The sequence below is a fragment of the Rhinoderma darwinii genome, chromosome 10, assembly GCF_050947455.1.
Source record: "Rhinoderma darwinii isolate aRhiDar2 chromosome 10, aRhiDar2.hap1, whole genome shotgun sequence".
Lineage (NCBI taxonomy): Eukaryota > Metazoa > Chordata > Amphibia > Anura > Rhinodermatidae > Rhinoderma > Rhinoderma darwinii.
In genome coordinates this window covers 17,968,997-18,029,324 of record NC_134696.1, presented here as the reverse complement: position 1 = coordinate 18,029,324, position 60,328 = coordinate 17,968,997, and the positions used below count along the sequence as shown (strand labels likewise).

Sequence of the window (60,328 nt, the reverse complement as noted above, 5' to 3'; positions counted from 1 at the left end):
GTAAATGGTGGTGTATTGCTGTGTTTTCACCGGACTATGTGAATATACACAAGTTGCTCATCTTGTCTCCCTGCTAGTAGATCTAGAAGGGTATGTTCGGAAGCCCCATGTAAGAACCTGTTCCTGGTTTTATGGGACTGTAGAATCTAAAGTGATGACTAATCTACGTTCTTATATAACTCGTCTTCTACACTTGGCAGTAAATGCTGTGAACTCCACGTGTCTCCTGCTCATCGCTCAACAACCAGAAAATAAAACTGCTCTCAAAGACGTACGTATGTTTACTGAGGAGCCGGGACTTGTCTTGTCGTTCTTTGCATCCTTTCAGGTTTATTGATATTCTTACTGAGGACAATGGCAATAATCTGCGCAGATCCATCTATTCAGCTGAGAATCCCAGTCACCCTGTAACTTTCCACTCGACCGCTTCATCGGAAGCTTAAAAACAGGAGGTTCAGAGATTAACAGAATTAGATATATATATGTATCTAGCTCTGTCGCTCCCTCTCTTTCTGTCTTGCTCGCTCTATCTGGCCCTAAACAGTCTAATTACAATTTTGTGATGTAATTCTGAATGAAGAAACACAAGGAGATGGAATTATTAGAAAATAACTTGGTCCGATGAAGTCAACTTCAAACTTTCAGATTCTGTTAATAGGCACAACTGTGTATATTACTCAGAAAACACCCCCTCCCCCCCCCCCAAACAATTGAAGAACAGTTGAGTCACCCTGGGGTTACGGATTGGGCGGCCCTCTCATGTAAAGGGGTATTTAGACCCGTCTTCTACAATACAACAGTCTCCTCAGACCTGTAACATGATCCAAGAAAATGTAATACCACAATTGTAGTTGGAGGCTGAAAATGCAGACGATCTTCAGCAAGATGGAGCCCTCCTCACTTTGCTTTAGCGGTGCGTCATTCTCTTGACAATAAATGACCCAATGGGTGGCAAGGTAGATGAGGCCCGGGTTGAATGGCTGCAACAATCACCAGACTGTACCCCGATGGACTTTTTAGTTTGGGGAGTTATCAAAGATCAGGTATATTCAAAAAAACTGTGCAGGGTTGATAACAAGAGTGAGTTCATAAAAGAAGCAGCTAAAATGAATGCCAATAAAGAAAGCTGGGAAATGTCCTGCTAGACGCTGCGCTGACTCTGGACTTGATATAACACAGTGACCAACACCAGCAGATGACACGGCCCCCAAACCATCACTGACTGAGGAAACTTCACACTGGACCACAAGACACTTGGATTGACGCCTCTCCACTCTCCTTTCCAGACTCCGGGACCGAGATTTCCCAATGAAATGCAAAATTTACTTTAATCTGAAAACAGGACTGTGGACACTGAGCAAGAGTGTTGGTCCACTGTGTTATATCAAGTCCAGAGTCAGCGCAGCGTCTAGCAGGACATTTCCCAGCACTTCATGCTTCCCTCTGCTGACAAGCTTTATGGAGAGGCTGATTTCATTTTCCAGCAGGACTTGGCACCTGCCCACACTGCCAAAACTACCAATACCTGTTAAGGTATCAAAAAAAATGAAACATTGATACAGAAGTGATAAATGACACAACGAAAAAATCAATAAGTGATAAGTGTAACAGAAAAACATGCTAAAAACATAATTATGATAATTGAATATTCAAAAAGCTGTGTTGCGAATTAAGGCTGCACCACTCACCAATCAGAAGCATGATGTTTAATTTGTATATTAAATATTCACTTGATGTTCTGCTGGTATACATATATATATATATATATATATACACTACCGGTCAAACGTTTGGGGTCACCCAGACTCACACGTATATTTATCAAATGAGTTGCAAAATGACTAGAAAATATAGTCAAGACATTGACAAGGTTAGAAATAATGATTTTTATTTTAAATAATAATTTTCTCCTTCAGACTTTGCTTTCATCAAAGAATGCTCCATTTGCAGCAATTACAGCATTGCAGACCTTTGCCATTCTAGCTGTTAATTTGCTGAGGTAATCGGGAGAAATTTCACCCCATGCTTCCAGAAGCCCCTCCAACAAGTTGGATTGGCTTGATGGGCACTTTTTGCGTACCATACGGTCAAGCTGCTCCCACAACAGCTCTATGGGGTTGAGATCTGGTGACTGCGCTGGCCACTCCATTACAGATAGAATACCAGCTGCCTGCTTCTTCCCTAAATAGTTCTTGCATAATTTGGAGGAGTGCTTTGGGTCATTGTCCTGTTGTAGGATGAAATTGGCTCCAATCAAGCGCTGTCCACAGGGTATGGCATGGCGTTGCAAAATGGAGTGATAGCCTTCCTTATTCAAAATCCCTTTTACCTTGTACAAATCTCCCACTTTACCAGCACCAAAGCAACCCCAGACCATCACATGACCTCCACCATGCTTGACAGATGGCGTCAGGCACTCTTCCAGCATCTTTTCAGTTGTTCTGCGTCTCACAAATGTTCTTCTGTGTGATCCAAACACCTCAAACTTCGATTCGTCTGTACATAACACTTTTTTCCAATCTTCCTCTTTCCAATGTCTGTGTGTTTTTGCCCATATTAATCTTTTCCTTTTATTAGCCAGTCTCAGATATGGCTTTTTCTTTGCCACTCTGCCCTGAAGACCAGCATCCCGGAGTCGCCTCTTCACTGTAGACGTTGACACTGACGTTTTGCGGGTTCTATTTAATGAAGCTGCCAGTTGAGGACCTGTGAGGCGTCTATTTCTCAAACTAGAGACTCTAATGTACTTGTCTTGTTGCTCAGTTGTGCAGCGGGGCCTCCCACTTCTCTTTCTACTCTGGTTAGAGCCTGTTTGTGCTGTCCTCTGAAGGGAGTAGTACACACCGTTGTAGGAAATCTTCAGTTTCTTGGCAATTTCTCGCATGGAATAGCCTTCATTTCTAAGAACAAGAATAGACAGTCGAGTTTCACATGAAAGCTCTCTTTTTCTAGCCATTTTGAGAGTTTAATCGAACCCACAAATGTAATGTTCCAGATTCTCAACTAGCTCAAAGGAAGGTCTATGGATTTTTGTATTGATTATCCATGTTCTGTGACATAACTGTAAGATTTTTTTCCTGTGCAGTTTCCCTGTGTGCATTTTCAGGTGGGTAAGTAAAGGGGTGCAGAGGCAGAAGCTAGGAACTGGTTCTGAAGATGGCCAAACAGTTCCCCTGCCAAATCATAAGAAATCAGTCCTGTAAAATGTGTGTGCATTTGGGGGCCCTCTTATAGATTTTGCAGCAGGACCCAGGAGGAACTACAAGTTACACTGCTGACCAGAAGTTCCTTTTTTGCTACCATAGATGGACTAGAGAATCAACAAGCCCCGGGATGCTCTGCTATAGATGGCATTGTGCCATGAACCAGCATTATGAGGAGACATCCTTTAGCTCTTACTATAGGGCCCACTCTCCCCTTTGCCGGCTCCTGCCCAATGTAAAGATGAGGATTTTTTTGTTGTATTTTTTTAAAGGAAATGTTTCTGATAAAGCAGATTTATTGCATATAGAGCTCACTCTTGTATCTAATAACGCACGCAGCTCGCCCTAAAGCTTTATTTAGAAGGCCATATTAGGGATCTTTTCCAATGCCGTATACACAGCCCTAAAAATCAGGATCTGATCCCATCAGGGAAATGCAGGAAAACTTGTGAGAGCTTCACTGAAATCAATGGAGAGCCTGAGGAATTGAAATCTCCATTACATGAGTGTAATAAGTACAATTGACTCCCATGTATGTATATAATAAGTGCTAATGACCCCCCACAATGATTGTACGTATACATGTATGTAATAAGTAAAACTGTCCCCATGTATGTATGATTTTACGTAATTAATGCAACGGTCACCCTATGACCGTATGTATGTATGTATGTATGAATGATTGTATGTATGTATGATTGTATGTATGATTGTATGATTGTATGTATGATTGTATGTATGTAATTAATGCAACTTACCCCATGTATGTATGATTGTATGTATGTATGTATGTATGATTGTATGTATGAATGAATGTATGTTTGTATGATTGTATGTATGTAATTAATGCAACTGACCCCATGTATGTATGAATGATTGTATGTATGTATGTATGTATGTATGTATGTATGTATGATTGTATGTATGATTGTATGTATGATTGTATGTATGTAATTAATGCAACTTACCCCATGTATGTATGATTGTATGTATGTATGTATGTATGATTGTATGTATGTATGTATGTATGTATGAATGAATGTATGTTTGTATGATTGTATGTATGTAATTAATGCAACTGACCCCATGTATGTATGAATGATTGTATGTATGTATGATTGTATGATTGTATGTATGATTGTATGATTGTATGTATGATTGTATGTATGTATGATTGTATGTAATTAATGCAACTGACCCAATGTATGTATGATTGTATGTATGTATGAATGAATGTATGTATGAATGATTGTATGTATGAATGATTGTATGTATGAATGATTGTATGTATGTATGTATGTATGTATGTAATGCAACTGACCCCATGTATGTATGATTGTATGTAATTATTGCAACTAAACCCTCATGTATGAATGTACGTAATAAATAAAACTCACATCCATGTATGTAATAAGTATAACCGACCCCTGATGTATGGAAGATTGTACGTATGTATGCAGTTAATGCAAGTGACCCCCATGTATGTATGATTGTAGGTAAGCCTGTATGTAATAAATGCATCACCCTATGTGTGTATGTATGTATGTCATTTATGCAACTGACTCCTCAAGTAGAAATGTATGTAATAAATACAACTCTAACCCATACCTGTATATATGCAATACATACACCTGACTCTCATGTATGTATGTATCTGACCCCTCATATATGTAATAATCCCCCCAGCGTTAAGTAGTTATTGACTTCATGTTTACTTTGACTTGGAGTTTGTGATTTTACGTCATTGTTAATTTCCAGTTATTATGCCGCCCCGGGTTCTTGTATTTACTCTAATATTCTATGTAAAGTGGAGATTACACATAAGTGGCGCTCGTCCGCTCTTCTATACTTCACAAAGCTGATCTGTGTTTATAATAGAGTGGACATTGCAATCATTGTGCCGGGGGTGTCCTGCTACTATTATAACACCTATCATTGTGTCATTTGGCCGCTCATTTAAATAATGAGTTCCGCTCTTTGATACGTTAAAATAACAAATTTCCCATTCATGAAAGTCTGATGACGCCAGACGGAAAATTGTTAATTCTCTCAGGAAGACTTAATGTTTCATAATAACACATTACAAAGACAATTATACTCAACCTGCCTGACTGTGTCATACTCCCATCCAAATTACATTCTTTTCACTTTGTAAACGACAGTTTTGTAAATCTGAAGTTATATAACAGCGGGAGGGGGATAACATCAGATCTTACTAGAAGTTACTCGTCTGGAAGTTTAGAAATAGACATGAAGTAATAAAATTCAATTTTAGGGTCATTGTGATGTAACATATCGCACTGTGCCCCTGAAGATTCATTTTCCCCGCTGTGTAATTTATATTATCAATTGGCATTGACAATTAACACTGGAAAAGTGGGTCAAAACATGTAACTAAAATTTATATTTGGATCAAACTTAGAACAACATAAACTTAGCAGGAAAAAAACTACTATAATACTGCCCCCTATATACAAGAATATAACTACTATAATACTGCTCCTATATACAAGAATATAACTACTATAATACTGCCCCCTATATACAAGAATATAACTACTATAATACTGCTCCTATATACAAGAATATAACTACTATAATACTGCCTCCTATGTACAAGAATATAACTACTAAAATACTGCCCCCTATATACAAGAATATGACTACTATAATACTGCCCCCTATATACAAGAATATAACTACTACCATACTGCTCCTATATACAAGAATATAGCTACTATAATACTGCCCCTATATACAAGAATATAACTACTATAATACTGCCCCCTATATACAAGAATATAACTACTATAATACTGCTCCTATATACAAGAATATAACTACTATAATACTGCCCCCTATATACAAGAATATAACTACTATAATACTGCCCCCTATATACAAGAATATAACTACTATAATACTGCTCCTATATACAAGAATATAACTACTATAATACTGCCCCTATATACAAGAATATAACTACTATAATACTGCCCCCTATATACAAGAATATAACTACTATAATACTGCCCCCTATATACAAGAATATAACTACTATAATACTGCTCCTGTATACAAGAATATAACTACTATAATACTGCCCCCTATATACAAGAATATAACTACTATAATACTGCCCTCTATATACAGGAATATAACTACTATAATACTGCCGCTATATACAAGAATATAACTACTATAATACTGCCCCTATATACAAGAATATAACTACTATAATACTGCCCCCTATATACAAGAATATAACTACTATAATACTGCTCCTATATACAAGAATATAACTACTATAATACTGCCCCCTATATACAAGAATATAACTACTATAATACTGCTCCTATATACAAGAATATAACTACTATAATACTGCCTCCTATGTACAAGAATATAACTACTATAATACTGCCCCCTATATACAAGAATATAACTACTATAATACTGCCCCCTATATACAAGAATATAACTACTACCATACTGCTCCTATATACAAGAATATAACTACTATAATACTGCCCCTATATACAAGAATATAACTACTATAATACTGCCCCCTATGTACAAGAATATAACTACTATAATACTGCCCCCTATATACAAGAATATAACTACTACCATACTGCTCCTATATACAAGAATATAACTACTATAATACTGCCCCTATGTACAAGAATATAACTACTATAATACTTCCCCCTATATACAAGAATATAACTACTATAATACTGCCCCCTATATACAAGAATATAACTACTATAATACTGCCCCTATATACAAGAATATTACTACTATAATACTGCCCCTATATACAAGAATATAACTACTATAATACTGCCCCCTATATACAAGAATATAACTACTATAATACTGCCCCCTATATACAAGAATATAACTACTATAATACTGCTCCTATGTACAAGAATATAACTACTATAATACTGCCCCCTATATACAAGAATATAACTACTATAATACTGCCCCCTATATACAAGAATATAACTACTATAATACTGCCCCTATATACAAGAATATTACTACTATAATACTGCCCCTATATACAAGAATATAACTACTATAATACTGCCCCCTATATACAAGAATATAACTACTATAATACTGCCCCCTATATACAAGAATATAACTACTATAATACTGCTCCTATGTACAAGAATATAACTACTATAATACTGCCCCCTATGTACAAGAATATAACAACTATAATACTGCCCCTATATACAAGAATATAACTACTATAATACTGCCCCTATATACAAGAATATATCTACTATAATACTGCCCCCTATATACAAGAATATAACTACTATAATACTGCTCCTATATACAGGAATATAACTACTATAATACTGCTCCTATATACAAGAATATAACTACTATAATACTGCCCCCTATATACAAGAATATAACTACTATAATACTGCTCCTATATACAAGAATATAACTACTATAATACTGCCGCTATATACAAGAATATAACTACTATAATACTGCTCCTATATACAAGAATATAACTACTATAATACTGCCCCCTATATACAAGAATATAACTACTATAATACTGCTCCTATATACAAGAATATAACTACTATAATACTGCTCCTATGTACAAGAATATAACTACTATAATACTGCTCCTATATACAAGAATATAACTACTATAATACTGCCCCCTATATACAAGAATATAACTACTATAATACTGCTCCTATATACAAGAATATAACTACTATAATACTGCCGCTATATACAAGAATATAACTACTATAATACTGCCCTCTATGTACAAGAATATAACTACTATAATACTGCTCCTATATACAGGAATATAACTACTATAAGGCTATGTTCACACGGAGTATTTTGGGGGAGGAATATCTGCCTCAAAATTCCGTTTGGAACTTTGAGGCAGATATTCCTCTCCCTGCACGCCGATTTTCGCGGCAATTATCGCGCCGTTTTTCGCCCGCGGCCATTGAGCGCCAAGGGCATAAAACAGCGAGAAATACGCTTTCTCCTGCCTCCCATTGAAGTCAATGGGAGGTCGGAGGCGGAAGCGCCCGAAGATCGGGCATGTCGCTTCTTTTTCCCGCGAGGCAGTTTTACTGCTCGCGGGAAAAAGACGCCGACGCCTCCCATTGAAATCAATGGGAGGTGTTCTCGGGCCGTTTCTGCCGAGTTTTGCGACGCGGTTTCCGCGTCAAAAAACTCGGCAAAATACCCCGTGTGAACATAACCTAATACTGCTCCTATGTACAAGAATATAACTACTATAATACTGCCCCTATATACAAGAATATAACTACTATAATACTGCCGCTATATACAAGAATATAACTACTATAATACTGCTCCTATATACAAGAATATAACTAGTATAATACTGTAGTAGGAAACAAAGGGAGAAATCCTCCAGCTCACCTGACACAGAGATTTGAGTGTCGCTGTCAGCGCCTGGATCTTTTTCGTGTCGGCACACGATACAGGAACAGAGGTAGCAGAAAAAATGGTCCAGCGCTCTGGTAGTAGTAAAATAGAAAAAATATTTTTCCACGTTTAATAGAATTGCGTTAAAAAGTCCATTGTAGTATGGTCTCGGTGTGTGGATGGAAGGAAAGAATGATCCTGTTAGCCTACGCGTTTCGGACGAGGCAACGTCCTTAGACTTGGCTGTAGTGTAGTTTGAAATTGGCGCTCTGGCGGATTTATACTGTGTCCAGGGTGACAGCTGAGTCCTAATTGTGTTTCACGACTCTGTGTCAAATGGACCGCAACCCGGAAGTGGAATGATGCCAGCGTTTGGTGCGCCCATGTTAGTGTTACGTAAGTTGACTTGTCATGTTGGGCAACTTGCCCTATGAAACAATATATGTTTCTTTGTTGGACTATGTTATGGATTATGGGTTATGTCTAGCATGTATCACTAAAGTATTTAAGGACGCTTATAAAATGGATCTTAAACTTGGTCATGTGTGCGTTCCAGGTCATGTGACTACGTGGAACGCAAACATGTAAGACGGATCAGCGGCATGCAAGCTGGATGAACGTGAGTCATCCTAATTCAATTACTTATGGTACGTAAATATTTGATTCCTATGGGATTAGCAAAACTTGTACTTGAAAAGTACTTGGGAAGGAAATGTCAAAGTTTGATGTCTGTACCTATGGGCATAATTGATTACCGTTCGGGTCACAATATATTTGGTGTTAATGTAACGAAGAGCGGCCAGATTAAAGACATGTTTGCGCATCTAAAATTCAAATTTTTACTAATTGAAGATGATTGGATCATAAGTGCACGGGTAAGGAAAGTGAAGTGAAAGAAAAAATTAAATTGTGAAAATGTAATGCATGACAATCAGCATATGTTATGCATGCACCACGGGGGGTGATTGGTTAAAATCATGATTATATGGAGAGGTTCCTGTGAAGACAAGATGTCAAAGTGTGTTATATTATGAATTCATGGGACTGTGTATGAGGAGGTGGTACGATGTTAAATAGTTTTATTTATCAATATTGGAACATGAGTTCTTTTTTCAAATTTAAGCCGTCTGGAAATCTTGTTTTTAGTCTATAAATCCAGAAGGCTTCTCTTAGGTGAGTTTTGTTTTTTATGTCACCTCCTCTTTTCGGCATGTGAATTTTTTCGATAGCGTAGCAGCGGAAAGTTTTAGTTGTCCTATTGTGTTTGTGTATGAAGTGTTTTGATGCGTTGGAAATGTTCACAATATTTGGATTTCTGACATAACTCAGATGTTCCAGTATTCTGGTTTTTAATTTCCTGTTAGTGCATCCCACATATTTTAAACGACACTCTGTGCATTCAATAATATAGACAACCGATTCCGTGTTACAATTTATATAATTTTGAATGGTAAATGTGTCCGTTTGAGTAGAGTTACTGAAATTTTTAGTAGGGTATGCATAAGAACAAACTTTGCAGGGGTGTTGGCCACACCTGTAAAAGCCTTTTGTTTCTAACCATGTGGTATTTGTTTTATCATGTGAACTGAAATAGGACGGGGATAGGACGCTGCCTAGGGATGGTGCTTTGCGGGCTACTATCCTGATTCCTCCTGCCAAGATGGTGCGCAAACTGTCATCCTCCATGAGAATTGGTAAGTATCGATTTACTAGATTTTTGATTTGTGAGAATTGATTACTCTGTTGAAGAATTAATGTAGGCTGACTGCTGGTATTTTGCTTAATGGTGTTTTTATTGTGGTACTCAAGTAGTTGTGTTCTAGGTTTTTTAGACATGATGTCACTTGCTCTATTCAGTGTCCATTGTGGATATCCTCTTTTGGAGAGTCTTGATTTAATCTGTTCTTCTTCTAGTAAGAAACGATTATGTGAACTGCAGTTCCGTTTCGCTCGGTGCATCTCTCCTACTGGTATGGCCCGAATGGTTTGTTCAGAGTGATTACTTTTGGCATGAAGTATGTTGTTAGATGCTGTTGGTTTGCGCTGTGTTTCGGTGCATATTGTCTGGCCCACTTTGCCGCTTAGTTTTAGGTCTAGGAAGATAATCTCAGTAGTGTTGTGGTTATGAGTAAATTTAAGATTACAGTTATTACGGTTTAGACTCTCGACAAAAGCTGGGATGATATTAATGTCTCCTTTCCAGATAAGTAAAATGTCATCAATGTATCTACCGTACCATTCAATACAATTGCCATATATGTTGTTACTGGAAAAAATGTGGGACTGCTCCCACCACGACATGACCAAATTTGCCACTGAGGGGGAAAATTTTGCCCCCATAGATACACCCCTTAATTGAAGATAATATTTTCCATCGAATAGGAAATAATTGTTTGTCATTAGAAACACCAGAACCTCCAGTATATAAATTTGGAAATTCTTGTCGTAACTACTGTGTGTAGAAATGTGTTCTTCCAAGGCAGTGTAAGCTATTTGGTGGGGAATTGAGGTATATAGTGAGACCACATCACAAGTGAGCCATGTGTAATTTTCTTGCCACCGTAGATTGCTTAGTGAATTTAGGACATTTTTAGTGTCACTTAGGAAGCCAGGTGTTCTTTGTACTAGAGGTTGCAGCAAAGTGTCAAGCCATTCTGATAGTCTCTCAAGTATTGAACCAATACCTGAGACTATGGGTCTCATTGGTGGAGGGAAAAAGCAAATTCAAACGAGACACTAAGGACTATGCACTAAATGAAATTTACACCTGGAACAAGAGAGAAAGAAACTATAACAGACCAAGACCCATCCTAAAAAAACGGAATTATCAACATAAACAATATAAGGATCTACCCAACAGAGTAAGCTTCAGCTCCACTGAGCCAGACTCAGCAGAGGGCTTTTCAGAAGATGAAAATATGAGAACACGGTCCTACTCCAACCATAGACAAGATGGTCCAGGTCATCAGTCAAAAAACGAGGAAGGAGGGGCGGTAGGAAGCACAAACAGACCAAATCAAGATCTAAATCGCCGCCTCCGTCCCCGAAAATTTCAGCATTATTAGAAACTAACGTCACTAACTTATCTTCTACTACGTTAACCAAGGAACAAAATCAAGTTCTATCATTGGGCCTCAATTTTGCCCCGAAAAATAATTTCAACTTGTTCAACACCATACTCGATATCAATAAATTTATCCGCAATTTGACTGTTAAAAAACATTTTTCAGCACCAGAAATTGCCACTGATAGCTTGATACCTTCATCGAATACAATTAACGTTATCGAAGATCCACCAGTGGACATATCTCACATTCCATCTAATTTCTCGTTTCAAGAACTTACGACCATGGTATGCCTGGACCACCTATGCACGGAAAAACCAAACCAAACAGTCATGACTGCTAGAAATTTTGAAACATCAAACCCCAAGTTCTATCCAATAGGTTCACGCACAAACGTTACAGTCCTGAACAAACACGACTACAAATTATCCATTCTGACCATGTTATCAGACGAAACAACTTACAAAATTTTAGAAAAAAACCCAGTGGATAACATTAAAACCAACATGAAAAAATTACTCACTGATGGCCTACAACAAGGTTTCATCACTCAAAAACAGTTGGACTTTATATATATTGATCAACCCATTACTCCAATAATCCACGCTCTCCCAAAAATACACAAAGAAATTTTCCCTCCACCAATGAGACCCATAGTCTCAGGTATTGGTTCAATACTTGAGAGACTATCAGAATGGCTTGACACTTTGCTGCAACCTCTAGTACAAAGAACACCTGGCTTCCTAAGTGACACTAAAAATGTCCTAAATTCACTAAGCAATCTACGGTGGCAAGAAAATTACACATGGCTCACTTGTGATGTGGTCTCACTATATACCTCAATTCCCCACCAAATAGCTTACACTGCCTTGGAAGAACACATTTCTACACACAGTGGTTACGACAAGAATTTCCAAATTTATATACTGGAGGTTCTGGTGTTTCTAATGACAAACAATTATTTCCTATTCGATGGAAAATATTATCTTCAATTAAGGGGTGTATCTATGGGGGCAAAATTTTCCCCCTCAGTGGCAAATTTGGTCATGTCGTGGTGGGAGCAGTCCCACATTTTTTCCAGTAACAACATATATGGCAATTGTATTGAATGGTACGGTAGATACATTGATGACATTTTACTTATCTGGAAAGGAGACATTAATATCATCCCAGCTTTTGTCGAGAGTCTAAACCGTAATAACTGTAATCTTAAATTTACTCATAACCACAACACTACTGAGATTATCTTCCTAGACCTAAAACTAAGCGGCAAAGTGGGCCAGACAATATGCACCGAAACACATCGCAAACCAACAGCATCTAACAACATACTTCATGCCAAAAGTAATCACTCTGAACAAACCATTCGGGCCATACCAGTAGGAGAGATGCACCGAGCGAAACGGAACTGCAGTTCACATAATCGTTTCTTACTAGAAGAAGAACAGATTAAATCAAGACTCTCCAAAAGAGGATATCCACAATGGACACTGAATAGAGCAAGTGACATCATGTCTAAAAAACCTAGAACACAACTACTTGAGTACCACAATAAAAACACCATTAAGCAAAATACCAGCAGTCAGCCTACATTAATTCTTCAACAGAGTAATCAATTCTCACAAATCAAAAATCTAGTAAATCGATACTTACCAATTCTCATGGAGGATGACAGTTTGCGCACCATCTTGGCAGGAGGAATCAGGATAGTAGCCCGCAAAGCACCATCCCTAGGCAGCGTCCTATCCCCGTCCTATTTCAGTTCACATGATAAAACAAATACCACATGGTTAGAAACAAAAGGCTTTTACAGGTGTGGCCAACACCCCTGCAAAGTTTGTTCTTATGCATACCCTACTAAAAATTTCAGTAACTCTACCCAAACGGACACATTTACCATTCAAAATTATATAAATTGTAACACGGAATCGGTTGTCTATATTATTGAATGCACAGAGTGTCGTTTAAAATATGTGGGATGCACTAACAGGAAATTAAAAACCAGAATACTGGAACATCTGAGTTATGTCAGAAATCCAAATATTGTGAACATTTCCAACGCATCAAAACACTTCATACACAAACACAATAGGACAACTAAAACTTTCTGCTGCTACGCTATCGAAAAAATTCACATGCCGAAAAGAGGAGGTGACATAAAAAACAAAACTCACCTAAGAGAAGCCTTCTGGATTTATAGACTAAAAACAAGATTTCCAGACGGCTTAAATTTGAAAAAAGAACTCATGTTCCAATATTGATAAATAAAACTATTTAACATCGTACCACCTCCTCATACACAGTCCCATGAATTCATAATATAACACACTTTGACATCTTGTCTTCACAGGAACCTCTCCATATAATCATGATTTTAACCAATCACCCCCCGTGGTGCATGCATAACATATGCTGATTGTCATGCATTACATTTTCACAATTTAATTTTTTCTTTCACTTCACTTTCCTTACCCGTGCACTTATGATCCAATCATCTTCAATTAGTAAAAATTTGAATTTTAGATGCGCAAACATGTCTTTAATCTGGCCGCTCTTCGTTACATTAACACCAAATATATTGTGACCCGAACGGTAATCAATTATGCCCATAGGTACAGACATCAAACTTTGACATTTCCTTCCTAAGTACTTTTCAAGTACAAGTTTTGCTAATCCCATAGGAATCAAATATTTACGTACCATAAGTAATTGAATTAGGATGACTCACGTTCATCCAGCTTGCATGCCGCTGATCCGTCTTACATGTTTGCGTTCCACGTAGTCAGATGACCTGGAACGCACACATGACCAAGTTTAAGATCCATTTTATAAGCGTCCTTAAATACTTTAGTGATACATGCTAGACATAACCCATAATCCATAACATAGTCCAACAAAGAAACATATATTGTTTCATAGGGCAAGTTGCCCAACATGACAAGTCAACTTACGTAACACTAACATGGGCGCACCAAACGCTGGCATCATTCCACTTCCGGGTTGCGGTCCATTTGACACAGAGTCGTGAAACACAATTAGGACTCAGCTGTCACCCTGGACACAGTATAAATCCGCCAGAGCGCCAATTTCAAACTACACTACAGCCAAGTCTAAGGACGTTGCCTCGTCCGAAACGCGTAGGCTAACAGGATCATTCTTTCCTTCCATCCACACACCGAGACCATACTACAATGGACTTTTTAACGCAATTCTATTAAACTTGGAAAAATATTTTTTCTATTTTACTACTACCAAAGCGCTGGACCATTTTTTCTGCTACCTCTAGTATAATACTGCCTCCTATGTACAAGAATATAACTACTATAATACTGCTCCTATATACAAGAATATAACTACTATACTACTGCCCCCTATATACAAGAATATAACTACTATAATACTGCTCCTATATACAAGAATATAACTACTATAATACTGCTCCTATATACAAGAATATAACAACTATAATACTGCCCCTATATACAAGAATATAACTACTATAATACTGCTTCCTATATACAATAATATAACTACTATAATACTGCTCCTATGTACAAGAATATAACTACTATAATACTGCCCCTATATACAAGAATATTACTACTATAATACTGCTCCCTATATACAAGAATATAACTACTATAATACTGCTCCTATATACAAGAATATAACGACTATAATACTGCCCCCTATATACAAGAATATAACTACTATAATACTGCCCCCTATATACAAGAATATTACTACTATAATACTGCCTCCTATATACAAGAATATTACTACTATAATACTGCCCCCTATATACAAGAACTACTATAATACTGCCCCTATATACAAGAATATAACTACTATAATACTGCCCCCTATATACAAGAATATTACTACTATAATACTGCCCCCTATATACAAGAATATTACTACTATAATACTGCCCCCTATATACAAGAATATTACTACTATAATACTGCCCCCTATATACAAGAATATAACTACTATAATACTGCCCCTATATACAAGAATATAACTACTATAATACTGCCCCCTATATACAAGAATATAACTACCATAATACTGCCCCCTATATACAAGAATATAACTACTATAATACTGCTCCTATATACAAGAAAATAACTACTATAATACTGCCCCCTATATACAAGAATATAACTACTATAATACTGCCTCCTATATACAAGAATATAACTACTATAATACTGCCTCTATATACAAGAATATAACTACTATAATACTGCCCCTATATACAAGAATATAACTACTATAATACTGCTCCTATATACAAGAATATAACTACTATAATACTGCTCCTATATACAAGAATATAACTACTATAATACTGCCCCCTATATACAAGAATATAACCACTATAATACTGCCCCCTATGTACAAGAATATAACTACTATAATACTGCCCCCTATGTACAAGAATATAACTACTATAATACTGCCCCCTATATACAAGAATATAACTACCATAATACTGCCTCCTATATACAAGAATATAACTACTATAATACTGCTCCTATATACAAGAATATAACTACTATAATACTGCTTCCTATATACAAGAATATAACTACTATAATACTGCCCCTATATACAAGAATATAACTACTATAATACTGCTTCCTATATACAAGAATATAACTACTATAATACTGCCCCTATATACAAGAATATAACTACTATAATACTGCTTCCTATATACAAGAATATAACTACTATAATACTGCTCCTATATACAAGAATATAACTACTATAATACTGCCCCTATATACAAGAATATAACTACTATAATACTGCCCCCTATATACAAGAATATAACTACTATAATACTGCCCCTATATACAAGAATATAACTACTATAATACTGCTCCTATATACAAGAATATAACTACTATAATACTGCCCCCTATATACAAGAATATAACTACCATAATACTGCCTCCTATATACAAGAATATAACTACTATAATACTGCTCCTATATACAAGAATATAACTACTATAATACTGCTTCCTATATACAAGAATATAACTACTATAATACTGCCCCTATATACAAGAATATAACTACTATAATACTGCTTCCTATATACAAGAATATAACTACTATAATACTGCTCCTATATACAAGAATATAACTACTATAATACTGCTTCCTATATACAAGAATATAACTACTATAATACTGCCTCCTATATACAAGAATATACACTACCGTTCAAATGTTTGGGGTCACTTAGAAATTTCCTTATTTTTGCAAGAAAAGCAGTTTTTTTCAATGAAGATAACATTAAATTGATCAGAAATACACTCTATACATTGTTAATGTGCTAAATGACTATTCTAGCTGCAAACATCTGGTTTTTAATGCAATATCTACATAGATGTATAGAGTCCCATTTCCAGCAACCATCACTCCAGTGTTCTAATGGTACATTGTGTTTGCTAACTGTGTTAGAAGGCTAATGGATGATTAGAAAGCACTTGAAAACCCTTGTGCAATTATGTTAGCACCGCTGTAAACAGTTTTTCTGTAATCACACAGTGATCATAATCCCAGCGTACCACCATACAATAATGCATGTCACAAACAGAAATAATAAATACAGTGATGTCGCAATATATGGACAATAAACACAGTGAAGTCATAGGAAAGGATGATTGTGCACAGTGATGTCACAGAACATGGATAATAAACAGTGATGTCACAGATAGTGGCTAAGGACCACATTAAGGCTATGTTCACACAGGGTCTTTTGCCGAGTTTTTTGACGCGGAAACCGCGTCGCAAAACTCGGCAGAAACGGCCCGAGAACGCCTCCCATTGATTTCAATGGGAGGCGTCGGCGTCTTTTTCCCGCAAGCAGTAAAACTGCCTCGCGGGAAAAAGAAGCGACATGCCCTATCTTCGGGCGCTTCCGCCTCCGACCTCCCATTGACTTCAATGGGAGGCAGGAGAAAGCGTGTTTTATGCCCGCGGCGCTCAATGGCCGCGGGCGAAAAACGGCGCGATAATTGCTATTCACACGGAGTATTTTGGGGGAGGAATATCTGCCTCAAAATTCCGTTTGGAGCTTTGAGGCAGATATTCCTCCCCCAAAATACTCCGTGTGAACATAGCCTAAAGGGTAACTAAACGTTCAACAAACTTCTGACATGTCAGAAGTTTTGATTGGTGGGGGTTCGAGCATTGAGACCCCCACCAGTCGCTAAAATGAAGCGTCAGAAGAGCTCGCGTGAGCGCTGTGTCACTTCGTTTCTGTTCGGCTTTTTCCAGAAAGCCGATGTAGTGGTGTACGGGCTCATAGACTTTCTATTGAGCCCGTACACTGCTACATAAATTTCCGTAAAAAGCCGAACAGAAACGAAGCAACTCAAGCGCTCACACCAGCGAATCTGCCGTTTCGTTTAAGCGATTGGTGGGGGTGTCTCAGTGCTCGGACCCCCACCAATCAAAACTTCTGACATGTCGCTATGACATGTCAGAAGTTTGTCGAATATTTAGTTACCCTTTAATGCCACAGCAAATAAATAATAAACACAGCATCATAATACAAATATCGTGTGCAGTGATGTCAGAGTACATGGAGAGTAAATACTGTGAAGTCATAGGAAAGAGTTATTGCACACAGTGATGTCACAGTACATAGATATTTATAGTGATGTCACAGCTAATGGCTAAGCATTACAGTGATGTCACAGTACAGAGGTTTCATGGATTATGAGTCTAAGGCCTCATTTACACGAGCGTGTGCGTTTTGCGCACGCCAAAAAACGCAGCGTTTTGCGTGCGCAAAAGGCACTTGACAGCTCCGTGTGTCATCAGTGTATGATGCGCGGCTGCGTGATTTTCGCGCAGCCGCCATCATAGAGATGAGGCTAGTCGACGTCAGTCACTGTCCAGGGTGCTGAAAGAGTTAACTGATCGGCAGTAACTCTTTCAGCACCCTCGACAGTGAATTCCGATCACAATATACACCAACCTGTGAATAACAAAAAGACGATCATACTTACCAAGAACTTCCTGCTTCCTACAGTCCGGTCTCCCGGCCGTTGCCTTGGTGACGCGTCCCTCTCTTGTCATCCGGCCCCACCTCCCTGGATGACGCGGCAGTCCATGTGACCGCTGCAGCCTGTGATTGGCTGCAGCCTGTGCTTGGCCTGTGATTGGCTGGAGCTGTCACTTGGACTGAATTGTCATCCCGGGAGGTCAGACTGGAGGAAGAAGACGGGAGTTATCGGTAAGTCAGAACTTCTTTATTTTTTTACACGTTCATGTATATTGTGATCGGAAGTCACTGTCCAGGGTGCTGAACCAGTTTAACTCTTTCAGCACCGTGGACAGTGACTGTCTCCTGACGTCGCATCCCGGAATTTTTTTTGCCGGGTTCGGTCAAAACGAGTTCGGCCGAACCCGGTGAAGTTCGGTGCGCTCATCTTTAATTTGACACTCCGTTTGGATGTTTGTAAACAGAAAAGCACGTGGTGCTTTTCTGTTTACATTCATCCTTTTGACAGCTCTTGCGCGAATCACGCAGTTCGCACGGAAGTGCTTCCGTGCGGCATGCGTGGTTTTCACGCACCCATTGACTTCAATGGGTGCGTGATGCGCGAAAAACGCACGATTATAGAACATGTCGTGAGTTTTACGCAACGCACTCGCGCTGCGCAAAATTCACGCATTGTCTGCACTGCCCCATAGAGTAATATAGGTGCGTACGACACGCGTGAAAAGCACGCGCGTCGCACGCGCGTATATTACGCTCGTGTAAATGAGGCCTAAATTTGAGAACAATGACAGACTCTATGGACCGTGTCTACAACCATTGTCTAGCATGATGGAGGATCAGTCCAGGTATCAGGATGAAGTAGAACATCTGAGTTGATGATTTCTTTATTACTGACGGCATCATGAGTGTTAATTCTACAGCAATGAATGTGTTATAAATTACTTGGATTGAGAGAAGCAAAAAATGTCCCTAGCTGGAAGGACTGCAGTGTCAGGCAAAGCTCAGCTCCCAATCGGGATTAGTATATTAGAAAGTGGCAGAACTTTTCATCGTCCACTATCTAAACAATATTTGCATAAAATATTTTACGCCAAAAAGTGGTGCTAGTTTGTTATTTGACGATTTATTTGTCACGCTGCTTTGTGCTTCGTTTTTTCTATTTGTCGTAGATGACATTTGCGCCATTTTTCTAATACACTTTACACCACTACATGTGTCACTATATGTTTCACATTCTCTGCTTGCCACAATCGAAGATCTTCCAGAGACGACCTCATTGGGTTCCCGCTCCTGGGATCTTACGTGATCAACTGGTTATTGCCAGGGGTAAGCCGCAAGGTACACGCTAATTTTCCAATATCATGCTGTAAGATGGAGTCCTCTGACGCACGGTCGCGCCATTATTTGCGGCTGTAATATGGAAGCAGAAATATACTCGTCTTACGCTAGTGAATTCACATTGGCGTTTCCCCTCGTTTTTGCGGCTGTGGTCATTTGCCGTAGTGGCCGGATGTTACATTGTAGTGAACAGGATTTTATTTCTTGCCCTACACAGCGCGGCTGAAAACGATGAACTTTTTATGGGACGTTGGTTCACTACGCAACGTGTGCATGTAGCCTAAAGCTATATGCACACGTTGCGTATTTTGCTGCGGAAAATACGCACCAAAACCGCAGTAACACGCAGGAAATTCACAGGTAAAAACCACACCTAAGGGCTTATTTAGACGAACGTGATATACATCCGTGCAACGCGTGTGATTTTCACGCGCCTCGCACGGACCTATGTTAGTCAATGAGGCCGTTCAGATAGTCCGTGAGTTTCACGCAGCGTGTGTGCGCTGCATAAAACTCACGACATGTCCGATATTTGTGCGTTGTTCGCGCATCACGCACCCATTGAAGTCAATGGGTGCGTGAAAATCATACGCAGCACACGGAAGCACTTCCGTGGGACTCGCGTGATTCGCGCAACAGCAGTAAAAAGTATGAATGAAAACAGAAAAGCACCACGTGCTACAAACAGAGTGTCATAATGATGGCGGCTGCGCGAAAATCACGCAGCCACGCATCATACGCGGCTGACACACGGAGCTGTTCAGTACCTTTTGCGCGCGCAAAACGCACACGCTCCTGTAAATCCGGCCTTATAGTGCGTTGTTCAATGCATTTTTCAGTGCCGTTTTTACGTTTTGATGCATTTTTCGGTTCCGTTTTTACATTTTGATGCGTTTTTCAGCGCGTTTTCATGTTGCAGATTTTGGTGCAATTTTCCTCAGCACTAGGCAGATACAATTCGCAAGCGGAAACACAAGATAAATTGACATGCTGCAGATTTTAAAATCCACACCGCGGATCGATTTACGAGCAGAAAAATACCGCAAGCGTGTACATGAGATTTCCTGGAATCTCATTGACTGCGCTGTTTCTGTATTACGCTGCGGTTTGGCCACACGCAAATACGCGCGGCAAAACCACACGTAATACCCATCGTGTGCATTGACCCTTATGACTTTCTTAGCCTGCGCCCCTTCTAGACACTTTATAAAACTTTTCACAAAGGCACAAAAAGTGTCTAACACTTCATAAATGATACATTTTGGCGCATGGCATGTACTCTCCTTTTTTGTGCAATTTCTGCCCAAATTTCGGCGAATTTTCCATCGTAAATCTACCACTGTAGCCCACATTTACATTTTTTACTCCAGTCTGTGTAAGGGTATGTTCACACAGCTTATTTACGGACATAATTCGGGCGTTTTACGCCTCGATTTACGTCCGAAAATGTGCCTCGATAGCGTTGGCAAACATCTGCCCATTGAAAGCAATGGGCTGACGTTTGTCTGTTCACACGAGGCGTATATTTACGCGTCGCTGTCAAAAGACGGCGCGTAAATAGACGCCCGCGCCAAAGAAGTGTCATGTCACTTCTTCAGACGTAAATGGAGCCGTTTTCCATGGACTCCATGGAAAACCAGCTCCAGTTACGTCTGTAATGGACGCGGCGTTCAAGCGCCTGCACATGCCGTTACGGCTGAAATGACGGGGCTGTTTTCTCCTGGAAACAGCCCCGTAATTTCGGCCGTTACGGACGCTGCCGTGTGAACATACCCTAAAGGAGATGGAGTGGTTTGCAGCAAATGAATTAAAAGGTGCACAGATCTTAATAAATTTGGCGCATTTTCACCTAACAGAGATTAAATTCATTCTACGCCTGCTGTGCCAAAATTTGCGCCATTTCCTCCTATTCTACATAATAAATATGGCATAAACGACTTCTCCTTTGGACACCACCGCCCTCTTTTCTCGTCGCTTTCCAAGTTTGGCAAGCAACAAGAACAGTCGCAAATTTTACTTCTGAAATGTTGCGCGTCATAAATTGTGCCAAAACCCGCCATTGACTGCTTGATAACTGTGGGCCAGCGTGTCTAAAAATAGAAAAACCCTTTAAGGCGAGATTCACACGAACGTTATATACGTCCGTGTGCGGTCAGTGAAAGCCACGGACAGCACACAGACCTATGAAATTCAATAGAGCTTTTCAGACATGCATTTTTCAGGCAGCGTGTTTTTTTACGTTGTGTGAATCTCAGTGCACGTCCTATTCTCGTGCGTTTTTTGCGGATCACGCACCCATTGAAGTCAATGGGTGCGTGAAAATCACGGACAGCCCACGGACATCATCCATGTGCTGTCCGTGATTCACGCACCAGTTTCTACAAAAAAGTGCACCAACACGGACATCAAACACTGATGCCACACGGAACTGCGACACATGAAAAACGCTGTGGTTTTTACGTGCGCAAAACAGACGCGTTCGTGTGAATCAGGCCTAAGCGAGACGTTTCCTCAGAATTCATGAGACATTTTTGTGCGCGTCACACATCGGAGACAAATCTGCGCTAATTTTCTTTCCTTTTCCAAATTTTATTTGGTGACTTTTTTGTGACGCGTCGTTAAAACTTTTATTTTTTAAACTTTTGACAGAAGGTGGTTTTGCTTTATTCTATTTCTATGGTGTAATTCTATCCTTTATATGCAAACTCTGAGGTAAAAAAAAAAAAATTCTGTATAAAGTGGAGAACTTTAGGGTCAAAATCTGCGTTGACCGTCAGTATCTTGAGGTGAGAAGATCCTGAGGTAAATAAATCTCGGCCATTCAGTAGTTTATCGCTGACTACAAAGAGAAACAACGACGCCTCCGATAGGCTGTCCTAACCGAGGGCGTGATAGCTTTATAAAGCAGTAGGCGTGTCGCTGGTTCGCCCCGCCCCTCTCTGCTCATGCTCCTCAGCTGTGGTGTAACGTGCTCAGACAGGTGACAGCATATCGTGTCTCGGAAACAGCACCAATGGTCGGATTTATAACAATGCTCCTCTTCCACGCCCAGGCCAATGAGAAAGAGGCGGGCAGGAATGTGCAGCCAATGGGAAGGAGGAGGGCGGGGTCCCATCACGTTGCAGGGTGAATGTGTGTTGTGTGTGTGTGAGAAGATGGGGAGTCAGTAGGAGAGCGGAGTGTGAGAGGGGTGCAGGGCCGGGACTTGTCTGCGTCTTACCAGGCTTACCTATCCTTGGGGTGTGCTGAGAGTCTTACATTTTGGGGTGTTACTCTGGAAGCTGCCACCTGGGTAAGTGCTGGGCATGTGTCTGTTATTATTATGGTGCCCGTTACTATGGCGTCCATGTATCTATTTTGCTATGCCTGTATATCTTCTATTTATGTATCTATATGGCATTCATTGTTGGTAACCCTGGCATTGCCCACATTTGCCCATTCCCCCCCAGTCTCTCTCTTATGCCTATGACTGGTACAAAGTTTTAGCCCCCCCCCCCCATCATACGACCTTTACGTTACATTTACATCACCCCCAAATGTCAACTGTGGCAAAACCATAAAAAATTCCTGACCGTGGTGGCGACCTTGACGAGAAACCAGAAAAATGTATCTGATCTGAGTTGATCGTTGCAGGTTATATTGATGCATCTATAGGTGGTGTATTAGGGGAGGGGGTGATGCCCGCTTGGTTATTGCCGCCATATATATCCACGATCATTGCTGGAGGGGTCCGGTCATTTGCTGGGTGTAGGGGGCCCCCTTTATCAGTTGGGGTCCCAGTAGTCACCCATCGACCCTGTAGATTTGACCGGTCACAAGTTGGCGAGGTACGGCATTATTATGGTGGGCGATATTGCCAGGAAAGGTTGGGAGTTGTAGTTACAGAATCCATTGGAGTCCCCCTAGCGGTGGCATGGCAGTGAGTGGGTGCTTGGAGATGATGGGAGTTGTTGTGCCATAATGTATACTCCTGGAGGTGTTTGCAGGGCTATTGGGTACAGGAGTGGGGGCTGTTACTAGACAGGGGATTTTGTGCACGCGTCTTCGCTGGGTTATTTTTCCGCTGATCGGACGTCCGTGGCGCTGGTGTCGTGTGGATCCGTGAAGGGCACGTATGACATTGTGTCTCACCCCCTGTGCCCTTACAGCTCTGACCTGCAGCTCTCCTGGAAAACTAACTCCCAGCATGCCCTGACCGCCGCAGCCAGGGAGCCACAGGTTGGACATCACCTGGTGGACAATGATCCACAAACCTCTTCCACTGCTGATGCGTATTCAGCCAGATACAATACAAATAATTGTAATATGCTGGTAGTTGTAGTTCTACAGAATGCTGAGCACAGACTGCATGGTGATAGGGGGCACCTGGGGGCTGTCTGTGCATGTTAACATTTTTAGTTCGACAGCCGGAGAGCCCTAGGTTGCTAATAGCATTGTTATAGGGGGCATCTAGTGGGCAGATATGGTGGGGGGCTGTCAGAGCATGCTGGGAGTTGTAGTCTCCACAGGTTGCAGATCCCTGCCTTATGGTATTTCTATGTTGGGCAGAATTTAGGACTCATGCACCCAATTTTTTGCGGATCAGTGTGTTCGGAGGAGTGGGATTATTTGGGTATTTATGGCCCCGCACAGGTCGCCCCTCTACCTCCTATGTTAGTGCTACAATTTTAGAAATCATGTCACTGTTTTTAGCAAAAGGAGGATAAACCTCATCATTTCAGATCTCATCTGGGAGTAGGCAGCAGTGTAGAGGGTCTGTGCCAGGCACATGCAGCAGATTGGCTCTGCCCTAAGTGCCGATGAGAGTGGCCGGGCTGAGATGGATTTCTATTGGTCCTCTTCTGATTGGAGAGTCTCAGGCTCGGGGATTCACGTGAAGCAGACATGCTTTTCTGAGCTTCCGGGCTCTCACATGTCCCCACCGCCCCCTCCACCAGCGTCTCCGCTCTTACAGAAAACCCTCCACAGAGCGGACACTGATATCAATGGCGTCTTCTATACATTGTATCCTCTGCACGGTGTATGTATTAAGTGTTACTCTGATAGAGATAAAATAATCTATTTGCCCGGTCTGAGTTTTGCCAATAGATTTGCAATCCGTCCTCCGTTGATGTAGCTGAGGTTAACTAATAAAATGGCGCAGATCCATTGGCTTTTCTGTAGATCCTTCTAAATGTGTTACATTTCTCATGTCTATGATGAGTACAATGTATAGACATCTTGAAATTATTTTTAATTTGGCATTTGATAATCCAGAAAGTCTGATAATCCGCCGGTTGTGTCCAGTTTCTTTCCATAAATAGCGCCACATCTATCCATAGGTTGTGTCTGATATTGCAGCTCAGCCTCATACCAGATCCAGCCTATGGACAGACGTGGGTCTGTTTATGGGGGGACGGGGACTTATATATATAATTTTTTGGTTTTTTTCCGAATGTTGGACACCCCTTTAAATAAGGAAGAGGATAGAAGCATGAGCGGGATGCATTCTCCACGAGCCCCATACTACCATCTAAGAGGGACAGGGGTACAATCATATCCAGTTATATCAATGTCATGCGCCCAGTTCCCAGATTGCCGTCTGAAGGCGACCCCCATACTGTGCCAGGAGCAGCGTGTTCCTAAATCATTATCGCTCCCCTCCTCCACTGGGCGTCCAATCCCTGGATCCACCTCCCTTAAAGAGGCTCTGTCACCAGATTTTGCAACCCCTATCTGCTATTGCAGCAGATAGGCGCTGCAATGTAGATTACAGTAACGTTTTTATTTTTAAAAAACGAGCATTTTTGGCCAAGTTATGACCATTTTTGTAGTTATGCAAATGAGGCTTGCAAAAGTCCAAGTGGGTGTGTTTAAAAGTAAAAGTCCAAGTGGGCGTGTATTATGTGCGTACATCGGGGCGTTTTTAATACTTTTACTAGCTGGGCGCTCTGAAGAGAAGTATCATCCTCTTCTCTTCAGAATGCCCAGCTTCTGACAGTGCAGATCTGTGACGTCACTCACAGGTCCTGCATCGTGACGGCCACATCGGCACCAGAGGCTACAGTTGATTCTGCAGCAGCATCAGCGTTTGCAGGTAAGTCGATCTTACCTGCAAACGCTGATGCTGCTGCAGAATCAACTGTAGCCTCTGCTGCCGATGTGGCCGTCACGATGCAGGACCTGTGAGTGACGTCACAGATCTGCACTGTCACAAGCTGGGCGTTCTGAAGAGAAGAGGATGTTACTTCTCTTCACAGCGCCCAGCTAGTAAATGTATTAAAAACGCCCCGATGTACGCACATAATACACGCCCACTTGGACTTTTACTTTTAAACACACCCACTTGGACTTTTGCAAGCCTCATTTGCATAACTACAAAAATGGTCATAACTTGGCCAAAAATGCTCGTTTTTTAAAAATAAAAACGTTACTGTAATCTACATTGCAGCGCCTATCTGCTGCAATAGCAGATAGGGGTTGCAAAATCTGGTGACAGAGCCTCTTTAAGTACCTTGTTCTCAGGTTGCAGAGATGCTGCAGTGTTTCTCTCAACCGGCTCAGATCACTTGTGCTGTCCTGATGGTAAGCTCTTGGGACTAATTTCACCCCCCCCCCCTCCTATACAATATAGTAAGGTGCCAGATCTCGCCAGGGTGCTCGGATTTCTTGTAGCCGCCTAATAATCTAATTGCAATCATTACTTTTTGTATCGGGGGGTTTTATTGGCTGCACATTTACGTCACATGAAGGCTGCAGGGACAATGATAGCCGGAGCTGGAGTTTTTGTTGTACGCAGGAGAGTTTTGGAGCGAGTTGTTTGTGGCGATATTGTTTACCAGAGGTCACCGGCAATGCCGGGCAGATCAAGTTTCTATCAGTAACGTTACTCTTAATCCGGCAATCGGTAGTCCAGAAATTCTGACTGTCCGGCATAGCACAAATAATCTCCAATCCTGACCAGATCAGAAGACGAACCCTGTGTAGTCTGACCCTGCAGTCACGTTCCTCCACTCCCTCTGCCCCTTGTTTGTAAAATACAGACGGTAGAAGAGGGGAGAGTAACACATGACTTCTGGTTTACAGTCTGTTACCATGGCGACACATAGGTCTGCATAGGTGCTGAAGCGTTTTTTTCCATTAATTTTTGCAACGATCGTCAGAAAAGGAACATACGTGAATAGATCTGTCCCATCTAAATAACTGTTCCTATAGATGGAGCAAGTTTTCATTTCTTGGAGCGGATCATTTTTAGTATCGTGGACATAAGTTACTATCCCGTATCTTCATAGTAAAGTTTTCCAAGTTGCAAAAGTGAGCGAACAAATATGCAGCAGAGTCACATAAAGCTGGCACGTATTTACCTGAGAATACCCACCACCACCACCAGCCACGTGGGCAGACATGACCGCTGTGGACCAGTCATGATTCATTTCTAAGAATGGGCGGGAGGGGTGTTATTAAGAAGCTGATGACGGTGATCACGTCCCATCCAGCGTTTACTAATCGTGTGATTCCCTTCAGCTCGCGGTCATTAATCGCTGCCTGCGCATCATTGGCATTATCTTCACTTACATCAGGGCTCTGAGGAGGGAGGTTTGGCATTCGCTATGAATGACGATAATCTGCTCCTGAACTCTTGTTCATCTTGGGGTCTTTTTTTGCAAATTTTTCTTTTTAAATCCTGTTTACTTCAATCTGAAATCTGGTCGCCAAATCATTGTGCTCCTGTGTACACAGCTACACTGCTGTTATAGGGGGAGCTCCAGACTACACAGCCAGACTGCTGTTATAGGGGGCGCTCCAGACTCCAGTCAGACTGCTGTTATAGGGGGCGCTCCAGACTCCACAGCCAGACTGCTGTTCTAGGGGGCGCTCCAGACTACACAGTCAGAATGCTGTTCTAGGGGGCGCTCCAAACTCCACAGCCAGACTGCTGTTCTAGGCGGCGCTCCAAACTCCACAGTCAGAATGCTGTTCTAGGGGGCGCTCCAGACTCCACAGCCAGACTGCTGTTCTAGGGGGCGCTCCAGACTCCACAGCCAGACTGCTGTTCTAGGGGGCGCTCCAGACTCCACAGCCAGACTGCTGTTCTAGGGGGCGCTCCAGACTCCACAGCCAGACTGCTGTTCTAGGGGGCGCTCCAGACTGCTGTTCTAGGGGGCGCTCCAGACTGCTGTTCTAGGGGGCGCTCCAGACTGCTGTTCTAGGGGGCGCTCCAGACTGCTGTTCTAGGGGGCGCTCCAGACTGCTGTTCTAGGGGGCGCTCCAGACTGCTGTTCTAGGGGGCGCTCCAGACTGCTGTTCTAGGGGGCGCTCCAGACTCCACGGCCAGACTGCTGTTATAGGGGGCGCTCCAGACTCCACGGCCAGACTGCTGTTATAGGGGGCGCTCCAGACTGCTGTTCTAGGGGGCGCTCCATTCATAAGTGTAAAAGTACTACAAGTAGTCTACAAGTTTGTAAAGAAGTAATTAAAATGTTTTTATTTTTTATATACAGGAAGCGTATAATACCCACTCCCTTCATGAACGTACTTCGTGCTTTTGAAGCTACTTAGAAAACCACCGGAGAACCACAAACGTGTAAATCTAAATTGAATCTTCTCGTTTTACCCATCCTATACCGGAGATTAGAGGTGAATATACAAACCCGAGCAGTATTATTCCAGATCATCCACAGGTTAGCATTCAAGTTCTACATCGGTGTCGGAGGCAATGTTGAGCTGGGCTGCTGCTTTGTAACACGTCACCGCTACCATGAGCTCAGAGGCCCAAAGTCAGGGCTTGCTCCAAAATGAGAGCTGGTCTACATCCACTAGAACGGAGGAGGGAAGTCCCCTGGAAAAGACATTTAACTGCGAATCTCCCGAAGAGCAGAACTCCGAGCACCATGATGACATGGAGATGCACTCCAACGGCAACGAATCCAGCGGCAATGACTGGAACGGTCACGAGTCCAGCGGAACCGAGTCCCATGTTAATAAATCTAACAGGAGATCAAACTGCACCTTCCGGAGACCGAGCAAATTCACTGGCAGCAGCAATAACAGGTAATACTGTCCTGCATATAAATATTATATACTTAATAGTGGAAAATTGTTAAAGTGGAAAAACTGAAAATTCAACCTTTACCCCCATGTTGAACCCCTAAAGTTTTACAGTCAATGAGACCGCCGCGTCCCGCTCCACTGCCGGCCTGCAGTGTTAGAAGTGTAAGGCACAGTTACTCACATAGGAGCGCCCTCATGCAACTTGGACGCTATGGAAATATGTACTCGCTGGTAACGCTAGAAACTATCACAATTATATTTATGTTTTTTATTAAAGTGATCAAATGGACAGGACCCGTTCACACAAAGAGCTGATGACCATGGTGCAGGAGATGAAACGACGGCTCCCACCTGAAAATCTGAACCGCAGCAAACCCAGTACTGTTGATGCGCTGAACTACGCCTTGAAGTGTGTACAACAGGTCCAAGGTGAGACGCTTTTTAGGCGTTGTATGTTTTGTTTTTTTAAGTAATTTCCTTCTCAGTCTGTAAAAACTATTTACTCTTCAAGCAACTGATGCTCCGCACTAAAACAAATCCTTTCTGGTCAACAGAATCTGGGTTTGGAATGGTTCTGTCTCTGCTCCTCTGTGTTGGCTGCCTCCGATAGCGTAGAGCACGCAACCGTTCTAACTTTGCTTTACTTTATACCGATCTTGAGTTAATTTTTTTTTTATATATATATATATATATATATATATATATATATATATATATATATATATATATATACTCCAGTCACATCCAGAGCTGCATTCACAATTCTTTTAAGCTTTGCAAATTGATACACCCAAATGATCTGAGAGAAAATCCCATAATGTGTTACTCAATTGTGGGATATTCATTACTTGTTGCTTTTTCTAAACTTCCCACGGTGTACCCCAGCAGGACATGTTCTGACGCTAAACTAAAGAAGCCGGCAGAATGCGGCTCTGGATGTGACTGGAGTACAAGACATGATGTAGCTAAACATTTGCAAACTTACTGAACGTGTTATGTATATTATATCTGGATACAAATTTTCAATTGTCTTCAAATCGGAACCTACATCTTAAAATTATTAACCCAGCTTAGAAGAGCTTTATTCTCCCTTGTCATGTAATATCACATCCATTTGACGCCGTGCATCTGACCTATAATTTTACTTTAATCTCTACTTGTCAAATAGTTTTTAATTCTCTTTTTCTTTTTTTTTTTTAATCTTCTTTAGCAAACGGCGCCTTTTTCCAGGTCCTCGGTGACAGTGGTGCGTCTAAAGTGGATACAAATGTACATACCCTTGAAGATCTAGAGACCATAACATCGGAACATCCGCCAAAGAACACGGTAAGGCCCTCTGCCCTGTATTTCTAGAGCAACACTCATGCTGAGAATTTGGAAAATGCTTGGTAACCATGAGTTAATCGACACTTTGTAGCAACAATTCCAGATCCCTGTATACATCACTGACACAACTGACGGCATCGCTGCACTTACTCACCTGCCTTACACTATCGGCAGATATACAAATATATTACTTAAAGGGTATATTTTTTTTTGTCGTCGTTAACCTACACTGATACATTGTAGCAAACTATCAGGATAGGAGAAGCACAGATTACTACGATTGGCGCACAACTCCATAGTTTCCCTATAGAGGAAACTATTGTGCTTGTGCGACGGTCGTGGTAAAACCACGATTTTACCGTGACCTGAAAGTCACCGTGGAGCCTTAGCCTTATGCTGCTGATTTCTTTACCACACAGAGGATTTCCTAAACTGGATACAATTGTAACAAACCCTCAGCTGTAAGAAGTATTAGGTATGTACAGGTTTTCAGCCTCGGGATAAGAATGTTCCCATTCATTGACAGCAAGCAGAGATCTTGAAAATGGTAAGGAATTAATGCACACAGTAATCTTCGTAAAATGATTAAGCTTTATTTACATAAAACTGGAAAACCCCTTTAACTTGCGTCTAGTTATTTTTTTATTACATTTACTACAACCTATCAAGAACAGGATCTTAATAGGGCATGTGATCTGCGCGGACGCACGTTCCCACCTCAAGCTCGATCCCGTGATTTTAATATATGATCGCAAAGTAGTGATGTCATAGACAAACTGCCCATGCGGCCGCATAGTTTGTAAGGCCTTGGCATTCTATTTGGAATAGGTGAAAATTGTGTCTAGCCCAAAAAAGGTTGCCACCCAGCTTTCCCAGGCTCCTAAACGGCACATCATGCCTAGTTACATACACAGTGATACATCTTCAGTATTGCAGCATGATGAGGCAGATCTGCCAAACTAAGTACTGAGAAAATTGCATAAAAACCCTGTGTAGGGTTTTTGCGGCAACCATATTGGTTTTAGGGTTTTTTCTTTAAGTTCCCATCCCACAGCTTGGATTTTAGGACATACGGGACTAACTTTAAAGAGGTTTTCCAGGCATTTAAAAAGTGCTTATTTGCAGGCAGAATATAAAAATAACAAAACTTTCCAATATCCTCACCTGACCGATACGTTTTAGCTTCCTTGCCGCTCCTTGTTTGCAGGGGTGCGTGATGACGTCTTGTCCTGCGCCCCCTGTCCTTGCTCTGTGGTGGTTTTCTGTCATTGATTTTTTTTTTTTTTTTTTTTAAATATTAGGCTTCTTGCTACATATATATGTATGTAGATTTGTTTATATATACGTCTGATGTAAATCATTTTTATCGCTCCCCTCTTCTAGGATACATTTGTAATCGTGTTTTCATTGACCTCTGGGAAGATGGTGTACATCTCCGAGCAAGCGGCTTACATCCTGAACTGTAAAAAGAAACTGCTGGACTCGTCACGGTTTGTGGAGCTTCTGGCCCCTCAAGACGTCAGTATCTTTTACAAGCACACAACGCAATCCCATCTTCTACCGTGGAATATCGGAGCAGAGACCGGTAAGAGATCCAAAACACGACTAGCTAATCAAAATCTACCGTTATACACCCCTTTGCCAATGGGCAATTCTTGGCCTGTTATTGAACAGTAATTAATAGTCAGTGTGCACCTATAGAGGTAGGGCAAAGCACTGCTATGGGGTCCCTGGTTGGAGGGGGCAGGTTACGGAGCTGCTACCCCTGCTCTCTGTGACGCTGTCATAGCGGCTATCTGCAGCCACCACTAGGTGGAGCTCACTGCATACAGATTTTTACAGCTCCCATTCAGTTCAAAACTAGTTCTAGAAGTCTATATGCAGTTAGCTCCCCCTAGTGGTGGCAGCACAAAGCCAGAATTATATAATTTATCGGGTCTGGAAAAACAGAGCTCCCTTATACAGATATATCGTGAAACTAATCGGCACGGTATTTTGAAGCTGAAAACAGAATAGTGAACATTTAAGGTATTTTTTTAAAGATACAGTACATTTGATGTAGCTCTCAGTGGGGGTCAATTCTGAGATTTTGCTATGGGGTCGTTATTTCTCGGTACATTCCTGATTGTAGGAATAATTGGATTGTATGGATGATGGCATACTTTTAGTGTGGCACAGAATAATTTTTTTTTCTATAGTTAGAAAAGATAATTTCTGTCAGCAAGCTTGTCGACAGACACGCCCCTGAATAGCCTAGCTGAGCTCCTATAATGCAGGGGTAGTTAGTTTTTCCTAAATCGGATTACTGTACAGTTCCTGGTGTAGAGACTACAAATCATCAGAGCAAACTATACAGATGCTGAACAAGCAGGGAATGACCTTGGTTCTGTTTTCATTGTTTGCAGCTTCTCTTTATGAATACACGCAAGTGAAGTCGTTTTTCTGCAGGATACGGTAAGATTGTTTTTTGCTTACAAAATTCAGGCAAATCAAAATTTTACAACGTAGCGTGTTATTATTTTTTTGTGTGATCTAAAGATTGTACACAAAAATCACAGCATTTATGATGGTGCTCTGCGACCCTTCAGCTTTTTTGTGACACTACAAGTCCCATCATGCTGTGAAAGCTGCAGACTATCGGGGCAGGCTAGGTTTGCAATGCAGGGTTGCAGATCGCCGACATGGGGTATCGGCAGTACAAGTTACATTATACTGTGGCGGCTTTTAAGCTCTATTGAAGAAAATGGGGCTGAGCTGCAACACAACTTGTGGACAGATGTGGCGCTTTTTTTGAAAAATCAAGACCTGTCTTTCTAATCTTGGACAACCCCTTTTAAACAGATTTTATGTGTCTTCTGATTTATATTTTAGATTTGCTTGCTGTCGGTGAATGGTAATGTGTCCATCTACTGACAACAGGCAAAGATGAAAATGCTGAGGAATTGAAACAAAGTATATTAAACAAATGTCTGGAGCTGTGATCTTGCTTTATTTTGCATAAAACAGTTAATAAAATAGTGTGACCGAAATTCTACAACTCCTCAGCCATTGAGGAACACAAGCACCAGCATGTCCTGCCCATTAAAGCTGGGAGGTGCCAGGATTGTGTGCCTGTGCTGCAGTACAATGTGTACCCCTGGTGTATATAGCTGGAGGGCTCCCCCCTGGTGTATATAGCTGGAGGGTTTCCCCTTGGTATATAGCCATTTCAAATGTCAGTGGAAAAGCCTTCCTACTAACCCCCTTTACTAGTGAATGAAAGTAATGAAATTCCGTTTCACAGCAGGCTGTAAAATGTGCTGTGCAAAAATGTCTATTCTGCTGACATCTAGTGGTCAGTAATAAGATGGCGTTTTCGTTGTATTTTTTTTTGTCTCAAATTATATAAAATAGAGAATAAGGCTCTGTTCACATCTGCGTTGGGGTCCCGTTCTGTTGTTCCGGCTGAGCTTTTCGTCAGAATGGGACCCTGACACGAACGGAAACCAGAGGTTTCCGTTTCCATCACCTTTGATTTCTATGGTGGCTGATCCGGTGCCCATGGTTTCCGTTTGTCTCTGTTGTGCACCGGACCCGTCGTTTTGCCGGAAGCAATACTGCGCTGGTCAGGGTCCCATTGGTCACATGATGGAAAGCTCCGACGGAACGTCAGAACGGGACCCCAACGCAGATGTGAACAGAGCCTAACCAATATATTTTTTGGGTATATAAAAACGACGTGGTCTTCGGGAAAAATAAATATTATTCTTATTTATTTACATTTTTTTTCTTTTCTTCTATTATGTATTAAAGAGGCGCTGTCACCAGATTATCAAACCCCTATCTCCTATTGCATGTGATCGGCGCTGCAATGTAGAGAACAGTAACGTTTTTTTTTGTTTTATTTTTTTTAAACGTTCATTTTTGGCCAAGTTATGAGCTATTTTATATTTATGCAAATGAGCTTTGAAATGGACAACTGGGCGTTTTTTTTTTCGTTATGTCCAACTGGGAGTGTATTGTGTTTTTAACTGGGCGTGTTTATGTGTATGACGCTAACCAATCAGTGACCAGTCAGCGTCATACACTCCTCAGCATCTGCACGCTCCTCTCCTGAAATATTCTGTGCTGCTGTGAATTCTGCTCTTACCATTACGTAGCTCTCAGTCTGTTACCTCTCCTCCACTCCTGTCCTCAATAACACCTTCACATGATTGGCAAGTCACCACCCCGCACAAGATCCTACTGCACGGCTGACAGCCGTCAGCTGTATAGCTAACCGCACAGGTCAGGATAGAACATAGCAACTAGATGAGGGGAACACACCCAGCTGCTAAGTGAGATACAGCAGGGCGCGCTTCCAACACAACCGTGCTGTTAGCTATACAGCTGACGGCTGTCAGCCGAACAGTAGGATCTTCTGTGGGGTGATGACTTGCCAATCATGTGAAGGTATTATTGAGGACAGGAGTGGAGGAGAGGTAACAGACTGAGAGCTACGTAATGGTAAGAGCAGAGTTCACAGCAGCACAGAATATTTCAGGAGAGGAGCGTGCAGATGTTGAGGAGTGTATGATCCTGACTGGTCACGGATTGGTCAGCGTCATACACATAAAAACGTCCAGTTAAAAACACAATACACGCCCAGTTGGACATAACGAAAAAAAAACGCCCAGTTCTCCATTTCAAAGCTCATTTGCATAAATATAAAATAGCTCATAACTTGGCCAAAAATGACCATTTAAAAAAAAACACAAACGTTACTGTTATCTACATTGCAGCGCCGATCACATGCAATAGGGGGTTGAGAATCTGGTGACAGAGCCTCTTTAAATCAATAGAGTATATGGAAAGCTGAGACTGCTCAGTATCAGTTTTGTCTCATCGATGTGTGTAATTACATAACCGTAATTGCAATTAAACGCTTTTTGCTTCGTGTTGAGACGATTAGATCCTCAGCTGGTTTATCATGAGTCACATGGTCTTGTAAATACAGTTTTGTCCAGTTCATCTTGCACTAATTGTCACACATTGACAGCCTGCAGAGGGATGAGGGCTGAACGACTCGGCACGGCGGAGGAACAGCTTAACGTGCTGCGCTGCCTTTTTTCTTTTTTTTTTCCCCCCCTCCCCATCTTTCTGAAACCTTAAAGGGACACTAAACCCAGACATGAAAGAGAAAAAAGACAGATTAAAAATACTGATTGCTATCTGTTTGCTGTCAGTGAATTGGAACATTCTTGCTTAAATCCAGTAGCTAAAAACCTATACAGACGTGACTTCTCACAGCTGAGAGTTTGTTGCTGTTCTAGTTTGTTACAGTGTAACAGTGCAGGTAAAATGCATCGGTCTGGTGTTTGCTCACAGGTGACATCTTCAGTGTTTGGACATTTGATCTTCTCCCTTTTGTGTAGCAGTAGCAGAATTGGCTGGGCTTTTGTTCCTCTTCTTGGAATCGGTTCCTCCAGCCGCACTAATCAGCCTATTAGAGATCAGTGAGAATGGCCGGTGTTGTTAATTGTGCATTTGTGGCGACACTCGGAGCCGTTGCTATTGAATCTCGTTAACATTGAACACAATTTCCCTTTCAGTCAATTTTCCTCCAAACCTTCCTGTAATGAAAAGAAATGACAATTAGGTGCGATGCCTCAATGTCCTCCCCTCCCCCTCAGAGCGTTAGCAAAGATCCGTTCAATACGTGTTACATAATCTCACTCTGTGAAGTGGCAGGAACGCGTTTCGCGAAAATGCCGCGTCTGCAGCCTCCATAATGGAAGAGCCGACCTGCTGAAAAGACATGAGACCTGTCGTGCTTAGACTCTTATTACTACAACAAATGGAATCGGCGCAGTCAAGTCGCAGGTGCCGAGGACTAAACCACAGGCTTTCTGCATAGTCAGACGCTGGTTAAAAATAGATTGCTAGATCCTAAAAATAGACCCTTCATTATCACCCTCAGACAGGTCTTTCTCTACACCGTACGGTCCACTATGGCATTCTTCCTCTGGTCTATGCAATGTAACGTTTGATGCCAGCGCATTACATAATGCGGGAACTCTTCCCATTTAAGCCTCACGCACACGGCCGTCCGTACCGATTACAGGCACGCCGTCCATGGACAGCCACCTGCGTTTTTGGCCTGTGCTCCCATATAAAGTATGGGGGCATGGTCCGTAAGAAGTAAAAGATAGGACATGTCCTATCCTTTTCGGAAGCTTTCTACGGCCCGGACACCTTCTCGCAAATATACGGGAAGGTGTCCGTGGTCAATAGAAATGAATGGGTTCGTAATTACAAACGAAATCTACGGTCGTGTACGTGGGGCCCTAAAGGGGGGGTTTAAAGGGTATATCCACTTTTGCAACCAAACTTGCTTCAATGCGCTTATGCATCTAAAATAAAGCAACTTTGCGAATAGTATTTATTAAAAATCCCCTACTGCTTTGTGTATACAGCTCCTATGCAGGGCTGTGTCTCCATGGTTACAGACTACAAACAAAATCTGTGTAGTCTGGTCCTGCAGTCATACTCCCTTTCATCTATGTTCTGAAGGTCAGCAAGAATAAGGGGAAAGAACTGGGGCATTGAAAATACGAGGGGTTTCCATGACAACCAATAGGCAATACTTTTTTTTTCTAAAATACTTACTCAGGTGCAGGACTTGTTACACTTTATGCCTTATGCTACTTCATTTGGGCAGCACATTGTGCATGACCCATGGATCAACGTGTCTTTTGGTGGTGGAAGGGGCGACCCTCAGGGTTTATTCATCATCTTACATTGGTGATTAAGCTTTGCACATTTTTAATACTTATATACATTATTATTTTTTCAGGACTGGTAAAGACAGGGACCATGAACTCCGATACAATCCCTTCCGAATGACACCGTATTGCATCAAAGTCCGCACCTCTCCGGACGTGGAGCCAGAGCCCTGTTGCCTCGCTTTGGTGGAAAAGATTCACTCCGGATATGAGGGTGCGTCCTGGGAAGGGTTATTACATGAGACTTTACATTGATGGCCTCTCCTTTGGATAGACCATCGATGTGTGATTGGTCAGGGCCCTAACTCTAGGACTCCCGCAGGAGGGGCCGGCAGTGGCGCTCCTTCACATGTCCGCGATGCTGCAGGACCGGGTGAAGCCACATACGCATTGACGTCACAATGTCCGGTTCTGCAGTGATGGGACCCCAGTACTACATCTGCCACTTTATTCTGCTGATCGTTGGGAGTTCCCAATTACACATTCCCTAGGATAGACTATCATTGTAAAAACCCTTTCTACCTGATAGCCCTTCATCATCAATGATCGCAACGCACCATATATAGAAGGCCATGCTTTTAACTTGGGGTGTATATTTTTATTGCAGCTCCCAGAATTCCCATGGATAAGCGGATATTCACTACGACACACACGCCTGGTTGCATGTTCCTGGAAGTAGATGACCGGTGAGTTGTTGTTTTTCTTCAGTCCTGTTCTTCTGTGGGAAGAAACTACTTTCCAGAAAGCGAATCAGACCGCGGAGTCCTTCATAACAATCGCTCCACTGTTGTGCGGAGGTTACTTGGCAGGAGTCACCTGTGAATAATAATAATTAACCTCTTATAACCCGGAATATGACAGCAGTCCCTCTTTTTATGAATTTCATTCATTTTCCTACATCCTCTTTTTCAGAGCCGTCCCGTTATTGGGCTACTTGCCCCAAGACTTGGTTGGATCCTCTGTCTTAACGTATTTGCACCCCGAGGATCGTCCTTTAATGCTGGCCATGCATAGAAAAAGTAAGTTGGTTAAACATTTTTGTAGAAATAGAGGGGTTGCATTCGTGGCCGTGAGATTTTGTGATGTATATGGATAATTTTGTTAAAAAATAAAATCCCCCTTAAAATTCGGTTACATCTGTGTAAAGAAAAGGCACAGTGAGTAGAGCATTAAAGGGGGTCGTCTGATTAAGACAACGTTTACAGATGTAGCAGAGCCGAGTTTTTCATTTGTTTGTTCTGTGCACTGTGACAAGGTGAGATTTCTTTGTAGTCCTGTGGAAAGTCACACACAAAGTGTCATGGCATATTATTCAGAAGGACAAACTCTTCTCTGCTGCATCGTGACTATGTATTCATTTTATTACACATTGCCTTATCTCCTGCCTGGGCACTTAACAGGCTGCTGTGTAAACTGTAATATGTGATGTGTTTTCTTCCTCCTCTCTTCTGGTTTCCTTTAGTCCTGAAGTATGCAGGGCAGCCTCCGTTTGAGCATTCGCCGATTAGATTCTGCACTCAAAATGGTGACTACATCACACTGGATACCAGCTGGTCGAGCTTTGTCAACCCCTGGAGCAGAAAAGTGGCGTTTATAATCGGTCGGCACAAAGTCCGAACGTAAGTGTCATAAAAAATGGCTTAACCACACTTAAAGGGATTGTCCACTGTCGATGGGCACATGAGCAGCTAATGCACTGGAGGTCTCAGCCCTGGCAATAGTGGCTGTTCGCTGGGGACTTTAGCAGCTGGACCTCTGACGATCACTTGCTCTTGGGTGGGAGCTGCTTTAGGAATGAGGGTTTGTTTTTTTGCGGACAACCCCTTTAAGGCCTGTGTGGTAACCGCCAGTTGGTGAAGCGTGCGATCCTTCCATTTGACGGTAATGAATGTGAAGTTCATTTTCTATAAATGAAGAAAATACCTTTTTTTTATTTGGGGTTTTCAGGGGTCCCCTCAATGAAGATGTCTTTGCTGCCCGAAGTACAGAAATCAACAACGTCGACAAGGAAATTAAAGAATTGCAGGGACAGATCTACAAGGTTCTTTTGCAGGTACAGACAATATTTAGTTACTTTTTTATGCGGTTGACGTTGCTGTTTTGTGCAGTTTTTCTGTACGTTGCTTCCATTTCGGAGTAATTTACAATAAGCTGGGATTAGACCTTCACGTGGGCCGACTATATATAGGAACCCAGTTCGTAGTGATTTCCAAGGTCCCAAATCGGTCCCATCAGCTAAAATTGGTGCTTTAGCGTTTCTGTCTCCTCTCCCTTTAACCTGGCCATACATGGTGAGATGAAACACAGACGAGCTCCATACTTACCTGGTCAACACTCTTCCAGAGCACCACGAGGGGTATTCATGCTGATAGTATGAAGACCCCCATGAATCTCTGGAATGGAGGGGACGGGGTAAGTGTAACATTGATCTTGGGCGCCTTTTTCTGTGGTCAAAAGTGTGTTCAGGAGGGTCAGATGTCGTCTTCCTGCACCTTTTGTGTGTCTCGCGGTCTGATCCTCTCTTCCTCGGTCCTCTGTCCCTAGTTCACGATCTGTGGTTTGTGTCCATTGGCAAATTTGTATTAGAAGTTTTGCAGGACATAATTATTTCTCCTCTATGTATTTTATGACGTTTCAGAGCAAAGCGATTATGTAATCCGTAAATACATGAGCAGAGAAATGGTTTTGGGGTCTATTTAGGCCAAGGTAATTTTTATTTTTTTTCTTTAACCAGGCCGTCTCTGAAAGGTCCTCTATTGTTACTTTCCTCCACAGTCGTTGTGACATGTAATTTGTCACTGCAGGAAAGAATAGTGTATTACATCACCGCTCTGCCAGGTCGCCAGCACCCGCTCTCCTTACACAGCTGCATTTCTCTGACCAATCTGCAGCCGGACCGGGGTGACTCAGTACCGTCACACGGATCTGTATTCGCAGCCTTCATCTATGCTGCCATTCAGAAATGCTGCTCCGCTATTTAGTTTCTGGTCCTTTTTCTCAATAAGACACATTGTCTTTTTACACACAATGGGACATGTGTCGAGCCACAAAGGAGCTCCTGAGAGCACAAAATCCCTTTTATAGGCGGATAAAAGTTATAAAACTTCTAGAAGATACAAAACCTTCCAAATTTTAGGATTGATTTAAAAAAAAAAATAATAATAATAATAATAATAATTCTGCAATTTTATTATTGTTTCTCCCTCCCATATATCAGTCTATCGTAGCACCAGCACCTTGTCTGTTACCATTTTATTTATTCTAACATACTTTGTGTTTCAATTCCTCACCAATTTCACCATATCTGCTTGCGGTCATGGAATAACACATCTTACAGCTTGCCAACAACCAACGGGACAGCCGGATTTTAATTTTTCTTTTACTCTTGCTGTGTGGCTTCTTCTCCTTATGATGGGCAGGCAAATTGTAGTAAACACCCAGGACTTTATTTTTACTATGAGATACAGCTGCTTTGTATCCTGTATATAGAGCAGATGTATCTATTGCTGAATCCATCAGATCAGCGGGATTGACTGGTTCAGTGTCAGCCGGTCCTGCAGGATCAAGCTGTTACCGATCACATCTAAGTTCATAATTTAGATGTGATTGACAGCGGGTGAATCCTGCGGGTCAGACACACAGGACTCGCTAACACTGAATACGTCCGTTCCGCTGACCTGACGGATACAGGTTTCAGCACTAGATAGAGCTGCTCTATATACAGGATACAAAGCAGCTGTATCTCAAAGTAAAAATTATTTTTTCGTAAAGTATTTAGAAAGTTGCATCAATCACACTGGTACACATTTAATAAAAAAAAAAAAAAGCAAGCCTTTAAAGCCTTCTGAAGTTGGAACATATTAATGGACTCCTTTATTTGGTGACCTGCTTTCTGCACTACTTTATTAGGATAAATCCTCTCTGGTTACAGTAAGACCCGATTCCCTGGACAGACGGCATCCGTTATTGTGGCCATAATATTCCTTCCCCTATAATAATCATCTCTTCTACACTTCATCATTCCCACCGATCAATAGGGACGTCTATCTTGAAAAGCAAATGGCTCTCTAGTGTTTCACGATAACCTAATGAAGCTTTCTACTTCAGAGACATAAAAGCATCCAAGTGCGACACCTCTTACATAAGAGAAGCCTCCATCACTTTTACCTTGTTTTCTTTCGATCTACTGCAGTGCGGACATTACTCTCCCATTTAACTCTTAAAGGGACAAGCAAGCTTAAAATCTTAACTACTCTCCAGTTGCTACTTAAATTAATACAATTATTTATCAGCCATTCCAAGTGGGAAGGGACTGACTACTGTTTTGCTGCATTAAGGGACTCCTCCCCCCCCCCCCCGTCAGCCCATCTGCAACACGATTGCGGGGGGCTAATAGATTACCATGGCAGCCAGGGGCATAACTAAGGACCTTGTGTCTGCCGTGAGCATCTGCCTATGCTTCTGCTTGGTCCTTTAAAAAAAAAAAAAAAAAATATTGCTTGAATTGTATATGGGGCAGTGGTCTGTATGATGGGGGTGTGTGGTCGGCTTTGTCTTATTTGGCTGGGTTCATTGACATGCTTTCTCTAATCCTTTCGTGCAGCCTGTACACCATAATGGTTCCAGCGGCTACGGGAGTCTGGGAAGCAACGGCTCTTACGAGCATTACATAAGCATCGCCTCTTCTAGCGATTCCAATGGCAATTGCATGGATGAGACACACAAAGAACCGGTAAGTATTATTGACACTAACGTTGATTATTAGATGTATCTTAGGTCTTCATATTTGGCAACATAATCCATATTGTCTGTCGTACGTCTAGGGGTTGTCCGGGAGGTTGTGTAACGAGACCCATTTTTTATTTCTGCCTATGGAAAGTACAGAAACTCTTTAAAACTCAAATCATGTGTCCTATAACTTTCATTAAAATCCACTCCGTCCATAGAACCCCAAAGCAGTGGCCGTCCTTCACCTTAACACAGTTCTCCAGATCCCCTCTCAAAGGCCGAATATTGTGGCCGCCTGCATTACACAACTGGCCCCATTGAGATCAATGGCTCAGTGTGCTGTGCGTGATTTTCACACACCGCACACGGATGAGTTTAACGCTCGTCTGAATGAGCCGCAACTGTTTTTCGGAAACTAGCAATGCAAAACTTAAGTCAATCAGAGACTATTTAGAAGTAAAGCCGGCCATAGACGTAAATGTCAGAATACTCCATGTCAGGGGAAGAGCTTCACTTCTATGACCGGCTTTACCAAATATTACTCACCAGGTTTCCTGTAATTTAGATTTTTTTTCTTTGTCACAGATGACTCTAAAGCAGGTGTGTACAGATATTAACCGCATCAAGAACATGGGACAGCAGGTTTACATCGATACAAGAAGCAAATCTCAGCCCAGTAGACGAGAAGTTCGAGGTACGGAGGTTCAGAAAGGTGAGGATACCGGACGGCTGCCTGACAGTCATGGTTTTATCTCTGTGAGCACTATGATCTTTAAAGGCTTTAGATATTCACTCTGCCTTCCTGCATAGTGGACACTTGTTTGGCATGGGGCTGGGTAGTCCGGTGCCACATAAGAGGCTCGTAGTCACATTGTAGCCGTCCTGGCTATGTATTTTTTATTTTAGCCCCCTGATAAAATCCTGATTAGCGTAATAGCTCCACCTAGTGGTGAGATAGAAGAGTACATATAGATATGTTATTGGACATTATACTTCACATACATTATGACCGCAAAACACATTTGTATAATGGTGGTTGCATCAAGAAGCGCCGTGTGATCCTGGACATTAGGAGTCTCCATTATTCTCATAGGTATTGCTTAGGTAGAGGGCCTGTTTTTGTTGTTTTTTAACCCCTTAGTGACCAGCCTATTTTAGGCCCTAATGACTAAGCTATTTTTTTGGGGGGTTTTCTATAGTCTCATTCAAAGAGCTATAACTTTTTTTTTCAGTCGATATAGCTCCAATTTGGGGTACATATAATTTTTTTTATTAACTTTTGTTGGGGGGGGGAATAGAAAAAAAACTTTAAAACGCATAGAAGCCTGGCGGAATTTCAAGAGAACTTTTCACCTCCCCATACATGTGCAGCGTGTAATGGGCGGAGCTACACAAACCCTGGGGAATATTATATATATTTTTTTCTACCCTCCTCCGTTATTTCGATATCTGTGCCGTTCTATTTGGCGCCCAATATTTAAATAACCCCCTGTACTGTCAATGGGGCGTGTAATGGCAAGGCGGCGTGTTACTATGGCTGTGACACTGTCCAATCAGATACGGACAGTGTTGCAGCAAGAGCGAGGATAGAGGAGAGCGTGTGCGCGCACGCCCTCACTCCAACTGTCAAGATCAGTCTTCTGCCCAACTGGCAAGGGGACGTGTCACTGCTACAGATCGTGTAAGAGCTGGAGAGAGGAAAGCGCGCATGCCAAGTAAAATGGACAAAAAAAAAAAATATATTTTCCAATATATCAGTGTTTTTTTTTTACTGGGAGATGATGTATGAATTGATCATGTTGTGTTTTTTTGTTTTTTAATTGAACAGCCAAATCAAATCAAAATGCTTTCTTGAGACCTCAGGATAATGTGATGGTGGACGGACCAGCAGCTTCATCGTGTGACGCCTCCAGGAAAGGACCGCATATCCCCTCGTATCAGCAGATCAACTGTGTGGACAGTATTATTAGGTAAGGGACTAGGATGGGTTGTCGGCATATTGAGGTATGATGTTTTCTTCTCCAATCACATCTAAAGTTTAGTACAGAATTTTTCTGATTTCCTGTGCACCGGAAAAGAGAGCAGTGCATTGTGGGACTTCTGATAACTTTAAAGCAGAGCTCAGTTGTTAGATCAAATGACTGACAGCAGAGTGGAGCTAAACCGCTGTCTGTTTCCAAGGGCAACCAACAGAATTTTTAAAGCCGCTATGTATATGGGTGAAAAGAATACATGACAACAGCGATTTCCTAAATTAACATGCAGATTTGGCTCAACCTCTTTTGGGGGACACTACAACTGTCACAGGCTCCTGGACCACCACTGATACCAAAAGTGACATTAGAGACATGTCAGAAGGTTATATCTGCGCTTTTCTGAATGTAGTAAAAGTTGTGCCAGCATATGCAAAGTAAAGTCACTTGAAGGTGTACGAAAAGCTGCCCAGCATCCATAAATTCGTAGAGTGTCTGACAACCAGCTCGCTGATTGTTTCCAGTAGAAACCGACAAAATTGTGACTTGTGCTCTAGTCTACAATACTAGCTTTAAACCCTCGTATTTCTGACGTATTTTCCCTCCTTTGCAGGTATCTAGAGAGCTACAACATCCCAGCTTTAAAGAGGAAATGCGAGTCCTCCACCAATACCACTTCCTCCTCTGAAGACGACAAGCAGGGTGTCCCTGGACAGAATGACCTGGGGACTTTGGAAGGTAAAAATATTTTCGAGGTGGGGGGGGATATGAGCCGGAACAAAACTCGAATTATCTTTTATTTTTTCTTCCATAAAAGTTATTAAGCACACGCACACGCGTTTCAGGATCTTGTCAGAACAGAAGACCGGGCGCTGTGGCACTGAGGGGAAGATATTTCCTACGCATAGCAGACTTCCTTAGTTTGCAAATGGGCCTACCGACAAACAGTACATCCGAGTTTCTTCATAGCCGAGCAAATTTATTATTCAGGAGTCTGAATCCCCAAGTTCAATAGATTTTTCTAATAACTTTACAGAAGGGGATTAAGGAACTTTTTTTTTTTTTTAAAGAGGCATTTTTAGTTTCTTTATGGCCAGGTTATCGGGTATTTTAATTGCTTTGTTTTGTAGTGCTTGAAGCTAAAAATAAACCATGTACCTCCAAAGAGGCAGCAATTTTCTTTGGGCATATTGCTCTTTCCTCTGCACGTGGCTACTGCTGCTGCTAATTCAAATCGCACATAACCTATAGATTGGGAAGCCGCTTCTCTGCCCGCCCGATAAAGCAATACAAGGTAAATTTACTTCTGAGCAAACGAGACTCCATGGTGCTTAAAGGGGATTTCTCGGACTATTATATTGATGGTCTGTCATTAGGGTAGGCCATCAATATCAGATCAGTGGAGGTCCAACTCCTGGCATCCCTGCTGATCAGTGGGCTGAATAGTCCGTGAGCACTGCTTGCCTTTCATGGTTTACCAGGCACAGTGCCGTACATTTAGTAGTGGCAATGCCTGGTAATGCAGCTCAGTCTCATTCAAGTAGAATAGGACAGAGCTGCAATACCAGGCACAGCCACTATCAAATGTGAGGCGCTGTGCCTGGTAAACCATGAAGGATATACGGTTCTTGCAGGGGTGCCGGGAATCGTATCTCCACCGATCTGGCATAGAAGGCCTACCCTATGGATAGATCATCAATATTCTAGTCCTGGAAAACCCCTTGAATACATTTTACACAAAGCAAATAAAATCTAGGAGTAACCATTCTGACAGGTACAAAGCAAATGTGATTATTTTATTTTTTCCACATGCCCCAGAAAACCTGTGTCCTTATCTGTCTTGCTTACTCTTGTTTCTCAATTTGATAAATACTTACACCCCGACTACTACCACCAGCAGCCCATCGTGTTTTGGTGATTAGTCTGAGGACTGTAGTAGGTTTCCTGGCAATGTTGTACCTCATTTGCACTACCAAGATTTCATAGCGATGACCTCCTGCACATGTGATAAATCGATCTTTCATATTTTTTGAAGTGTACCTGCCACCTACACCCCGCAGAGGCCGCCATGTCATCAGCACTAAGGCTGGGGCTACACGTGACCGTCGCTGTCCATAAAGAATACATTGATTTGCATTAAAGTCACGGGACGATTGCTCTGTGAAGCCCCTTATAGAGACTTGACCAGATGAAAATGAATAAAAGGCCGGTTCATTCAAAAAAAGTGAAAATCTATTTTTAATATCTTCCTACTAAGCTGAGATATGGTCACTTTAAGTTGCAGGCCCAAAGCCTGAGGCTGCACTACTGAGAGATTCTGAGGTCAGGTCTCCTTTTGATTTGTCAGGTGTGGTGTTGTCATGGAGATCTTGTCTACATCCTACCTGGCTTGACTAGCGGGAAATATCTGTGCACCTGTGAGGACATTGATGTATCTGAATCCACACATGGTTTCCATGACAACACTTCACCTACAGACACAAATCGGAACAGGAAGTGTTGTCATGAGGCTCTCAATATTGCTTCTAAGCCTTTGGGCCCGTAACTATAAACTAAGGCCTATTATTTATTTTCTGGAAGGTCTTTTACACATAGCAAGTGTGAGGACGTGGTTCCTTATACTAATGAAAGTTTTGTCACTGCGCTGGAGCGAATGTCCGTTAATTTATCTGTAAATCTGATCATGTCATGCAAATATAATGGACCCCGATCACCGAGCATTATGCTCTCATGAATGTGACTAGTCCGTGCCGAGTCTCATCATCAAAATGTCCCCGCTGAGAAAGTGGAGAATTATGTGTAAAGTTTTGTGAAGAAACACGGAAAAGTTCAGTTCAACCAAAAGTCTGGATTTCCTGTTAATCTGGCATTGGGCAAAAAAAATTGTTCCGAGCGCCGAATTGCCGGGAAATCACTCCGAGATGGAGACTGTTGGGAAGGCCTGGGTGGCTGCCATTTTTCCCGCATGGCTCACTCTCCAAGAACCTCTTTTCCAGCGTTTCCAATATGTGCAGCAGAATTTACGTAGGCGAGGCGGCCTCTGACCTGAAGAGTACGACATAAAGACAGCAGAGCGGGCTAGGGAATTTTTTTATATAATTTTTTTATTTATTTTTTTTAACTTTTGGCAATAAAAAAAAAAAAAACCCCAGTCCTTTCTGCTTTGTCTTCAGGCTGTGCTCTTAAATATTTGTAAGAAACCTGCAGCGTTGGGCTAGGCCTCCGTGGAGAATTTACAGGAACTGAAAGTTGCATGCGACCAAGTTGCAAAGAAATCTCGTTTTGAGTTTGTGTGATGATTGTGAGGTTCCTTGCAACTTTTTTTTTTTTTTCCCATTTGGAAACCTTAAAGTGTAGCTAAATGTTCGACAAACTTCTGACATGTCATAGTAACATGTCAGAAGTTTGTATATGTGGGGTCCGAGCACTGAGACCCCCACCAATCGCTAGAACGAAGCTGCTGAAGTTTTCGTGTGAGCGCTCAGCTGCTTCATGTCTGTTCGGCTTTTTCCGGAAAGCTGATGTATCGGAGTACGGGCTCATAGACTTTCTATTGGATCCGTACACCGATACATTTATTTCCGGAAAAAGCGAACAGACAACAAAGCGGCTCAGCGCTCACACGAAAACTTCAGCAGCTTCGTTCTAGCGATTGGTGGGGGCCTCAGTGCTCGGCCCCCCACCAATCAAAACTTCTGACATGTCACTGACATGTCAGAAGTTTGTCGAACGTTTAGCTACACTTTAATGTTGCCTACACGGTAATACTACGATTTTACTGCAAATTACGGGTGACTCCGTGTCACCTTGGTGGTCTCGCCTAAATTATTTGGAGTGTTTTCCTACTAGACTTGATGAGGCTCCGTTTCTTTTATACAAATCACCATTGCTCTCTGCCGCACTCACAAGTATATATCTCCGCTACCTGTTCTCACCACTAGGGCGGCGATCTTTATGCACCGTGTGTGTGTGGAAGGTTTTCTGCACCGTAGCCTTATCTATTCGGAAAATGCTTCATGCTGCCGGTTTCTTAGAAAAGTTGCATAAGTAATTACACTTTAAGGTCCGACACTTCTCTGCTAAATGTCTGACGCACCGGGACAACTTCCAGTAATCTGGCATTTCCAATATTCTGGGAATGTTACTGTACTGGTCATTACACTTGCACTGGTTAAACTTTTGATGAGGGATCCCATCTTGAGTTTCCACAAATCATTGAAGAGATCTTGATATTTAAACGTAAAAACTCAAGTGTCCTCGAATTTGTCTTGTATCGTTGCAAGATGTTCCTGTGTTGAGAGCGCCAATCTCCACGAGACCATTATCAGCGGAGTCGATGGTCACTGCCGACGCTCAGACAACAGCCGCTGCGGTGGGAGCTCCACTGACCGACCTTACCCTGTCCAAGGCAATGAGTGTGGTTTCTGTCACCAGCCAGTGTAGCTACAGCAGTACCATTGTACATGTTCCTCAGCCCGAGTCAGGTATCTATCGGGGGATATATTATGGGGAGAATTTCACAAATGCTGTTTCTTTTTTCACAGTTTATAATGTTTGACTTCTGCTTATTGCGTTTAAATCTGAGTTTATACGCAGGGTTGTGCTCAAGGAACAAGCCACACTCACTTGCTCCATAAGATTCATAATGAAATGTAAGGGAAGTCGCCAAATAAAACCCTATTTAATTTCAGGACAAGCAAAACTGACAAACAAACAAGCACGTTTTTTTTCCCCCGACAATTTAAGATATCTAACCCCCCCAATGGAGATAAGTGGCGTTTGGAAATATCTGGCACCACTTCTCACCAGGTGAAACATAGCACCCACCACCAAAATACTAATCTATGTGATCTGGTTTTTGTTTTACCCCTCAATATCAGACCTTGGAGCACGGTCTGGCAGCCCCAAAGACATTCGACTATTTCAGACCTGATGTCTACGGGCAGCTTATTGCCGTTTTTGCACCATGATCAGGTGGACATCCAAACCGTTTCCGTTATCAAAATCTTTTTCACTGTAGCGCTGTTTTGCTCCGATCAGAAAAAAAAATCTGCCTTTGCCGATAATGGAATATTCTCTACCGATTCCATTAACCCTGTAGGATCGTGTTTTTGGAGGTCGTTTTGGCCGATTGTTTTTTCTGTGTGCAGATCACCAGCGATCAGCTGATTGCAGGGTGATCATCGTGATCGGCCATTATCGCTGGAGGAACCAAATCGCAAGGGCGTCCATTGTTTTACATAGAGGATGTCGCTCCTCCAGAACAAGGGCTGCTTTATGCTTTGCATAATAGAGGGGGGGGGGGTATTTTTTAGTATGTGGAACCCTCCCTCCTCCCCTGTTCCCTCAAAATACCCTAGTAGGCCATATGGAAATGGATTGACTTTCACTGAAAACCCGTCTTAAAACCGTGATAATAGGACAGGGTTCAATGGGTTCTATACCGATTGGAAATCCAGCTACAGGGACTGGAATTGGGACGTGGTAAAACTTTCTAATACACCATCTAGCTGTTGGCCTTTTCAAAGGTGGTTTTTTTTTTTCCACTATTTTCAATCTTTGCTTGCTGTCAGTGAATGGGAACCTTTGCTTACATTTATAAGCTGAAAACCCATGCAGACTTACAATTTTATCCAGTCCAGGCAAACTTTTTGTGAGCAAAATGCATCCTCAAAACACAGCTCACCTGGTTTTGCTACAGTGTATTAGCGCTGCTTTAAAAAGGGAAGCTTCCATTCACTAACAAGAAGCAGATATCTTGAAAATATTGATGTATTAAAAGGCAAAGTGTATTAGAAAGGCATGATGAGTTGTAGTTTTACAATGGCTGTACAGCCATAGGTTGGAGACCCGGCGCTTCCACTTATGGATTGGAAACGGGCCAGGGCGTGATGTATGGGGGATGCACCACATCCCTGTAATCTGTACTGAGCAGAATTGGGACAGGGTCAATTTGAGGCCATACCCCATCCCTGGTCCAGCCTCTTCAGCCGAATCTCATGTTGGTATAGAACCCTTAGAGTGATATATATATATATAATATAATTTTTTTTCTACATTTCCCCCCCAATTATTTTTTATTTATCTTCTCTGGCTAAATTTGCCGACACCGCTTCCCCTCTTCAGTCAGAAATGTCTGCGCTGTCCAACAATTGAATTACATAACCGCTGTTCTATTCGCCTAGTGCTTTTTGTTAGGGGTTCATGCCACAAACCCTGGCAAAATATCGGGCTAATTAAGACTCCAGCAGTTTGTTTTTGTGGTTTTTTTTTTTCATTTTTATTTTTTGCTTTCACTTCCATTTCAGTTTTTGTTCGTCTGTTCAGGTGTGCAACCTCCTAGGTGTAGTCTGTGATTGGGGTGTGTAGTATTTACCTTGTCGGCCGCCTATGCATCATTCAGACGATGACCCTTGTGTTGCTTCCCTTTTGTCTTCAGAGGTGACGGCCATAGAAGACGCTACAGCTGGGAGTGAACAGATCGATATGAGATCTTCCCAAGCTGCAGGTTCCAGTGTTACCCCAGAGGAGTTTAAACAGGTCGGGTTAACCAAGGAGGTCCTGTCTGCCCACACGCAGAAAGAGGAGCAGAACTACGTGGACAGATTCCGGCAGAGGATCCTGCAGTCTCCATACAGCGGTTATCTACAGCCGGACAGTCAGAGCAAAGCCTGCTCCCATGAGCCGGGAATACAAGGTAGTGGTCAATGATTAGTCTCTCTTCCCCTCAGTTGTCTCTTTATCCTTCCGCCAAAGAAGTGAAAAAGAATGGAGATCTAGTCCTTGTGAAGACTACCCGAGAAGGAGTTCAATACTGTACCTTGCCAAAGCATCACGGTCGCAAAGTTCAGGACCATGTAATAGTCCTATAGAGGCAACTTAAGAAATAGAACATCCCTGATGCGTAATTGTGAATACTAAATGGCAACGGGGTTTGCCCGTCTTGGACCTTCATGCCATAAATGTCTGATAGATGCAGGTCCCACCTCTAGGACCCGCAACTATCTCTAGAACGTGGCTCCTTGCCCCCCCATCTTAGCTTATCCCACTGTCGCTGCGCCGACCACTAACTGACGTCAGTACGGAAACTGGGGAGCACAACGAGCGCCACTATTTCCATGCTACCGACCACCTCGTCAATCAGTGGCCGGAGATAAGTGAGAGCAAGAAAAGGTGGGATGGGTGTCAGGGGGCCCAGTTCTAGATAGATGGGGGTCCCACCTCTGGGATCTGCACCTATCGGACATTTACGGCATGTCTTTTGGATATGTCTAAGATGGGAATACTCCTTTAATGATCAATTATCTGTAACATTCAATGTTCTAAAATCTCTAGAATTTTGATGGGTTTTTCTTTTCTCCGCAGAACATTCCTCTCCCCAAACTACCCCGGCTGCTTTGAAAAAGGGTAAAAAACAGGGCAAGCACAAGAGGCAGAAACCCATGGAATCATCAGACAGTAACGGATCTCATCCCAATCTGCCACCACGTCCAAGAAAGACAGGACCTTTGCCACCATCTTGGCCACCGTCTGAAGTCTCACACCCAAGTCCTTCAAACATGGCCTTCCCAGCTCCAATGATCCCAATTCCACCAGCGTATCCCATGCCTTGGTTTCAGCTCCCACACACGGGCACCACCGTAACAGGAGACTGTACCAATTCGACATTCACTCCGGAGTCTATACCACAATCTAACATTTCATACAACGTGCAGCCATTCCCAGCGTTCCCATCTCCATACATGGGCACATTCATGGCTGTGATCCTCCCCAATTATAATGTGTACCCACCTATCAACCAACAGATACCTCCGCCTTTCTTTCCCACTCAGTATCCTTGCCCACCACCATACCCATATGCTGGAATGCCAGTTGCTCCCCAAACTGTGCCACCCCAAATTCCCACAGACTTTATGGAGCCAACATCTCGAGCATCTTCTGCCATGTCTGCAGAGGAGCAGCAGGAAGTTCAGAGCGATGATCCACGTCTTTTCAGTAACTCTAGAAGCAGTTCCCCATTACAGCTGGTCCTTCTTCAAGAGGAATTGCCAAAACCAGCAGATCCTCCCGAAGGAACCAAGACCGAAAACCAAGTGGCCATCAAATGCGTGAGTTGTGTTCTTCCTATGGAAACTTATTGACCTATACATTGCTTAACCACAATTTCCATTCAGATATGTATACATTCGAACTACTCCAGAACCATATTCTAATCAATAGCGGGTAGTATTATAGTAGTTATATTCTTGTATATAGGAGGCAGTATTATAGTAGTTATATTCTTGTATATAGGAAGCAGTAATAGAGTAGTTATATTCTTGTATATAGGAGCAGTATTATAGTAGTTATATTCTTGTATATAGGGGGCAATATTATAGTAGTTATATTCTTGTATATAGGGACAGTATTATAGTAGTTATATTCTTGTATATAGGGGCAGTATTATAGTAGTTATATTCTTGTATATTGGGGGCAGTATTATAGTAGTTATATTATTGTATATAGGGGGCAGTATTATAGTAGTTATATTCTTGTATATAGGGACAGTATTATAGTAGTTATATTCTTGTATATAGGGGCAGTATTATAGTAGTTATATTCTTGTATATAGGAGCAGTATTATAGTAGTTATATTCCTGTATATAGGGACAGTATTATAGTAGTTATATTCTTGTATATAGGGGCAGTATTATAGCAGTTATATTCTTGTATATAGGGGGCAGTATTATAGTAGTTATATTCTTGTATATAGGAGGCAGTATTATCGTAGTTATATTCTTGTATATAGGGAGCAGTATTCTAGTAGTTATATTCTTGTATATAGGGGGCAGTATTATAGTAGTTATATTCTTGTATATAGGAGCAGTATTATAGTAGTTATATTCTTGTACACAGGGGGGCAGTATTATAGTAGTTATATTCTTGTATATAGGGGCAGTATTATAGTAGTTATATTCTTGTATATAGGAGCAGTATTATAGTAGTTATATTCTTGTATATAGGGGGCAGTATTATAGTAGTTATATTCTTGTATATAGGAGCAGTATTATAGTAGTTATATTCTTATATATAGGAGGCAGTATTATAGTAGTTATATTCTTGTATATAGGGGGCAGTATTATAGTAGTTATATTCTTGTATATAGGGGCAGTATTATAGTAGTTATATTCTTGTATATAGGAGCAGTATTATAGTAGTTATATTCTTGTATATAGGAGCAGTATTATCGTAGTTATATTCTTGTATATAGGAGGCAGTATTATAGTAGTTATATTCTTGTATATAGGAGCAGTATTATAGTAGTTATATTCTTGTATATAGGAGGCAGTATTATAGTAGTTATATTCTTGTACATAGGGGGCAGTATTATAGTAGTTATATTCTTGTACATAGGGGGCAGTATTATAGTAGTTATATTCTTGTACATGGGGGGCAGTATTATAGTAGTTATATTCTTGTATATAAGGGCAGTATTATAGTAGATATATTCTTGTGTATAGGGGCAGTATTATAGTAGTTATATTCTTGTATATAGGAGCAGTATTATAGTAGTTATATTCTTGTGTATAGTGGGCAGTATTATAGTAGTTATATTCTTGTATATAGGAGCAGTATTATAGTAGTTATATTCTTGTATATAGTGGGCAGTATTATAGTAGTTATATTCTTGTATATAGGGGCAGTATTATAGTAGTTATATTCTTGTATATAGGAGGCAGTATTATAGTAGTTATAGTCTTGTATATAGGGGCAGTATTATAGTAGTTATATTCTTGTATATAGGGGGCAGTATTATAGTAGTTATATTCTTGTATATAGGGGCAGTATTATAGTAGTTATATTCTTGTATATAGGGATAGTATTTTATAGTAGTTATATTCTTGTATATAGGAGCAGTATTATAGTAGTTATATTCTTGTATATAGGGAGCAGTATTCTAGTAGTTATATTCTTGTATATAGGGGGCAGTATTATAGTAGTTATATTCTTGTATATAGGGGCAGTATTATAGTAGTTATATTCTTGTACATAGGGGCAGTATTATAGTAGTTATATTCTTGTACATAGGGGCAGTATTATAGTAGTTATATTCTTGTATATAGGAGCAGTATTATAGTAGTTATATTCTTATATATAGGAGGCAGTATTATAGTAGTTATATTCTTGTATATAGGGGGCAGTATTATAGTAGTTATATTCTTGTATATAGGGGCAGTATTATAGTAGTTATATTCTTGTATATAGGAGCAGTATTATAGTAGTTATATTCTTGTATATAGGAGCAGTATTATCGTAGTTATATTCTTGTATATAGGAGGCAGTATTATAGTAGTTATATTCTTGTATATAGGAGCAGTATTATAGTAGTTATATTCTTGTACATAGGGGGCAGTATTATAGTAGTTATATTCTTGTACATAGGGGGCAGTATTATAGTAGTTATATTCTTGTACATGGGGGGCAGTATTATAGTAGTTATATTCTTGTATATAGGAGGCAGTATTATAGTAGTTATATTCTTGTACATAGGGGGCAGTATTATAGTAGTTATATTCTTGTACATAGGGGGCAGTATTATAGTAGTTATATTCTTGTACATGGGGGGCAGTATTATAGTAGTTATATTCTTGTATATAAGGGCAGTATTATAGTAGATATATTGTGTATAGGGGCAGTATTATAGTAGTTATATTCTTGTATATAGGAGCAGTATTATAGTAGTTATATTCTTGTGTATAGTGGGCAGTATTATAGTAGTTATATTCTTGTATATAGGAGCAGTATTATAGTAGTTATATTCTTGTATATAGTGGGCAGTATTATAGTAGTTATATTCTTGTATATAGGGGCAGTATTATAGTAGTTATATTCTTGTATATAGGAGGCAGTATTATAGTAGTTATAGTCTTGTATATAGGGGCAGTATTATAGTAGTTATATTCTTGTATATAGGGGGCAGTATTATAGTAGTTATATTCTTGTATATAGGGGCAGTATTATAGTAGTTATATTCTTGTATATAGGGATAGTATTTTATAGTAGTTATATTCTTGTATATAGGAGCAGTATTATAGTAGTTATAGTCTTGTATATAGGGAGCAGTATTCTAGTAGTTATATTCTTGTATATAGGGGGCAGTATTATAGTAGTTATATTCTTGTATATAGGGGCAGTATTATAGTAGTTATATTCTTGTACATAGGGGCAGTATTATAGTAGTTATATTCTTGTACATAGGGGCAGTATTATAGTAGTTATATTCTTGTATATAGGAGCAGTATTATAGTAGTTATATTCTTGTATATAGGAGCAGTATTATAGTAGTTATATTCTTGTATATAGGAGGCAGTATTATAGTAGTTATAGTCTTGTATATAGGGGCAGTATTATAGTAGTTATATTCTTGTATATAGGGGGCAGTATTATAGTAGTTATATTCTTGTATATAGGGGCAGTATTATAGTAGTTATATTCTTGTATATAGGGATAGTATTTTATAGTAGTTATATTCTTGTATATAGGAGCAGTATTATAGTAGTTATATTCTAGTATATAGGGAGCAGTATTCTAGTAGTTATATTCTTGTATATAGGGGCAGTATTATAGTAGTTATATTCTTGTACATAGGGGCAGTATTATAGTAGTTATATTCTTGTACATAGGGGCAGTATTATAGTAGATATATTCTTGTATATAGCGGCAGTATTATAGTAGTTATATTCTTGTATATAGGGGCAGTATTATAGTAGTTATATTCTTGTACATAGGGGCAGTATTATAGTAGTTATATTCTTGTATATAGCGGCAGTATTATAGTAGTTATATTCTTGTATATAGGGGCAGTATTATAGTAGTTATATTCTTGTATATAGGGGCAGTATTATAGTAGTTATATTCTTGTATATAGGAGCAGTATTATAGTAGTTATATTCTTGTATATAGGAGCAGTATTATAGTAGTTATATTCTTGTATATAGGGGGCAGTATTATAGTAGTTATATTCTTGTATATAGGGGCAGTATTATAGTAGTTATATTCTTGTACATAGGGGCAGTATTATAGTAGTTATATTCTTGTACATAGGGGCAGTATTATAGTAGTTATATTCTTTTACATAGGGGCAGTATTATAGTAGTTATATTCTTGTACATAGGGGGCAGTATTATAGTAGTTATATTCTTGTATATAGGGAGCAGTATTATAGTAGTTATATTCTTGTATATAGGGGGCAGTATTATAGTAGTTATATTCTTGTATATAGGGGCAGTATTATAGTAGTTATATTCTTGTATATAGGGGCAGTATTATAGTAGTTATATTCTTGTATATAGGGAGCAGTATTATAGTAGTTATATTCTTGTATATAGGGGGCAGTATTATAGTAGTTATATTCTTGTATATAGGGGGCAGTATTATAGTAGTTATATTCTTGTATATAGGAGCATTATTATAGTAGTTATATTCTTGTATATAGGAGCCGTATTATAGTAGTTATATTCTTATATATAGGGGCAGTATTCTAGTAGTTATATAGAATTGTGTTCATCCCTAAAGGTTCCCATACACATACAGTAGTAAAAATGGTTAATATATCCAGTAAAGACTATCCTTGTTTCTGTAGTAATAAACACAATCATTCTCATAATACTTGTTCTTACAGGCTGACACGGCAGAGGATAGCGGTAACGCTGATAGCCATTCAGCTTCTAGTGAACTCTTCGACCTCTTACTACAGGAGGACTCCCAATCAGGCACTGGATCAGCGGCTTCAGGAAGTGGATCTGCGAACTCCTTCTCCTTAGGGTCTGGTTCTACCGCAAACGGGACGTCGGGAAGTGGCATAGGTATGAATTGACTGGAAGTTTGCTGGTCACATAAATAAGTTGTGTTTTATTGTAATTACCCTAGTCTGACTGGTCCTAATGGCACAATGTCTTGTTCCGCTTTGAACTGTGTACCAGACTCTGGTATCGGTGCATAACAGAATAAAGCAAGTACGTTTTAGGTGGAGACGGTGCTGGACAGATCATCTTCGTTACAATGACCATATAGCCATAAGCCATGGGTAAGAGACCTGCAGCTCTGGATGTGACTGGAGTACAGGGCATGGTTTATTACTATGGAAGTGTTTGCAAAGGTACTCCATATTATATGCAGATGTCCGATTGTATCAAAGTGTGTCTACTCTTTAACTGATTTGAAACCGGACAGTAAAGGGGCTCTCCACTAAATTGTCTCCCGTAATATGTGTTTATGGGATAGATTTCACTTTTTTCGTCTCAACACTGTTGTCCTTTTGGAGGCTGCAAAATATGCATTCATTGCACATGTCTAATGTCCTCCTCTGTCGCATACCTGCAAATTACAAGCGCGCTGGGCCCACTGAATGTGCTGTAATGTTAACGAGGCTTAAACTGTACATAGAAATATAACCTTTGTATTCAATCTTAAATATAAGGCCATCACTACACACACGACCTTATGGGAAAACCAGCTTTTTAGTGTAGAGCCACTTTAATTGTGCCTGTCCATTGTAGAGCGCGCAGACTGCAAAAAAATATTAAAATGGGCATCGTGAAGGCCATACTGAGCCCACCCAGAGATGTCGCAGCGATGCATCTGTGTTCATTTATTCCGTCATGCACGGACTCTTCATAGGGATCAGCGATTTTCCCCTTCTCAAAACCTAAATTGTTTACACTCTGAACATTGTTTATGATGTGATGTTCTAGATCTGGATAATGGCGAGCGGTGCACCTGTATGTGTGAAAGAAACGGTTACCGTACCCCATGTTTTATTCTTTGTTTTTCTCTAACATCTTAAAGGGAGTAGTAACAGCAGCAAGTATTTCGCCAGCAAGTCCTCCGATACCTCCAAGAAAGGGCATAAGCGACAGGAGGGGGCGGAATCTGATGCTTTCCCCAAGGCTGCAGGAGACTCAATATGGGCTATGATAGAGCGTACACCTACCCCTATTATGATGACATATCAGCTACCCGAAAGGTAAGAAATGGGCATGGCGTCAGCCTGTTATATGCGGTTTTTGTCATTTTATAGAGGCTCTATATTAAAATGGCAGCATTTTGGAAGTGCTGCAAATTACACATACACCCCCGTTCCATTTCTGCCTCCTCCAGCAGTGTTCATGGGGTTGGAGCTAGAGAACAAAATGTCTCTTCCAGAAGGCGCTGGAGTATGTTGTAGAATACATTATCCGTAAGAGAATTTCTGTGAGGATACATCGACGACATTTTATTTATTACTTTTTCACACTCCACCCCTTGGGCTTCTGTAAGCTCCATTATCTGTGTGGGGATGCGGAATTTGACTGGGTTATTTAATAGCCCTTTTTTTTTTTTTTTTCTTTTTACCTCTTAAAGTGCATCTGTCTTTTAAACACAACAGTGGCGCTTCTGTTGTATTATTTATATAATCCTTCGTTAAAAATGGCCGCCTCCTCGGTTTAAAGTGACTGGTCCACTTTACCTGCTTCATGGGCTGAGATCTGTCCTCTCTTAGTATATTATTTCTAGGTTCTCTTGCTTCCTTTCTCCAGGGATAAAGAAACCTTGTTAAAAGAGGATCTGGAGAAACTGACGGCCATGCGGAACAAGCAGCCCTGGTTTACAGAACAGCAAAAAGAGGAGCTGGCGGAGGTGCACTGGTGGATTCGAAACCGCACAATACCTCAGGAGATCGACACTCAAGTACGGGATAGAATTCTTCTTTTCCTCTATTTATAAATCCTATAGGAAAGCGCTAAAAGCTGACCTGTTATATATGACAAAAATGTATAGCGGAGTGGCATCCTCACCCCTAGTAAAGCTGGGTGACAGCCGCCTCTAATATTAGCCATATTGGTTGTCAGCCAGCTTTCCCAACCGCTAAGCAGAATTTTTTTAACCGCATTAACAGAGGTGCACGAATCAAGGATTTACTGCCGACGCTTTTTAAAGGAATATTCCAGGCAAAACGGATATTGTTTTTCCTATTCCAGGGCCTGAGGGGGTGGAGCATGACCCAGGGAGTCCAAGAACACCAAGTCGAAAATTCCTGTCATGCTCTGACCCTTCAGGCCCTGCACTAGGCACAACACATGTATACGTTTTGCCTGAAGTGTTCCTTTTAAAAAAAATAATTAACTCCTTAGATCTGCAATCTCCAAGCAGTGGCTTTCCAGCTGGTGTGAAACTACGACTCCCAGCATGCTGAGTTTCATTACAGCTAGAAAGCCGCAGGTTGGAGACAAAATCCCTAGATTGACCGCAAGAATAAGACTACGGAGAGAGTATACCAGGCTGCTGTGTGTAGATTCTGGAATCTCATGCCCGTGTCTTTTGCTGCCCACAGGGATGTCTCACATGTGTAAAGGGCACCACCGCATATAAGGAGCCCAAAAAGAAGGAAGACCAAAGGACAGTTGAAGACTCCACCAAAGCTACAGAACACTCAACGACACCACAAACTCCGTGCCTGAACAGTCCCAGCGACCCGGGAGAAAACACGAAAAACTCTGAGATGTGACTTTTTTTTTAATTTTCTCTCTAAATATTTATTTTTTCTATATAAAATGTTTTATTTATGTCCGTTCGACTCGCGGCACAAAAGAGGAAGCTTTACGTTCCTTACATCTCGGGGAAGAAGCCGACTGTTTTCATGTTCCATGACTTGACCCTGTGCCAAGACTCTCACTGTCCACGCTCCAGCCTGACATTCTTACTATGGACACAGCTGTAATATTTGCCGGTGGGCCCGCACAGTCTTATTTTGGAAAACTTCACGAAGAATTTGATAATTTTTCTTTCCAGATGGAGGTCGTTGCCTTTTGCTCTTGTCCGGTCTGTAAATATCCGTCGTTAAACATGTACTAGAGGGGAGTGAGTGGTTTCCAGTCATTTCTTTTTTTTATTTGTACATTTGTATATTAATAAAAATGAACTTTGAAGATTACAGTTGTCTAAACTGGTGTTTTTCTTACGTCCAAAAAATTGTTGAAACCGCCCTACGAGCCTCAATGACAATGTTCACACACCGCAGTTCCATTGTACATGCCTTTGTAAATGCATTACTCCTCTTGAACTGATCCTGAGTAACAACTTGTATTCTACTCCAGAGCTGCACTCTGACTCCAAAGCAGAATATAGTGTGCATACATTACTTATCCTGTACTGATCCTGAGTTACATCCTGTATTATACTCCAGAGCTGCCCTCACTATTCTGTGGGTGGAGTCACTGTGTACATACATTACATTACTGATCCTGAGTTACATCCTGTATTATACTCCAGGGCTGCCCTCACTATTCTGCTGGTGGAGTCACTGTGTACATACATTACTTATCCTGTACTGATCCTGAGTTACAATCTGTATTATACTCCAGAGCTGCACTCACTATGCTGCTGGTGGAGTCACTGTGTACATACATTACAT

The 60,328-nt window shown here is 41.1% G+C and overlaps 1 protein-coding gene across 3 annotated transcripts; it reads left to right on the top strand.

Annotated features, from left to right (window-relative positions):
• The first annotated feature begins 23,183 nt into the window (after nt 1–23,183).
• On the top strand, nt 23,184–59,848 carry LOC142661819 (period circadian protein homolog 3-like). Of its 3 annotated transcripts, XM_075839414.1 has the most exons (22): nt 23,184–23,388; nt 28,577–29,126; nt 29,404–29,555; nt 30,337–30,452; nt 31,836–32,037; nt 32,858–32,906; nt 37,267–37,409; nt 37,803–37,881; nt 38,108–38,214; nt 38,658–38,814; nt 39,143–39,248; nt 41,799–41,927; nt 42,509–42,635; nt 43,752–43,893; nt 44,510–44,634; nt 48,180–48,380; nt 50,336–50,593; nt 51,262–52,004; nt 56,558–56,741; nt 57,724–57,901; nt 58,455–58,605; nt 59,249–59,848. In XM_075839414.1, the coding sequence occupies exons 2-22, from the start codon at nt 28,834–28,836 to the stop codon at nt 59,420–59,422; spliced, it is 3,816 nt and encodes a 1,271-aa protein (XP_075695529.1). In that variant the 5' UTR covers nt 23,184–23,388; nt 28,577–28,833; the 3' UTR covers nt 59,423–59,848. The 3 variants fall into 3 exon arrangements, with proteins under 3 accessions (XP_075695529.1, XP_075695530.1, XP_075695531.1); XM_075839415.1 differs by lacking the exon at nt 48,180–48,380; XM_075839416.1 differs by lacking the exons at nt 23,184–23,388; nt 28,577–29,126; nt 29,404–29,555; nt 30,337–30,452 and adding an exon at nt 30,880–30,999.
• The last annotated feature ends 480 nt before the right edge of the window (nt 59,849–60,328 follow it).

What these genes read in the sequence shown, in the direction of transcription:
- LOC142661819 (XM_075839414.1), top strand. Translation starts at nt 28,834, where the DNA reads ATGAGCTCAGAGGCCCAAAGTCAGGGCTTGCTCCAAAATGAGAGCTGG. An exon ending in AACATCCGCCAAAGAACACG is followed by an intron (nt 30,453 to 31,835) that starts GTAAGGCCCTCT and finishes CCCCTCTTCTAG; the next exon opens with GATACATTTGTAATCGTGTT. An exon ending in ACATATCAGCTACCCGAAAG is followed by an intron (nt 57,902 to 58,454) that starts GTAAGAAATGGG and finishes TCCTTTCTCCAG; the next exon opens with GGATAAAGAAACCTTGTTAA.